At 38.2% G+C, this 72089-nt stretch overlaps 1 protein-coding gene and 3 pseudogenes across 1 annotated transcript; all 4 read right to left on the reverse strand.

Annotated features, from left to right (window-relative positions):
* Positions 1-29799: 29799 nt before the first annotated feature.
* Positions 29800-31017, reverse strand: LOC121777557. The gene has a single exon (XM_042174855.1). The coding sequence runs from the start codon at positions 31015-31017 to the stop codon at positions 29800-29802; it is 1218 nt and encodes a 405-aa protein (XP_042030789.1).
* Positions 31018-58057: 27040 nt separating this feature from the next.
* LOC121770457 lies at positions 58058-59796 on the reverse strand (annotated as a pseudogene).
* A 2816-nt stretch (positions 59797-62612) lies between these two features.
* LOC121777579 lies at positions 62613-66001 on the reverse strand (annotated as a pseudogene).
* Positions 66002-69316: 3315 nt separating this feature from the next.
* Positions 69317-71456, reverse strand: LOC121777588 (annotated as a pseudogene).
* Positions 71457-72089: the final 633 nt, after the last annotated feature.

Genomic DNA, 72089 nt, shown 5'->3' on the forward strand with positions numbered 1-72089 from the left:
AGTTGGTGGGTACTGTTGTACTTGGCTTCATAATCGTGAAATAGAGCCCGCAAGTTGAACTCAAAACTTCTTTGCAGGGTTGGGAGGTGGGGGAGGGTTATTTGGAATGTTTGGGCTAGGTTTATGTAGTTGTCGTCGTCCTCGTCATTCGATTGCAAAGCTCAGAGTGGTTCAAAATCAATAGAAGCCAAATTGTTGTAATAAAATTCTAAAATTTTTAAAGTACCAACTAGTTTCCATTTTGGATCCAAAACTTTTGCAAGCAAAAAAACCGCTGGGATCTCATTAAAATACTTGAGCCATTTTTCAACCATGTAATATAAAACACACATTAATTCAAGATTATTTGCGGAATTTTTCATTGCAGTTTTAAAACCAAGTGATATGTACATGCAATGTTCTAAAACACGAACAGATGTGCAATAGTACACACCCGATAACTCAACGGTGGCATTTCTAAAACCTTTAAATGATTTAAATAAACTCATGCTTTGATCCCAACAAGAAGAGGTTATATATAAATCATCAGTAGGGAAAGTTCTATAAAAATCAATCAAATATTCTATATGCTCAAATGTAGAATGCAACATATCATATGTAGAGTTCCATCTAGTAGACGCGTCTAAAGTAAAAGTCATGTACCTTATTTTCTTCGAGTGGCAATACTTCTTCCACGCCTTGCCGATTTGAGGCTTCCAGTGGATCAAGAATACAGCTGTTGTAATAGGTTGAATATGTCTTTGCCATAAAGACAAAGCATCTTGTACACATAAGTTTAAAATATGACAAATACATCGTTGGTGAAAATACTTACCACTTATCACCGGGGAGCAAGCCGCAATTAAATCGGGTATACTTGCTGTGTTGGCGGTTGCGTTATCAAATTTAACCGAAATTATTTTGTTGCATAACTCATAATCATTCAAAACTTGAATAATTAAAGATGCAATTGCTTGTGCGGTGTGTGGGGAAGGAAATTGTCTAAAACCAATTAAGCGTTTATTTAAAGACCAACTATTGTCTATAAAATGACATGAAATTTCCATGTAAGAATTTCTTTGGAAAGAATCCATCCACACATCGGAGCAAATATTAACTTTGTGCCCCAAGTTGGATAGAAATTTTCCAACTTCTCTTTTTTTTATCAAAAAAACTGCCGGTTGTTAGATCTTTGAGCAGTTGAGGGGGGATTTCTTTTTGTAGCAACATTAAAAGCAGTTTGCATAGTAACTTCATATTTTTTGTCATTAAAAAATTAAACGGCAAATGCTTCATTGCCGCCCATCTTACCACAACATCGATAACATTTTTGGGATCATATTTAAATAGAGGCGTACCTGTTTGAGACGATGAGCCGACAGGGAAGTTTATTTAGCTTTGGGACTTAATATGCCCATATTCCACGGGGTATTTTGTCTTCAAATGGCGATGTAGAGTACCATCTCCCCCACTTGTTCCAAATGGATAGACTTTATCGCAATAGTTGCAATATGCTTTGAACTCATTTGTCTCCACGGTAGTGGTCAGATCATTAGGATTTGAATTACCACCGGGACCTTCTTGTAATGTTTGGTGAAAATATCGGATTTCAACTTTGGTGGCATCTTCTTCTTTTGTCGTCCTGAAGCAGGAGGAACATCGGCCTCCTCATCATTTTCGCCAACTTGGCCGGTGCTAGAAGTGGGGAATTGATGCGATCCATCATCGCCTTCGTCCAACGATAGATTCACATCGTATTCGAAACGCGAAGCCGAATGTGAATGCCCGCCTTGTTGGTCGTCGTCGGCGAGGGCAAGTAACAAGGCCGCATTTCGATATTCTTCCTCCTATGAAAATTATACAACTAAGCAAAAATACTAACACATAGACACATAGATTTAAAAAATGAAATTATGAATTTAATAAAAATGAATTAACATAAACCAAAAACATAATAGAACTTACTTGCGCTCGAAGAGCGGCTCACCTTCCCACCTTCTCTGCAACTTGTTCTCTAGTAGGGGCACGTCGATGACGAGTATCACTTTGATCTTGGGCAATTCCCTTGCCCCGATCACCACCACGACGAGATGAAGACATGATATTTATGAAATTGAAAGTGGAGAATAAAGAGTAGTGTGATTGTGTGAATATGATAACGTGAACAACGTGAGTAAATTATGAGCGCAAATAAAGTAAACAACTTGAGAAATGAGGATGGAGAATAGAGAAATTGAGATTGAGAAGATAAATTCTTATTAACACAAGAATGGGGTGAGTAGAAATGAAGAGGATGGGGGGTATTTATAGGGGAATATTGTGATTAAATTTATAAAAAAATTCAAATTTTCAAATTTTTGAAAATCCGGCGGAACCGCCGGTTTTTCGGTGGAAACCGCCGGTTTCGTCAACGATTTTCTGACGAAAACCGGCAGTTTCTGAACCGATTTCTGAAAAGGCTAGGGGTAGGTCTGAAGTACCCTGAAAAGCTCTCGGGAACCGCCGGTTCTGAACCGGCGGTTTTGAACCGCCGGTTACGGTTCGTCCAAAAATGAAACCTGAACTGGCCCGGTGGTACCGGCGGTTCCGGTCACGGTTCGAACCGCCGCCGACGATTCCGGTTCGGAACCGCCGATGACGGTTCCGGGCCGGTTCGTCCGGTTCGGTTCGGTTTGGGGACCTCTAGATACAGACCTTACACACTGGCAGGTCACACATATTAAAGAAGGGGTCTGTAGGGTGACACCATTGTTAAAGTGACAATGTGACAATAAGTGACATGCTGTTAGAAAATGAGATACAACCTTGCCAGGCGAAAAATTACACAGAAAATAACTGAACAAATTACATGGAAAACTTGTGGAAAGTGGTAAGCCGAGTCGAGGAGTCCTCTTTCCGCAAGACGAGATACGCCCCGGTAGTGCTCTCGGTTTAGCGTGTCGTCCCCAAAGATAAAACGGCTTCGTCTCTGAAGTAGCAGCACCGCTAGCAGCAGAGCTCCGGCGAACGGGAGTAAGGCGGGGCAGAGCTTCGATGGGAAGATTAATGCAGAGAGGGAAAGAGCGTGTATGCAAGAATGCTTGTGTATGTTATGTCTAGAATGCATGCCTATTTATAGGCCAAGTCCCCCGCAGGGGCATTGATGAAGTCAACAGTCATTATGTGTGCCATGATGGCTTGACTGTAACCGCCGGGGGTTATTGACTGGTGCACTAGCCATTGGGAGCTGAAGAGACACGACGCACCTGGACATGCTACACGACGGGATACACCATAGACCGTCGGGGTCCATCGGGGACCTTTTGTCTCCCGTTATGCGTCGGGGTCCAGCGGGACCTTTTGTCTCCCGTTATGCGTCGGGGTCCAGTGGGAACCTTTTGTCTCCCGTTATCCGTCGGGGTCCAGCGGGAACATGACGTGGACCAGACCCGTCGGGGATAGCGTGGAGTTTGGAGTGGTCTAAAAAGAATAAGCGGGGCTTGAACCACGCTCAACGACCAGCTCCAAAGAACAGCCTAAAGACCACCCAAAGACCAATTGTCAAGATCCAAGGCACAAGGCACACGGCACCCGACACCCGGCGCACGGGGCACGGGGCAGGGGTCACGTTGCGCGGCTCGCGGGCGGGCGGCGGTGGCGGGCGCGTGTGCGCCTGTGTGCGCGCGTGTGGGCTCTGTCACCCATCTTGTTCGACGATAATTATTACACATAATAATTCATATTATTAAATACTTCATCAAAGAAGTTTATCATCCCCGATGTGAGATAATTAACACTTAGTTAATTAATCCCTTAGTTTTTCCCATAGCTCATTTTTAGCTTTATTGTGGCCAACTTTAACTCACTCACCGGGAATCGGATTTGAGAAAATGAATATACTACGGTCATCTACTCGGAACGTAGATCGTCGCTATTGCATTTAATTTCACAAAATTAAATGTCTTGTAACCTTTATTATTAGTCAAAGTTGTTTGACCAGACACGATTCCAACTATCCCTACATGAGTGGAAATTGCCAAATGCATATGTATGCAAACACAAGTTCAACCCTCAAGAGGTATGTAAGCATAAGGATATGTAGTTTTTGGCTTTGAACCATCCATAGTCAACACCATCGGATACACAGGCGGACTAGTAGCGCGATTCTTTGAACTATTCCTCCACGGCGTGCACCGAGACAATGATGTTAACACTCAAACACCTTAACCTCATCCGTTCTCACGTTTTGTGTCCATTTCAGGCATTGGACACCACTTTGGATTCATAAGTGTATTGTTTGAAGCGGCCCCACTTCACACTTACATAGGTGATTCCTCGTTAAGTATCTTGCCATACTCGGTCTCCTTGAGAACTTCATCTCAACGATATCCTTTAGGGATCATTAAAAGTCATAGACTTAACCTCACCACTAGACAAGTTTTTTCAACACTCTATTACTCTCTAGGGAATAGATGTAGATGAGTGTTCACACGAATTCTCATAGCTTAGTTTTCCCACTGAACCAAGTTCTTGGGATCTCCAGTCATCATGGTTGGGCTACCACTATGACAATTCTTTAGTTTGTGGATTTCAAACCCATTCCCTCTAGCAATTTATTCATTTGATCACGATTTAACCCTTTGGTTAGCGGATCCGCTAGATTATCCAATGACTTCACGTAGTCAATTGTAATCACCCATGTTGTGATCAAATGTCTCACGGTATTATGTCGTCGACAGATGTGTCGAGACTTACCATTGTACAGGCCACTATTTGCCCTCCCAATAGCGGCTTGACTATCACAGTTAATTAACACTGGAGGCACGGGCTTTGACCAACATGGAATATCTTCAAGGAAGTTTGTAAGCCATTCGGCTTCTTTCACAGCTTTATCTAAAGCTATGAATTCAGATTCCATGGTGGATCGGGCTATACATGTCTGTTTCTTGGATTTCCACGAGACAGCACCACCCCCGATGGTAAAGACATATCCACTTGTCAAAAGTGAGTCTTTGTTATCGGATATCCAGTTTGCATTGCAGTACCCTTCAAGTACCGGGGGTATCTCGAAAAGTGTAGCCCATGATTTTGAGTATACTTGAGATACCTCAAAACTCTTACAAGAGCTTTCCAATGCTCTTTACTTGGATTGCTCGTATAACGGCTCAACTTGTTCACGACGCAAACAATATCAGGTCGAGTGCAATTAGTAAGATAAATAATGCATCCAATGACCCGTGCATAATCTTCTTGTGCAACGGGCTCACCCCTGTTCTTGCTCAAGTGAACATTGTGCTCTATAGGCGTTTTAGCCGGGATGCCATCATATGCGTTGAACCTCTTTAATACTTTCTCAACATAATGAGATTGTGTTAAGGTGATTCCTTCGGATGTTCTTAGAATTTTCATTCCAAGAATTACATCGGCTAGACCCATATCCTTCATGTCGAAGTTTCTCTTTAACATGGCTTTCGTGTCGTTAATCACTTGGGTGTTACTACCCATGATTAACATATCATCAACATAGAGACACACTATAACGTATCCATTATCAGTGTTCTTAATGTAGACACATTTGTCACATTCGTTGATTTTAAATCCATTTGATAACATCACGTTATCAAATTTCAAGTGCCACTGCAACGACGCTTGTTTCAATCCATAGAGGGATTTAACTAGTTTGCATACCTTTTTCTCTTGTCCAGGTACTACAAACCCTTCAGGTTGTTCCATATAGATTTCATCTTCAAGGTCACCATTTAAAAACGCAGTCTTAACATCCATTTGATGAATCTCAAGATTGTGTACAACAGCAATCGCGAGAAGCACTCGTATTGATGTAATCCTCGTTACAGGTGAGTAGGTATCGAAGAAATCGTATCCTTCCTTTTGTTTAAAGCCTTTGACTACCAGTAAACTTTCTTTTAAGGACTCATTTGCATCCTAAAGGTTTAGCACCTTCAGGTAGATCAACCAACACCAACGTGTGGTTTAGCAAAATTGAATCAATTTCGCTTTGAACAGCTTCTCTCCAATGCAACCCGTCTGGGCCAGCAAAGGCTACTTTTATCGAGGTTGGTTCTTCATCCAACATAAAAGCAATATAGCCAAGACTAAATGTCTTTGGTGTTCTGACCCTGCTACCACGTCTTGGTACCGCATCGTTTGGATAAGGCCTTGTTCGCTTGCGCGATTCTGGCTCTTCATCCACTGATTTAGAACTAGTGGCTTCATCTCCAATTCTCGTCTCAAAATTGAGTGCAATATTTTCCTTGTCTTTGCAAAGAAATATATTTTCAAGAAATACAAGATTTCTTGACTTGATTGTTGTTCCCACGGTCACAGTCGGTATTTCAGACTTGTGGACAACAAAATGATATGCACTATTATTAAGTGCATACCCAATGAAGATGCAATCAACCGCTTTAGGACTGATTGTAACTTCTTTGGGCGGAGAAACCATCACCTTTGCCAAACACCCCCACACTTTGAGGTATTTGTAGGATGGCTTCCTTCCCTTCCACAACTCATAAGGAGTAACGTCCTTACCTTTGCGTGAGATTTTATTTAGGATGTAGTTGGTTATCAAAACAGCTTCCCCCCACATGTTCTGGGGCATCCCCGAACTGATCAGTAACGCATTCATTATCTCTTTGAGAGTTCGATTCTTGCGTTCTGCAACACCATTAGATTGTGGTGAACATGGTGCAGTCGTTTGATTAATTATACCACTTACGTTGCATAATTCCTCAAACGGGGCTACGTATTCACCTCCTCTATCACTTCGAATCATTTTGATTTTACATCCAAATTGATTCTCGATTTCATTCTTATAATTTTTGAACGCTTCTATTGCTTTGTCTTTACTTCTTAAAAGATAGACATAACAATATCTTGTGCAATCATCTATGAATGTGATAAAGTATTTTTTACCACCTCTCGTTTGCACCACTTTTAAGTCACATACGTCCGTGTGAATTAATTCAAGGGATTTCGTGTTCCGTTCAACCGAATGAAACGGTAACTTAGTCATTTTCGCCTCAAGACAAGTTTCACATTTGTTTTGAGTTTCTACTTCATTTACCTTTAGTAAATCTAAACTTACTAATCTTTTAATGACATTTGGATTTACATGTCCTAATCAATTGTGCCACAAGTTAGAACACTCAGTCAAGTAAAAAGAAGTAGATGCATTCTTATTATTAGCCAACGGCTTAGGGACATAGCGTGTAGCTACGCTAAGCTTGAAAATTTCGTCGGTTACAAAACCTTTTTCGATTGACTTTCCAAACTTGTACAAAGAAAACCTATCAGATTCGAATACAAGTTTAAACCCCTTATTCACTAGTATTGATCCTGATACTAGGTTCTTGCGGATGTCTGGAACGTGCACCACATCCTTCAAAGTGATGGTGACGCCGGATGTCATCATGAGAATCACGTCCCCAATGCCGAGGACTTGAGATGAGGCTTGATTCCCCATATTGATTTTTCTCCCTTCAACAGCGGTGTAGGATGCGAACTTGCTCTTATCGGCACAGACGTGGGCAGTATCTCTAGTGTCGATGTACCAGCCACCTTTGTTATCAACAAGGTTGACTTCTTCCGTGACCACATCAACAAGGTCACATTCATCCCAGTCCTTGAACTCTTTTTAAACAGCGTGGGCAGCCGGCTTCTTCTTCGGCTTACTGCAGTCTTTGGAAAAGTGGTCAGGTTTGCCACAGTTGTAGCAGTTGCCTTCAACCTTCCTCGCAGGCTGCTTCCTCTTATCCTTGTCCTTTGCAGTTAGACGGGAGCGTTTGTTGGAGGGACCGCCCCGCTCCAACAGATTGGCCTTTGCAACAGGTGGGCCATGACCCTTAGCCAAATCATCGCGTTTGAGCACGTCTGACTCGATGCGCAGATTCACGATCAAGTCTTCAAGATTCATCTCATTTAGCTTGTGTGGTAGCTCTTGAATTTCTTCCAGCCGGGTGGAAGTTTTTCAATGACCGTGCCCGCCGTGAAAGCTTCAGGCAGGGCCATTCCCTCGGCGCGAGGTCGTGGATGATCAGCTGGAATTCTTGCACTTGGTCCATGATTGGTCGGGAATCGACCATTTTGTAGTCCAAGTACTTGGCTATTACAAATTTCTTAGTGTCCGCATCATCACTACGATACTTCTTATCTAGCATTTCCCACACTTGTTTTGATGTGGGAATAGTACAGTACACGTTGTAGAGACTATTATCTAAAGCACTTCAAATAAATTTTTTACAAAGATAGTTTCCTTTGCGCCAAGCGTCATACTCGACGTACATCTCGACACGTGCCTCGTCCTCACTTGGCGGGGTTGGCTCGTTCTCCTTGAGGAAGTTCATGACGTCCAACGTTGTTAGGTAGAACAATATTTTCTGTTGTCATCTCTTGAAATCCGTTCCCGTGAACTTTGATGGCTTCTCGGTGGGTGGCATCATCCTTGGTGCCATTGGTGCCGAGTTTGTCCCATGAAAGGGACCAAGTCCGTTGCCCCCGTAGGAGCTAACAATTGGGTGGGACACAGTACCCCCCATAGTTGCGTGGAGCATGGAGGCCCCCGCATTTGTGCCGACCCCGAAGGATCCAGCACCCGTGCCGACCCCGATGGATCCAGCACCCGTGCTGCCCCCGAAGGAGCTAGCACCCGTGCTGACCCCGAAGGGTCCAGCACCCGTGCTGCCCCCGAAGGAACTAGCACTCATGTTGACCTCGAAGGATCCAACACCCGTGCCGTGCCCGAAGGCCCCGACACTCGACCCAATGAAGGATTCAATGGAACCACTGAAAGTGGAACCGACCGATCCACTCGAGGTGAATCCTGAAACCGTCCCAATGTGGTTGTCAAACACCCAAGGGGTTGTTGAGGAGGAAGTTGAGAAACCAGGAGTCGGAATTATCATTATGTCCGACAACGTGTTGACGGGTGCAACGAGGGACACAGTGGATGGAACGGTGGCAGCGGCGGTAGACGGGTCAGTCGACATCTCCAAGCAAAGGTGTTGATTAAGTTCAGTTGGTGTGTGTAAACTCCTTTAGTGGCAAGAATATCTCGTCTTGCGATTGTTAGAAAATGAGATACAGCCTTGCCGGGCGAAAAATTACATGGAAAATAAAGGAAAATTACACCGAAAATAACTGAACAAATTACACGGAAAACTTGTGGAAAGTGGTAAGCCGAGTCGAGGAGTCCTCTTTCCGCAAGACGAGATACGCCCCAGTAGTGCTCTCGGTTTGGCGTGTCGTCCCCAAAGATAAAATGGCTTCGTCTCTAAAGTAGCAGCACCGCTAGCAGCAAAGCTCTGACGAACGGGAGTAAGGCGGGGCAGAGCTTCGACGGGAAGATTATGCAGAGAGGGAAAGAGTGTGTATGCAAGAATGCTTGTGTATGTTATGTCTAGAATGCATGCCTATTTATAGGCCAAGTCCACCCGCAGGGGCATTGATGGAGTCAATAGCCATTATGTGTGCCATGATGGCTTGACTGTAACCGCCGGGGGTTTGGGCTCTGTCACCCGTCTTGTTCCACGATAATTATTACACATAATAATTCATCTTATTAAATACTTCATCAAAAGAAGTGTATCATCCCCGATGTGGGATAATTAACACTTAGTTAATTAATCCCTTAGTTTTTCCCATAGCTCATTTTTAACTTTATATTGTGACCAACTTTAATATATTATTTCTCACTCACCGGGAATCGGATTTGAGAAAATGAATATACTACAGTCATCTACTCGGAACGTAGATCGTCACTATTGCATTTAATTTCACAAAATTAAATTTTTTGTAGCCTTTATTATTAGTCAAATTCGTTTGACCAAGCACGATTACAACACATGCAATCTGTAATACTTATGCAAGCAATATGTGATACTATGATGTATAATTCATATTATTATATACTATGATGTATAATTCATATTATTATATACTATGATGTATAATTCATATTTAAACTAATAAATATAATAATTTAATTATTATTATTTGTAATTAATAATTTATTAAAAAAATTATATTATTATTATTTTTTATAAATAAAAATAATAATAAGTAGGAGTATAATTTTAGTTTGGTGTTTAAATCAAATATAAAATTAAAAATGTTGATATTTTTCAAACACAAGAAAGTAAAGTTATTAGGAATCATATTCCCGGGATTCATTTTCCCAGAAATCATTTTCGTTGCTAACTTTATTTTCCCGTCAACCAAACATGAATGAAATTGAAATAAGCGAAGATTGGAAAGTCAAATATGGGTATAATTAAGCAATGATTAAGGGCTTGTCGACCTACAGCAAGCTGCAGTGGAAGGGCTGGCTTATCTCTCCCCACTAATCAATTTTCTTCTCATTCCCTCCCATTGATTTATGCTTTTAAAGTTTTTATGCTCCCTCTATTTATTTCACCTTCTTTTCCCATTGTAATTCAAAATTTTTATGTAAGGATATGAAATTTAATGACGATAATTATAAACGTACAACTATCAAAATTTATACATTAATTATAAAATATCCACACGTCATAGATTAAATGAAACAATTTATTCTTAAAATTAGTGTACATGTTTTTTAAGTTTGAATTTCCTGGAAATTTTGGATTTTCTATGTGTGCCACGATGTCGATTTAAATGTTTTCAAGCGATATTATTAGGAAATTATAATTGAAGCTGCACCCCTCATGGCGTGCCAATTACAAGATTTATATAAGTTCATAGAACTAATTTATAAAGCTTATTTTTTATTTAATTGATGCTGACATGTTGAATTTAAAAAACTATTTAATTTTATGTGCCAATGTTTGAGATTAATTATTTAATCATTAATCAATTAACATTCTAATAATTTTATATTTCATATTTTATTTTTGACTACATTATTTTTAATGTATCAAATTGCCAATGTTTAGAGTTGAATAATTACGGAGTAATAAATTACATAACATAATGAAAAAGCCTATAACGGTTTTAGCCCAAACGAATCGAAGGCACCAATTCAAAAATTTCCCGTTTTTTGAAAACAACAAATAGCTGAATCCAATATTCTTTTTTCAACATTTCCAAATTTGAAATGGAAAAAGGCATAAACCTATGGGTGACCTAATAATGTTGACGTGACAATTATATCTTCTAGTAACCAGAATGATTGATAAGGATCCACGTGTATTGATCCATTAATCTAAGAATTATATCTTTAATGATGTTTGATCTAATAATTTTTGTGAAATTATTTTTCAATTTCTAAAGTAATTAAAAAATAACATAGATCTAACAATACCTATTAAATCTAAGTTAAAAGAAGGAAAATCAACAAAAGATAATGTGGCATAAGAGATGAAATGTAATTGATGGAATAAGCTAAAACACTTACACCATACTAACATGCACCCATGGCTAAGCCTTCAAGGAGACCACAATCCTCAAAGTATACCTCTACTTGATCCATGCTTGAACTAGCAATTGATGGAAATTCCATATTTGAACTAGCAATTGATGGGAAAAGCAACCTAGAAAACTAGGAATTAGATACAAACCCTCAAGCTCACAAGCTACAAATTCAATGTTCAACCAACAAGAAAAATGGGAAAAAGTGCTATTTATATAGTTTAGGCCCAAATTCCAAAAAAATGGTCCACAAAATCTAAGTCCGCGTGATTCGCCCGGTCGGGTGAATTGTAAAGCCCAAAACACCTACCCGCGTGTTCTCTCTGGATTCACCCGCTATTCAATGCGCGGCTTTCGTAAATGGGCCATAACTCCCTCTACCGAACTCCGATTGAGGCGTGTAAGATACTCACACGAAGTTCTTTTGAAGGCAAAGAAATTGGTGGCTTTTTCAGAGCATTTGGACGTTATCTCAATAGGCAGAATGCTGATTGAAGCCAGATGTAGGTGAAAACATTAATGCACGGCTTTCATGATCGTATCAACGATATTTGGTGTGAAATTGTCGATTTGAAATTCGAAATAGAATAATTCCGTATGTCAATGTAATTCGAAATTTGTAGGATGATTTGAATATCTCGTTAAATTAAGAGTGTTAGTGTTTGAAATTTTTAGTCCGGTGGAATTATAATAAAGTTAATAAGTAATACAAGTAGGACTGATTGAGTGTTGGTGTTTGAAATTTCTAGTCTGATAGAATTATAACAAAATTAATAAGCAATACAAGTAGGACTGACTCACAATCCGATGGGTTGGTCTGGTGAGTTGGATCTAAGTACAACGATTATCTATTGTTCGATCTCGTTTGACTATTATTTCAACATTTCATTGATTATTTTTATAATTAAATAATAAAATAACTAGGTAAAAAAATTAACATTCTATTTTATACTACACCTGTTCTTTAAAAATAGAAACTGTTTTCATTTTGGTCCATATCTTAAAAGTAGAAACTTTATATTTTTGGAAAAAAATTTCTTTCTAATGGGTGATTTATTCTTCAATAATAATACTTCAATAATTTTTCTTTCTAATTCTCTTACTTTAATAATTGTGTCTTAAAACTCATGTCGTTTCAAAAAAAATTATATTTCAAAGATAGAGGTAGTTTTAATGTACATAAATATCACAGTAGGTTTTATTGATATAAAAATATATTTATGTTTTACTAATTTATATAAATCTTAAATTAATAATTAATCATCATTTAAACATACATTTCAAAATTTTCATAGTTAAATGTTTTACATTCTAAAAATATGACTAAGATTATTCATTTTGCATTAGATTGATCACATACTAATTTATTAGTAGCAACTAGATTAGTCCGTTGGGAATGCCAAAAATTCGAACGATTAGGGTTATGGTTGAAAATTTTTAACCCGATTAGCTTAAACCAGATTAACCTACAATCCGATTAGGTTGACCCAAAACCAATTAGATTGACCTGATTAATATCCCTACGATTAATTGTCTAACACGCTACACTGGCACACTGGTAGGAGACACTTGGCTCAACAATTAGAAATAGTTCTGTTCTTTTTTGAAGAGTTAGACCAACCTGCAAAGTCGTTTTGCTTATTTACTTTTCAGTATTCGAACCTTTCAAATAGCTAGCTTATTACTTATTTAATATGTTTTTTGTTTATACGTCTACACTCACATTCACGTATTCTCATAATTTCTTCTTGCTTATTTAGTTTTGATGTTATCTTTTAAATGTTTTTAGAGGCATTGGCTCGAATTAAAGGTGGGAAAATACTAAAGATTGGTTGGGAAGCTCATATACCTCTTCTATACCAGACAAGACAGTGCCTATGAAGTTGGAGTAGTCAGTCAGTTCTTGCATAATCCACATAATGATTATTGGGAAGCTGTGTTGAGAATAGTTTGATATTTAAAGGGGTTAGTTGGTCACGATGTATTGTTCAAGAAAAACGGACATTAAGACATCCATGGATATACTAATGCTAATTGGGCAGGGAATCCAGTCGACAGAAGGTCCATTGATGGATACTTTACTTTTATGGGTGGAAATGTAGTGACTTGGAAGAACGAAGCAGAAAGTGGTCGATCTTTCTAGTGTATTGGAAAAATTTCAAGGAATCGAAAGCGGATTGATAAAGATTCTCTGGCTCAGAAGGTTGATGGCAGAATTAAATTTACAGACATAGAAAACTTTTAAACTACTATGTGACATTAAAGCTACTGTCAGCATTTCAGCAAATCCGGTCCAACAGACCTAGCCAAACGCATAGAAGTTGATTGCCGCTTCATAAAGGAAAAGATCGAAGGGAATATAATGGAGATTCCGTATGTGAGATCTGATGGACAATTGGTAGATATTCTCACCAAAGCAGTAACATCAAGAAGTTTTCAAGAAGTATTTGACAAGTTAAGTTTCGGAAATCCCATTACTTAACTTGAGGGAGAATGTTTGAAAGAAATAAGAAATTCATCATTTTAAGGAAGAAATCACACAATATCAGTAGATTGATATGTACCATAATTGGAAGATATGATTAGAGTTACCTTGTATAGAATTACTCTAGCCTATAAAGAGACTCTACATATTAAATAATAAGCAACAATTTTTACAATTTCTACATTATTGACTAGGCAGCTGAGCTATAGGTATCGGATTGGGAATTGTTTTTTTCAAAAGTTAGGTTGATTTTTCTAAGCCTCTCTTTTATTTAAATATTTCATGCAGGTAACTTGGACAGTAGAGAAAATGGATTTTCTGATATATAAGATTATATATAAATGACACATGATCGTTATCATGTCGGTGTGAGACAAATATGAGGATTTTCAACGCGCGCCTCCTTATGGGGGCCGGAATGTTTTAAGGGACAATTCCCTTAACAAGATTTCGACGTCACGATTGTGATCAGCAGAGAGATAAAAGGCAACCGCGAAAGCTTGCCCGTTGATCAAACCAATAACAGTACAAAATTGAAATAAAAGCATGAAAATAAAGTAAGGATAATTTTATTTGTGGATAGATTGAGAATAATACAATGTATCTTAGTTATAAGTGTGACGCCCCGAAATTTCATTTCGTCTTTTATATAAATCGGCTTTATTAGCTTAATTAATTCTCGTTGAGAGGACGTAGAATTTTCGTTGTAAATTCTGACGTTGGAATGAATTATGTACCATTGTTAAGGGAAAAACAAAGTGCAAATAAATTAATTCAAGGATAAAGGTAAAAGATATACTTCCTCTGTCCCATTAAAAATGAAACGTTTTCCTTTTTGGTCTGTCCCATTAAAAATGAAACGTTTCTAAAAATGGAAACAATATTCTCTCTACTTTTTCTTCTCTCTTACTTTAAACATACTTGTCCTCAAGTATAAAGAAAAATAAAAGAAAAAGATAAGGCAGATTTCATGCATGGTTTACTTATTTCACTAGTAAAGGAAAACGAAAAGAAAAATAAAACTTTAAGATAAAAACATGTATTCACATGTATGCATTAGACCGGATAATTTTCCAACAATTATACCCGAGGTCGAGGTCAATCCATTTGTCAGTAGCTTGTGTTCCTTCTCTTTCGCCTTTGCTTGATCAAGGTGTCAGCTTGTCAAGATTGCTCAATTTAAAAACCACTGTTGGATTCACTCAGTCACTCCTTTCTCACCAGAGATGTTAGGACTGTTCACTCTATGTTGCCACAAATTTAATACTTTGAATCGGACTGCACAAGATAAGTCCTTAAGGTCTTTGTTTTAGGTTGTAACGGGGCTCAAGGGTAGTAACGTGTTAGGTTAGGGTCATAGGGGTTCTAAGTTTAAATATAAAATTTTTAAAGAAAAATAACATGAGTCGAAAGGCCAAAGATTTGACGAAACTCGCTGGATTAGAATTGGGATATTTATTTCTTGATGCTCCCTCTGAAGGGGTTGGTAGCGGAAGCGTGCGTTCTAACGGATCACATAATACGGATCTATTTAGCAGATTATTCAGACAAAATCTATTCGCGTAATTATCACATATATCATGCTCATAACTTAAATTTCAAACATGCTTTAGCACAAAAAATCCCTAAAACATGCTTGCTACGGAGTTAGCCAATTTACCTCATTGATTCTCCAAAGAATCGTCGATTGCTTGCGCCTTCTCCAAGATGACCTTCAATACTAGACAACGGATCTTCTGAATGGTGTCCTGAACTGTATTCCGACATCAGGTGATCTTATCGAAACACTAGGACTCGAATACAGAAGATGAAAATTCCTCACGGAGGAGGAGCTGAAAATCTCACGGAGGAGAAATTCTCTTTGAAAAAATCGTCCCTTTCATTAATTTGGAAAGGACGAAATTTTCATGTCATTAAAATTGTCTTTTCTGTCTCATTTATTCTCCTATTTATAATAGTTACATATTGGGCCCAGTTAGGGATCTATGGAAGGTTTTGGATATGGGCTCCCCAATTAGCTTTTTACTAATTAAATTGAACCCACAATTTAATACACGCTTATATTGGAATATTACGAGCAGCCACTACAGACGTAATATTGACCTCCGCATCCAAATCCAAAATTACAAGTAATCCGGGTTTCCATTTTGTTTATTATTTATTTCCCGCGCTTAAGATAGAAATGTCCATTAATTAATTAAAGTCTGCGATGGACTTAATTAATTAACATCTTATTTATTCCAAGAGTGGACTTAGCAAGAAACACTTATTTATTATTCATGGAATTATTAAATTCCAACTGGCCAGTTTCCGAATAATAAAACCTTGTTCAAGCTCCTCTTGAGGACATTATCAAACGAGACTCTCCTCGCGCACGATTCAACATAATAGCAATCCTAGCACCGCTAGATAATGATCACCACTACTCAATATACCTGGATAGTTGGGTGATGAAAAACCCGCACCTTTGGTAAGTCAAGGTAGTAGATACTCAATATCGTATGCTAAATGCTAACGTACATTGATTTGGAAATAGATATTTATCAAGACCTCGTCTTTCAGTAGATAGCCTAATGACTCGTCTTGCTTTTAGATCCATTCAATGATATACCACACCAACGTCATCTTATTTCAATAAGGCTTAGAAATAATCGGACTGACATTGCAACCTTTCACGATAGGTAGCCAAAGCCTATCTAGGTTGTGAAATTCTTCTTTTTCTTTTGCAAAGCATTGCATAGAACCGACTGTAGTTACCTTAAAGTGGACGACGCCCACAACCAGTCTACTAAGCAAAAGACGTAGGCTTTGTTTACTTCTTATGCATTTAAATATTTATAAAACATCTTATAAACACACAAGGAAACACAATGTAATAATATATTGATTCTATTCGTGCAAACTGCTCGAATGATACTGAATCGGGTCAAAAGTGGATTGTAGAGTTTTCCATACACAAGCAAGATTCTATTCGTGCGAAGAAGTCGCTCGAAACATGCTTTTCAGTATACTAACCCTCACAATCTCCCACTTATACTCAAAACATGCTTTTGAGTATACCCACTGCCAAAAACTCTCCCACTTATACACAAAGCAGGTCTTGGAGCTAGATATATCAGACTACCATTCATTTCACATCATGTTTGAAACATGTTGCCACAAAGGCAATTTATGTGAAAAATCTGCTTGGTTGTTCTCTAATAATATCTTTTCCACCACTATGTCTTTGTTGCGTACTTGATCTTTAAATAATTTCATCTCTCTATGTGATTGCTTAGCTTATGATCTCGTGTTCCCTTGAGTTAGCCTTTGCTAGAGTAAAATTACTCATAGGCATACTCAAACTTACGATCAAAGCTTCTAGGAGTATACTCCTACTGCAAACACATATAATGAGGATGACTTACTCGATCACTGATTAGTCATAAGACTTAGTCAGGGTAACCCCAAGGACATTACATGAATGACTGGTAAACTAGAATATAGCGATTAGTCTTTCTCAAGTACTATGGTATATCCATTACCTCAATCAAAGTCATTTTCCATGGTTAATATGATATATACTTGCTATGCAAAAGCACAACTAATATCAAACTTAGTACACATCATAGCATACATGAGACATCTATCTGCAGAACGAGTCTCATAATTCTTGTTCTCACTAAGTGTCAAACGACACTTGACTAGAGACAAGACAATTCCATCTTGAATGGTAAAAACCTTTTCATGGAAATTCTAATGCTAAAATGTTCCAAGCAATGTGTAGATATAGGATTCCTAAGAGAATCTCAACATTCTTTCTAGTAATCTTAAAGACTTAGATGCTTAGAACGTAATTAGTTTATCTTAAATCCTTCATCTTAAACTGGGTAGACAACCAGTTTCCTACGCTAGATGTCAATCTTAGTTGTTTGCAACTTTTGTAGATTTCATCATCGTAGAGTACCAATAATACCATATTTAATGCATTTTCAACTTCCTTGTGCTTACAACACATTTAAGGGCACATGTCAAATTTCAAACATTTGACAATCTTGATAAAAACATATATACTCTGACTTAGACGCTTGCCTAAGACCACAAAGGTCTTCATAAGCTTCCAATCATGTGTTCCTTGCCCTTTATTACATACCTATTAGGATGTTCCACGTAGATGATATCTTCAAGACTTCTATTAATAGAAAACTGTCTTGACAATCATAATACATACATTCTAATTTATGCAAGTTCTGATAGACAGAAGGATCGAACAAATCTTGGCACAACGACAGCGATAAGATGATATTTCTCTTTGGGCATAGCCCATTGTCATTATCTAGCCATTTGAGATCCACATTTACACTTGCAAATGTACTAACTCCCACTGACTGACACAACCTGTAGGTAGTATTGCAAGTCTTGTAAAACATGTTGTCTATCTAAGATTGTAGTTTGGAATCTATCATCTTTCCAAGGATGAATATCCAAATGAACCAATTCTACATTGTAGTTAAAGGGAATATGTTCAAGCTAATCTAAGACCGAGTCTTGCGACACTCTTAGACCCATGAACTTGTTATGTTCCTAGGAACGCTCCCACTACGATATGGTTCTTACAATATTAGGTGTTGAAGTTGATTTTATTAGTGCAAAATTTCTAATGGTATGAGTCCTTGGTAATGAGGAAAATTCGATATCTCTCTCTGTCCTAAGAGTTATCACGATGTTAGGCTTTTAGTTCTTCTCTTGATCTTCATACAAGAATTCTATCTTTGAAGATTACAGAACTAATAATCTTACATCATTTGGGACAACCTTAACTCAGTACTCAACTCCAATTACTTGGATACCTTTCCAACATGCGTTGGAACAACATTACACCTTGAGATGTGCTAGACTAGAGTCGCTCTAGTCCACAACTCGTGTTTTGTAGAAGGTACTGATGATGGTAGTTTCTTTAAGGTGTATCTCGTTGTATCTAACGTTTATCCTGTTAATGATAAGATTTTCATGAGTACAACTCATCACTTGATCAAACCTATCTTAGAAAGACTTTGATTCCTTCTTACATAACTATCCCATTCTATGAAAGAATGCTTGGATTCGTTAATGGAGATTAGACTCCCACTACTGATCATAACTCTTTGCTCATCTCCTAATTGGTGTAAACCATTGAGACTTGCTAGTCTTTCTACGTTGCACTTCTATAAATATTATGAATCAAATGATTCTAACTCACAATGCATCGAAAAGACATTCTCGACTTTCAAGCTATTTAACAAATTGTTAAAATCTTGATAGTCTAGATCAGTTTGAACAATAACTAAGTATTTTCGTGGCCTTAAGACTAAGAGCCATAAATACTTTATCATTCATTGTTTAAGAAGTTGATGTGTTGTTTAATACTCAATCTTGTTGCATCTATATTGTTTCAATACTATGATACCTTAAACATCAACCATAAAATAATAATTGAGCATCCACAAAGCCTATCTGGACCAAGATCTCTTACTTGGAAGTTGCATTGTCATGTAAGTCATTGTCCTGCTATAAAAGAGGTCAATCCAACTTACAAAGCATCTTCACTCGCTCTAAACAAACTTTGATAACAATTCAGGCTCTCCCATTTCCATATCTAGTCTTTTGTTCAAATGAACTAGGACTTAGGAAAAATGCACCTTTATGAATTCGTCATCTATCATGTTACTTTCATCTAACAGTAATATAACGACTAATGTTCTGAAGGTTTTCTACTTTTCGGTTAAACCTTCTTTTAGTCATTTCTTATTACTCCAGGCGATGACTTGAGTCATAAACTATTTGAGTGATCAAAAGATTCCTCAAAATATTATGTCCTTTCAGGATATTCCAATCGAATCATCTTGACAGATTCTATTGATATCCATCTTTCATCATCACTAACCAAGACTTGTCGTGCTACTTAAAAAAATAGCTTGACCTTATTCCTTAAAGAACTTGTCAAGTACATGCAAAAAGCATTCTCGAACAATCTTCGTGGAATTATGTCGAGGAAATGGAGGACATGAATCATTGAGTATAAACTCCAAGTTTTAGCGATGAGAATCTTATCCATTTTAATTTCCAGTCTGCATAATTTTGGCATTCGAGTTCATTTCTTTAAGGATCGCAGACAAAATATGAATGACATAATGAAGATTTGGCATATAAACTTATTATCACATACTTATGCTCAATACATAATCGCAAATAACCACAAAACAATTATGTATCTTGCAACTGTAAAATTAAAATTTTGTACCCTCCAGAGGAAGTCAATACGCATTAAAATCTTACAATTTTACTGGTCACAACACCGACTGATAGTCCAGAGACCACAGAGTGGCATGGCCGCCTAATGTTGCCTAAGCAAGACCACCGAATTTAGCATTATAGAGTCTCATTCCTACAACACACTCCCATAATAATGCTCATGTGCTGCTAACAAGATCAAGCTATCCCATAAATTCTGTGTGAACTTCTGAATCTTGCAGTTTCTTAGGATTATTGTCCCCACAGAGCAGGTGGCGATAATATTGGAAACCACATTCTAGTTCATACTATTTATTTTTAAGAAATCCGCCGTCATGAACTCGCTATTTCTTAGGATTATTGTCCCCACAGAGCAGGTGGTGATAATATTAGAAAAAAGCTTCATAAATTGCAGACCAATTGATGGAGACCATATACAACGCATTGTTGTAATTATCGCTTCATAAAAAAGCTTTTATATGGTTTTTGCATAATTATCACATAAGCAGATAAACAGATAATCCACTTACAAATATAAACACCAAATAAACAGATAAATCCATTTAATGCATGGCATTTAAACACATTGGATAATTAATGATAATTATTTAATCTAGTCAAGGGAGAATCAATTAAATAATTATGTTTTATCTTGGATAATTATTATCCTTAATCATTTAGGATTTATCAAGATAGTGTTAACTATCTAAATCTATTTAGGATCATTCTAGATTTTATTTCGATAAAATCAAATCCTTCAATTCAAGATAATGTTGATCTAGGATTATAATTATTTAAATCGTTCTAGGGTATTACTAGATAGAAACGATTCCGTCATAATCCATTCAATAAATAAAATCCAACTAACCAAGATTTATACAAATCTTAATTCTATTTTGTATAGATCTCTAGAATATATCATACATTACTTAGGATTTCTTAGATAAATAAGTTTATCTAAATCCAATTAAATAAGGATTTTCTTTTATATTATCTTTATCCTAATCTATCTAGGATATAAATCCAATAGATAAGGATAATATGGATTAATATTTATTTTAATCCATCTAGGATTTGTCTTTACTAGAATTAAATCTATTAAAATCCATTAGATAAAATAATTTAATATAAATATTAATCCTAATCCATCTAGGATTTATTCTTGGAGTAAATCCATATAAATCCAAAGAATTAGATAAAATTATATTATAATTATTCATATCTATTTAAGATTTATCTAGGATTAAATCCACATAAATCTATAAGATAAGAATAAAATATTATATTATCACTATCCAAATCCATCTAGAATTTATCTATGAATAAATTCAAATAAACTCATAGGATAAGAATAAAATAATATTATCATTATCTAAATCCAACTAGGATTTGTCTCGGAATAAATCCATATAAATCCATAAGATATAGATAAAAATTAGATTATTATTTTCCAAATATAACTAGGATTCATCTAGGAATAAAAATCCATATAGATCCATTAAATAAGGAAAGAATCTAATTGATCCATGATTTGATTCATAATCAAATCTCATATAATGTATAAAATCCACAAAAGATATATTCAAATCTTATTTCCAAATTCATCTTGAATACTTTCCAAAATAAAATCCAAGAATCTAGGGAAATCTTCCCAAATGATTTTATTTCCATTAAATAATAATATTTTAATGATATCTTTTAATAAAATAATTAAATTATCATTAAAATAATCTTTCATCGTTATCTCATCGCACGAACGATGAACGGCGAATATCCGACGAGTTCGTCATTGGATTCCGATGTGCACGACGTCTCGGCCAGCAGCGCGCGTGACGCGCCCTAGCTCTAGGCCAGCACGACGAAAAACTCGCACCTTTGGTAAGTTAAAGTAGTAGATACTCAATATCGTATGCTTAATGCTAACGTACATTGATTAGGAAATAGATATTTATGAAGACCTCGTCTTTCAGTAGATAGCCTAAAGACCCGTCTTGGTGTTAGATCCATTCAGTGCTATACCACACCAACGTCATCTTATTTCAATAAGGCTTAAAAATAATCGGACTGACATTGCAACCTTTCACGATAGGTAGCCAAAGCCTATCTAGGTTGTGAAATTCTTCTTTTTCTTTTGCAAAGCATTGCATAGAACCGACTGTAGTTACCTTAAAGTGGACGACGCCCACAACCAGTCTACTAAGCAAAAGACGTAGGCTTTGTTTACTTCTTATGCTTTTAAATGTTTATAAAACATCTTATAAACGCACAAGCAAACACAATGTAATAATATATTGATTCTATTCGTGCAAACTGCTCGAATGATACTGAATCGGGTCAAAAATGGATAGTAGAGTTTTTCCGTACACAAGCAAGATTCTATTCGTGCGAAGAAGTCGCTCGAAACATGCTTTTCAGTATTCTAACCCTAACACCCTCTTGGTCAGATTTCGACCTTTAGCCTCATAACCTTCGGCTTATTATTATTTTTACTTTTGATTTCCTGGGTCAGGTTAAAACTATTTCCTGCCCTTTTTTTATATATATTCTTTTCATATGATCAACCTGATTGTCTAACATGATCAACCCGGCTACCTTTATTCTGACCATTCTTATTGCTATCCTCCTTTTGTTTCCCTTGACAAACTTCATTTCTTTGACCATCTTTCCTCATGTGATATGAAACTTTGAATTTGGTTTTAAGGCTTCAAAGAAAGGGAAAGAGTGTATGGGCTCGAATTGGCTACTAGGGGGTGCCTTGACTAATGAGGCGGGTTTGTGGAACGAAAGAAGAAAACGACTCAAATGGTTAAGTCATAATGCCTTTAGTCATTACTACTTGTGCAATTTTCATCTCAATATTAAAATTCAGCCTCTCGTAATTTTTTTTTTTTTGTAAAAATAGTAGAAAGTGTTCTACTTTTGGCTTATAACTCACATATAGAGAGACTTCACAGTTGGTTTAGAAATTGAGCGTTTCCATCATACTTGCGTCATTCAAATTGATCAAGTTTTTGCAATCAAGTTTTACATGTGAGCATACTGAATCATTTTTCTAACTCTCCCAAAAAGTAATCAAGTCTTCCATTTATCCAATTTCATGCATATTGCCTATCTATTACTACCTGGAATTTGTTGTTTTTGAGAAATTTTTTAGCATGTATAGTTTTATTGTAACTAACCCGTCCCCCCTCCCCACTGCATATGAACTCGTCCTCGAGGGACTAGATGCAGTGGAAAGAAGGGTTAGGCACAGGCGATGGCATAACAACAATCAAGGGTACTTCTTACACTTAGACCAGACACTGGGCTAAGTGTGAGGCAGTGCCGACAATCAAAAACTTGTTAATCAAAATAGAAAAACAGAACTTAAATACGTAAACGCAGGCAAACAGAGATAGCAAAAATATCATGCGTACTTCTCACACTTAGACCAGACATTGGGCTAAGTGTAAGAGAACAAAAGAGCATGAGTATATACAGACCAACAAAAAAATAATTGTTTGTAAACTTAAAACGAGCAGAGATATGGAGGGGGGTGTACTTCAAAGTTCCCTGGGGGGTTGACTCGGAGACGCTGAAGGTGGCCTGGAGGACATCGGGCGCCGAGGTGGAGGAGAGCTTGTAGAGGGAGGTGGTTGCATAGCGAGGGTCAATTGGCGAATAGCTTGCAAGACCCTGGATTGAGCGACCAGCTGGGCATTCGAATTCTCCACCAGCTGCATTAGCAACTGCTCCATGTGGAGCCTCCATTCGTTGATAGCGCGTGCAGCCGCCTCTGGTTTTGCTATGGTTGTTAGCTCCAACCTCTATCGTGGTTGTCTGTCGGGGCTTGTGTTTGGGTGGTGGATGTGGGGTTTTGGGATATGGAGGCAACGACCTTGTCCTTTGACAGGATCACTCCCATTTGGGCTTTAACAGCGGCGTAAACCGTCGCAACATCCACGTCGGAGGGGAAACTCCGGAGAATTCTTGTTAAGCGCCGTTGAGCTTTTTCATCCATCTCGGGTAGTGGAGTGGCGGCGCTTGTTTGGGGTGGAGTGGTGGTTGGTGTAGGTGGGCTAGGGTTTTCTATATGGGCTTGTTAGGAGATTTCTTGGTTATCACTATCAGCACGGGTACTGGAAGAGGAGGATGAAGTCGAGAGTTGTTTAAGCAACATTGTCACTGGTAATGTGGGTAGGTCTTGGTAGAGAAGATGATGTTCTTGAAAAAGGTATTTTAAAATTGGGGAGAATTCTTGATGAGAACAAAAGGACTGATATGTAGGCGGCTTGGGTAAAAGTGATATACGAATCTGAAATCTGCTTTTTATAATGAAATCGCGGCTGTTGGGATCTTCTACTGTTGAGATCCTTTCGGCTGTTCAGATCTTTGCGACTCTTCACATACGGGCACGCCTTTTCAGAGTGCCAGCTGGTAAAGCTTTTCTGATACGTTTCGTCCTTTTAATGCAGCAGTTGGCGCTTCCTGGCACCTCTTAAGTGACTGCGCACTCCCTTTCATCACCTGCCCTGATCAACTCAATCACTGTACCACCAATTAAATTCGAATTGTACTGATCAAGTAGACAATATTTTTTTATGAAAAACTCCAATAGTTTCGCTTGATCAGTTTCCTTCCTTACTTTCGACTTTTAATTTTAAATTAAGAAAATAAATTAACATGATAAAAACTATTTACACTAGCTACTTAAGAAGTTGACCAGGCTCTCTCAGGATGTCACTTGATTAAGTCTTTGTCGCCTGATCAAGCAGACTTCCCATAAGTGCCCAGTCAACCCTTTTTACCTATCTACTGGAGAGAGTTAGGCATTAGTAGTGGAATGTCGTCCACTACAAATGCCTCCATTCCTTCTCTGTATGGTTTAACCCTATGTCCATTCACTATGAAAGAAGGTGAATCAGGATCGCCTCCTTAGAGTTCGATTGCTCCATTCGCTCGGATGGCGATAATGGTATAAGGACCTATCCACCTAGATCTGAGCTTTCCTGGCATCAATTTCAGTCTGAATTGAAACAACAAAACTTTCTGGCCTATCTTTAGTTCCTTCTTGCGAAGGTTCTTATCATGCCACATTTTTGTCTTTTCTTTGTACTACATGGCAGAGTCATAGGCGTCCAGGCGAAGCTCTTCCAGCTCTTGTAACTGCATTCTCCTTTCTGCAGCTCCAACCTCAGTATTCATATTCATTTCCTTGATCGCCCAGTAAGCTTGATGTTCAACCCCCACCGGCAGATGGCACATCTTCCCAAATACCATTCGGTATGGGGACATTCCAATAAGCGTTTTGAACGTTGTCCTGTAGGCCTAGAGTGCGTCCTCCAGTCGAAGGCTCCAGTCTTTCCTCGTGGGATTGACCGTCTTCTCTAGAATCGCCTTGATTTCTCTATTAGAGATTTCAGCCTGGCCATTGGATTGTGGGTGATAAGGTGTGGATAGGCGGTGGTGGACTCCATATTTTCGCATTAGATCTTCGATAGTTCTGTTGACGAAATGAGTCCCTTGGTCAGAGATAATAGTTCGTGGCACTCCATATCGGGTAAATATGTTAGATTTCAAAAACTTCGCCACTTCTCTGGACTCACACGTCCTAGTTGCCTTCGCCTCGATCCATTTGTACACATAGTCCACTGCCACCAGTATGTAGAGATTACGTTCAGATGCAGGAAAGGGTCCCATGAAGTCTATTCCCCATGCATCGAATATTTCACAGACAATAATGGGGATCTGATGCATCTCGTCTCTAGTAGATATTCCTCCAGTAAGTTGACATCGAGGGCACTTCTTGCAGAGTTCATAAGCATCTCTATGGATAGATGGCCAATAAAACCCACTATCAAGTATTTTCCTTGCTATTTTCTTTGACCCAAAATGACCCCCACAAGCTAGTGTGTGACAGTGGATCATTACGTCTTCCTGCTCCCATTCTGGTATACAGCGTCGGATTACTTGATCTGCCCCCATTTTCCATAGGTAAGGATCATCCCAATAAAAGTATCGGGAATCACTTTTAAGCTTTAACTTCTGTGCTCTTGAAATTTTGTCACTTCTGGGTAACTCCCCCGTTACCAAGTAATTAGCCATGTCCGCGAACCATGGCTCCTTCCTCGTGTTCTGTCCTTTGCTTCCTTGGTTGGCTTGAGCAATTTCTTCCGCTTGGTTGATCCACTGGCGCTCAGGTATTGACTTGATCAGGCAGAGATGCTCTTCAGGGAAAGCCTCTGGAATGGCTTCACCATTATCTTCTTGCAGAATTCGACTTAGGTGATCTGCCACCTTGTTCTCACATCCTTTCTTATCAACTGCTTCCCAATCAAACTCCTGTAGAAGGAGTACCCATCTAATCAACCGCGGCTTTGACTCTTTCTTTGCCAAGAGGTATTTGATGGCCGCATGATCTGTGTAGACAATCACCTTAGACCCAAGCAGGTGAAATAGCAGGTTTGTGCAGGTGTCGCGTCAAGCAAGGGATGTATCCTACTTATCAGGATAGAAAATCCCAGCTAATCCCGAATCTGGCTATCAATAATTCCTCAACCCACTTCTACTGACTAGTATAGTGGATGTAAGGGTCGAATCCCACAGAGATGAATGCGCTTTGGTAATTGTGGTGATATTCTGGAAAGGTTGGTTAGCTACCACGCTTTGGGTTGAGATTCTAACTAGGCAAGAATTTAAGATGGTACTCTACTGACTAGGAGGGGTGAATGATGATTGATAAGCGGCTGTGTACGTGAGAGTGGGGGACATTATGTTTCAGAAATTATGTGGGAGGTACGGGGTTACTATAAAAGGCGAAACAGGCAGATCTGTAGGGTACCAGCAGAAAAAGTAGAGAAAAGTAAAGGACAAAAGCAAAAAGTAACTAAAAAGTAAAAGTGGTCCCAAATTTGGATGTGGACATTGTCTTCTCCAACAAGTATGAACACAAATCAAACAACTCAGATTCCATGAATGAGAATTTCAGGTTAACAAACTCCACAAGAATAGATCTACAATCTAAACTCCAAATCAAAAGATTAAACTAACGAAACTGAAATTACGCTTACTGGGTGACATGCAAGGTGGCAGAAATCACGTAAACTAGGTTTTCACACTTAACCATTTCAGATCTAAAATCTAACAGCTATCTAAACTCATGAACTCAGATCTATCAATTCGGAAATGAAAACATGCTCGCAATACTTGGAAATTACCGTAACAACTAGATCTAAGCTATCTAGGCAGAAAGAAACAAAATCAAACAGGAACCGATGCATAAAAACAACTTCATATCATAAACGTTTGGATCACAACCAAGACTTCAAAATAAGCAAATACTGGAAATGCTACATATCCAACGTAAGAAAATAAAGTGCGATTAACTAAGAAAGCAATTAAAGATTGTTTTGCCACTCCGGGCGATGAAACTGTTAACACTACGAAACACGCTGACTGGAACAAGAGGATGTGGAACTCCGACGAACTGATGAGCTTCAGGTGACCATGGCTGTGGCGAGGAACGAGAATATGAAGGACGAGGCTGTAGAAACTGATCTACCGAGAGAGAATTCTAACTAAGTGTGAAGCTTTTGAACTAATTCATTCTTCTTCTCTCTCCAAGTGGCTTCCTTTTATAGGGAGGCCTCCCTTGATTTTTAGGGTAGACTCTCTTCATGAAATGACTCTTTTGCCCCTTGCTTGCGGCTAATCTTTCCAGCTATCCTTCTTCTCCATCTCGAGCCTTTTTGGCATGCATCCTGGTCAGTATTGCACCCTAGGCGCCCTTTTCACCTGAATTATCCGAACATTCCCATACTGGCTAGAACACTTCTCTGCACACTTTAGCAACTGTTTTGCAGATATATTCCAATTATGCACATTATACTGACCAGTAACCAAGGCATAGAATACGACTTATCAGCAGGTAAGGCCTGAACTTCTGAAATGCGAAGACTACTGATAGCATCTCCTTTTCGGTCACATCATAGTTCTTTTGTACCTGATTTAGAGTTTTGGAGGCGTAAAAAATGACGTAACTTTTCCCTTCGATTTTTTGACCTAATACCGCCCCACAGCATAGTCACTAGCATCGCACATCACCTCAAAGGGGTGATTCCAGTCGGGAGCGCGTATTATTGGAGAGCTTATTAATCGGTCCTTCAGAAACTGGAATGCGGCCTTGCAGGCATCTGAGAATTCAAATTCTACATCGTTCTGGAGAAGTCTTGTTAGAGGCTGGGCTATCTTTGCGAAATCTTTGATGAATCTCCTGTACAACCCAGCGTGCCCTAAAAAGGCTCGGATCTCCTTCTGGTTGGTAGGATATGGGAGTTTTGCAATGACTGCTATCTTTGCTGGGTCGACCTCTATTCCCCTGCTTGATACTACGTGGCCCAGAACTATTCCTTCAGTAACCATAAAATGGCATTTCTCGAAGTTCAGAACTAAATCCTTCTGGCGGCATCTTTCCAATACCCTGTTCAGACTATGCAACCCTTGATCAAAATCATCCCCATAAACAGTGAAATCATCCATGAAGATCTCAATACAATCTTCCAATAGATCCGAGAAAATGCTCATCATACATATTTGGAAAGTGCCCGGAGCATTGCAGAGGCCAAAGGGCATCCTCCTGTAAGCGTAAGTGCCAAAGGGGCATGTGAACGTCGTCTTTTCTTGGTCATCTGGGTTTACAGCGATTTGGAAATAGCCACTATAACCATCCAGGAAACTGAAGTACTGTTTCCCTGCCAACTTCTCCAGCATTTGATCAATAAACGGCAGAGGGAAGTGGTCTTTCTTTGTGGCTTGGTTCAGCTTCCTATAGTCTATGCACATTCACCACCCAGTAACTGGCCTTGTCGGGATTAATTCGTTTTTCTCGTTTTTCACCACTTGAATCCCTCATTTCTTAGGCACCATGTGTACTGGGCTGACCCAATTATTGTCGGGAATGGAATAGATAATTCCGATTGAAACTAGCTTGACAATTTCTTTCAGCATCTCTTCCCTCATGTTGGGGTTGAGTTTCCGTTGTTGGCAGCGGTGTGGCTTGGCTCCTTCCTCCAGCCGGATGTGATGCATACACAAGTCCGGGCTAATTCCCACCAAGTCTGTCAGCTTCCAGCCGATAGCCTTCTGATTCCTTCGTAATACTTCCAGTAACTTGTCTTCCTGCCCTTGGGTCAATCGACTGTTTATAATGACGGGCATAGTTTTGTCTTCTCCCAGGAAGGCGTACTTCAGATGCGCTGGAAGGGGTTTCAACTCCTTCGCGAGTTTTGGCTCTTCGGTGGGCAGAGGGTTTTCTGTAGCTTCATCACCCAGTGGCTTTCCGTGATCAAGCTGCTTTGCTAGGCTAGATACTTGAGCTGTCTTACCCAACCCAGTTGGCCTTGGACGTTCGCAAAATTCTGTCATTGCTTCTGCGACGGCTTGGTCGTTCATTTCTCCAACCTTATTTGTCTCAAACCACTCTTCTACTTCCTTTTCGACCTCTTCATCTACAACGGAGTCTGTGTGAACTGCCTATTTAAAAATTCTTCTTCCAAAAACTCTTGTACCAAGGGCTCAGGTACATCCACTGAATACACGTTCTCTCCGTCGGCTGGCCTTTTTATGGCCTCATCGATATTGAATGTATACTGCTCTCCCTTGAAGTCCAGACTGATCGTCCCATTGCGGACGTCTATGATAGTGCTGGCCGTGGACAAGAATGGTCATCCCAGTAGGACTCCACTCGGCTCTTTTGCATTGGGTTCTGTCATCTTGATTACGAAAAAATCAGCTAGGTATAGAAAGTTATTCACTTTTACAATAACATCTTCCATAATTCCTTCGGGGTGAATACATGATATGTCGGCCAACTGTATCATTATATCCGTGTCGACTAGGTTGGCCTCTCCCACCTTCCGATAGATGGAGTATGGCAGAACGTTGATAGATGCCCCCAAGTCGCACATGGCGTGCTCTACCTGAATGTCTCCGATTGAAATTGGGAGTGTGAACATTCCTGGATCAGTTTTCTTGGAGGGGAGGTCACTTCTCTGGATTACGGCAGAGACGTTCTCATGTGAAATCAGTCTCCCTTCCTCATTGACCTTTCCTGCCAGGTAGTCTTTAATGAACTTACTGATCGGGGGCATTTTTAACGCCGTTAAGAGCGGTACCTTTACATCCACGTCCTTGAACATGCTTGCCACATCGATTGTGGCATCTTTTTTTCTTGTCACCATTCCATGGTACGGATAAGGCTTAACCCCTTCAGTTTCTTCCTTCTGACCTCCTTCCGAGGCCTCTCCTCCCACCTTTTCCTTGCCTCTTTCTTCCACTTGACCACCTCTACTGGATTCTCCCTCTTCCTCACGGCTTGGTCCAGAATCAGTTGGTGGTGATATCGCAGGATGGCTGGGGCCTTTGTAGACCTTCCCTGGCCGCAGGGATACTTCACTAATATTCTCATGACCAGGTGGTTGCATAGTGGCTTCATTTCCCTTTAACTTGCCTAACGATACTGCAACTTGAGAGAGTTGTTTCGTCAGCATTTCCAACGCCGCCTGTTGCTCTTTTTGAGCCTCCTGGATTTCCCGCATTGCATCATTTGGATGGTGTGGTTCCAATATTTCTACGTGGCTTTCGTTGGGGTGTCTATTGTATCTTTGATTCGGCGGTCCTCCACTATAGTTGGGCTGCGGGTAGTCAGATTGCCCGTAGTGTTCTTGCTGATATCGCGGCTGGTTGTACTGTCGATTTCCCGGGTGCTGATTTCCCCGTAGGTGTGGTGGGATGTACATGACCATCTGGTTGTTCGGCTTCCTTCCCTGGTTGATAAACTGAGTGCCTTGCTGTTTGTACCCCCAATTTCCTTCATGTTGTCGGCTTGACCAGTTAGGTTGTCCTCCACTTGACCAGTTTCCTTGAGGTACGTTATGTATCATGTTTCCTCCAGAGTTTGGTCCTGGATCCTTGCTGGCCAGTTAAGTTGCCCTTCAGAGGGTTGTACTTGCTGGGTTAATAACTGGAGTGGTTGGCTTTGATCAGTCCATCAGAAATTGGGGTGGTCCCTCCATGGAGCATCTCTCTACTTCCCCAGGATCTAGTTTCCATTTGCGTTCCAGTGGCCAACGATATTTACTTGAGCCTGCGGTTCTTCCTCTGGGGAAAACTCGCAATAGTAGTAGTGATGTTCTCCTGGCTGGGACTGTTGCGGCACATACTGTGGCTCTTTTGGTGAAGGCGGTGGAGGTGGTCTGGTTTTTTCTACTGCCTCTAGCAGTTTCTTTTCCATTTGCTCAAATCGAGCTTCCAACTTTTCATTGTTCCGTGCCTCTGCCACGTGCACTGCACCTCTCCTATACTACCCTCGAGAAGTCTCATACGACCGCTTAGCTTCGATTAACCTTTCCAGTATATTCTTGGCTTGGCTAAATGAGGTTTTCGAGAAGTCCCCTTGAGCAGCGAGGTTGAGATCGTTCTTGTTGTCCACAGTGAGTCCACCGTAGAAAACAGAGTATATTTCCTTCTCCTCCATTTTGTGATGTGGGCATGCCTGAAGCAAACATTGGAATCTGTCCCAATACTGGCCAAGGGTTTCATCGTACTCTTGCCTCGCCTCTGTAATTTCCCTTTTCAGGGCACTTGTTTTAGACGCTGGAAAGAAGTGATCCAGGAATCTCATGCGGAATTCAGCCCACGTCCTGATGGATCCTTCCGGCAGCCTTGACAGCCAAACACCCGCATCGCCCTGTAAAACGAAGGGAATAGCCTTAAGCCTGTAATCTTCGGACTAGGATCCAGCTGGCACGGGCTGAATATCACAGTATCTGCAGAATTCTTCCAGGAAAGCATACGGACATTCCTTCGAAAGGCCATAGAAATGGGACAAAACGGCCAGTACTCCTGATTTGATTGCGATAGTCCGCATTCTAGGAGTAGCGGCGATGGCATGTGTGGGCTCTCTCTCATCATGAGCGTGTAGAGAGCCGATTCCCGAGTTGTCAGCGACAACGACCATCTCTGCTTCCGTTCGTTCTGGTGGTGGTGGTTGTGTTTTCTATTCAGTGGCTGCTGTTGCTTCTAATGCGGCTCTGCGACTAGTGATGACAACGCCGGCTTCCTGGACTCTCTACTGAGTGTTAGTTTTTTTTGTATATCAAGGGATGATTCCAGTAATCGCCTTGGTGGTACCTTCTCATCAACAACAGGAAAAACAAAAAAAATGAGAAACAAAATTATATACACCTACGCACAAACATAAAGTAACAACATGCTTCCCTGGCAACGGCGCCATTTTGGAAGGACTTAGAAAGAGGTCGAAAACATGAATAGAATGCGGATCAAGTTATATGGAATGATAACCGAACCGATTGGATCAGTTAGCAAATGTCGTTGCCACATAATCAATGCAATCTAGCTCTCGCCCTTTCCGCCTTGCCAAAGTAATTTATAACTCCCAATTTTGCACAACTTTAACAGTAAAGCGGCAAGTTCGGGGTCGATCCCACAGAGAAGATGGTGTGTCGAGTGTGTGAGTAGTGAACAGGGGGGTTGGCTGCTGCCACGCTTTAACTTGGGAGTTTTTAACTACTGGTTTTAATCTAGACAGAATTAAACTATCTAGCTTGATCAATGGAAATTTAACTACTGGATCAAGTGAATTGCAGGTAATAACAGAAAAGTAAATGCGCGGATTAAAAGCGAAAATAACTTTGATTAAACTAAAAGCTGAGTACAACGTGAAATTTAAACTAAGCTAACACTTTGGAATCTAAGAAAGCGGTAAAAACTGAGAAAAATCTCAGCGGGAAACTTAGGATAACGCTAACAGAAATGAGTATTCTGCAGCGCTCCCTTTCGGTCGCCCTTTAAACTAAGCTAGAGAAATGAACTAAACTAAGCTAGAGAGCTGAACTAAACTAAGCTAGAGAGCTGAACTACGCTAAATAACTAAGCTAAGCTAAACTAAACGGAAAGTAAAGTCTCGGATGCCTTCTTGTGGTGGCACACCCTCTATTTATAAGCTCGATTCGGCCGCCAGTTGGATAACGATCTTGACAGGGAATATTCGCTCATTCTGAGAGTGAGCGACTCATTGATTGCTACGTCATGTTCTTCTAGAATGATGATGCTTTTTGGTAACAGATTCGTGGCTCAGCTCCGTCCTTGCGTCTCATATTCCAGCCTGTGTCCCCTTCTAGAACGTCGTCCTTGATAACAGAATGGTGCGTTATAGCCAGCTCATTTCCTCACGTGTTCTTCTTCTAGAAGCCAGCGGTCCCCACCTAACTGCTTGATCACTCCTCCTTGATCAACTCCCCCGATTCTTAGCCTTTTATCGCCTTTTGTACTTGCTTGATCAGTTCGGCCATGCTACATGGTTAAGTGGTATTTCTGCACATTTAACACTTCTAGAAGCCAGCGGTCCTTTAAACCGATGCATGAAATGAGCCTTATCATAGAACCAATTCCCTTGGATACTGAAGGAGCAACTGAAACTGAGCAACCGCTACTCGCTATAGAGGGGGTCGCAACTATTAGTATGTCTTGAATTTGTCTTCTAATTGGGATAGGATTATGTTTCCTAATTGGGATAGGCTTATTTTCCTAATTAGGATAGGATCTCATGTGTGCCTATTTATATGTGAGTAGAGCACATAATTCTGTGATTGTGATCTTAGATCTGAAATTTGTAACTGTAGTCATAATACAATTTGTTCTCCGTTCTTTCCCGTGGAGGTAGCCAATTGGTGAACCACGTAAATTCGGTGTCTCTTTACGTTCTTTCGTTTGTCGATTAAACAATTACTCTATTTTGTCACAACAAACTGGTATCTAGAGCCTGGTTTTCGGACTAGGGTTTTGAATTCCGCATCTGTTAGGGTTTCCGTGTTAATCGATCAAGATGTCTGCTTTGAACGTGAAGGTCGAAAAATTCACCGGGAGAAATAGTTTTAGCTTATGGCAAATCAAGATGCGATCTCTGTTGCAGCAGCAGGGTTTGTGGGCACCGCTCAAAATAAAGAAGGCAATGGAGGATGATGAGGAGTGGACAACCTTAGATGAAAAGGCCCACTCGACCATCATGTTGTGCCTATCTGACGATGTTATCATCGAAGTTGTTGAGCAGGAGACTGCTGCCGCCCTTTGGACGAAGTTGGAGAGTCTATACATGACGAAGTCTCTAACCAACAAGTTGCTCCTGAAGCAACTTTTGTTTCGATTACGCATGCATGAAGGTATGCCCCTTCGGGATCATCTGGAAAATTTGAACAAAATTTTGCTGGATTTGCGTAATATTGATGTTAAAGTAGAAGATGAGGATACTGCTTTAATTCTGCTAGTTTCTTTGCCTGAGTCGTACGAGAATTTCGTTGAGTCTTTTATGAATGGGAAAGAAACTCTTTCTTTGGAGGATGTTCGATCTGCTCTTTACATCAGAGAAGATCGTCAACAGGCAACGAGTACAGCCATAGAATATCTTGCATCGGGATTATCTGTTACGGGTAAGGGACAGAAGAAATTCGGACAGAAGAAGCAGAACTCCAAAAGTTCAAAAGGTCCTAAAGCCCCTAAGTCAGATGACATTTGCAGATATTGTAAAGAACCAGGGCATTGGAAGATTGATTGTCCACAGATAAAGAAGCAATTGGGCAAAAAAAAAGGATGCTAACTGTTCTGCGACTATGGCAGAAGCTGATGACGCAAACTCGGAATAAGAACTGGCCTTGGTTGCCAATGAACAACCACACTATAATGATGTGTGGATTTTGGATTTTGGAGCATCGTATCATATCTGTCCTCACAGAGAGTATTTCACCACTTATGAGCAGATAGATGGAGGCAATGTTACCATGGCCAACAGTGTTGTCTGCAAGGGGGTTGGCATCGGCTCAATCAAGATTAGGATGCATGATGGGGTCTTCTGCACCTTGAACGATGTTAGGCATGTTCCACAAATGACGAAGAATCATATCGCTGAGTACTCTTGACAGTAAGGGTTTCAGTTTCAAAAGTGAGAGTGGAGTAATGTGTATTCTGAAAGGTTCGAAGGTGGTTCTGACAGCTCAGAAATGAGGTACCTTGTATGTTCTGAGAGGTTCCATCGTGGCAAATTCTGCTGATATTGCATCATCCAAGGTTGCAACCAAGGATATGACCAAGCTGTGACATCGGAGGCTCGGTCATATGGGAGAACGTGGCATGAGAATCATGTCAAATCGTGATTTTCTTTCTGGGCATAAAGTGCAGAAACTTGATTTCTGCGAACACTGTGTATTTGGGAAGCTTCATCGCAACAAGTTTCCAAAGAAGGGTGTTCATCGAACGAAGGGGACACTTGACTACATTCATATGGATTGTTGGGGTCCCTCACATGTTAAATCTGTTGGAGGACACAAGTGTCGATGATTGATGACTACTCGAGGATGACTTGGGTGATTATGATGAAACATAAAGGTGAAGCATTCAAGAAGTTCAAAGAGTGGAAGACTCTGATTGAAAACCAGATAGGGAAGAAGATCAAGCGATTGAGAACAAATCGTACGGTCTAGAATTTTGTTCGTTTGAGTTCAATGAGTTCTGCAGGAGTGAAGGGATTGTTCGACATCACACCGTTAGACATACACCACAGTAGAATGGTGTGGCAGAACGCATGAATCAGACATCGTTGGAGAGAGAAAGATGCATGCTCTTTCATGCTGGTTTGACTAGGAAGTTTTGGGCAGAGGCAGTAAACACGGTATGTTATCTGATCAACCGTGGTCTTCACACTGGCATTGATTGTAAGATACCTTACGAGGTATGGTCTAATGATATGCCTGCAGATTATTCTTCGCTTAGAGTTTTTGGTTGTACTGTTTATTATCATGTCAGTGAGGGTAAACTAGAACCGAGAGCTAAGAAGGGTATATTTGTTGGTTATGGGAATGGAGTTAAGGGATACAGAATCTGGTCGCCTTCAGAGGATAGAATTATTCTCAGTTGGAATGTGGTGTGAATAGAGCAGATGCAGGTGTCGTGTAAAGCAAGGATGTATCCTACTGATCAGGATAGAAACCCCAGCTAAGCCTGAACCTGACTATTAAAGAAATTCCTCAACCCACTTCTACTGATTAGTATAGTGGAGGTAAGGGTCGAATCCCACAGAGATGATGCGTTTGGGTAATTGTGGTGATATTCTGGAAGGGTTTGGTTAGCTACCACACTTGGGTTGAGATTCTACCTAGACAGGAATTAAAAGGGATTACTATAAAAGGCTAAACGGAATATCAGAGAAAAGGTGGTAGTTGGGTGGCTACACTGTCAGATCTGTAGGTACCAGCTGACAAAGTAAAGGACAAAAGCAAAAGTAACTAAAAAGTAAAGGTGGTCCCAAATTTGGATGTGGACATTGTCTTCTCCAATAAGTATGAACACAAATCAAACAACTCAGAGTCCATGAACGAGAATTTCAGGTTAACAAACTCCACAAATCAGATTCACAATTAAAACTCTAAATCAAACTATTAATCTAGCGAAACTGAAATTACGCTCACTGGGTGACATGCAAGGTGGCGGAAATCACGTAAACTAAGCTTTCACACTTAACCACTTCAATTCTAAATCAAACAGCAAACTGAACCTATAATCTCTGATCGATCAACTCCGCCATGAAAACAAGCTTTCAACACTTGGAAATTACCGAAACTACTAGATCTAAGCTACCTATGCAGAATGAAACATATTCAGCAGAGAGAGATGCATAAAAAACAACTTCATTGCATAAAACGTTTGGATCTAAACGAAACACTTCAAAAGATCACAAGTACTGAAAATGCAACAGATCCAACAGAAGAAAAACAAGTAAAGGTTAACTAAGAAAGCGAATAATGATTGTTTTGCCACTCCGGGCGATGAAACTACTACGACTACGGAATAAACTGGCTGAAACGGTGGAAGGCGAATCTCCGGCGGACTTCTGGAAACTTTAGGTGATCATGGTTGTGGCGAGGAATGAGAAGATGTAGGACAATGCTGAAGGAAACTGATCTACCGAGAGAAAATATTCTAACTAAGAGTGGAAGTTGATTCTTTTTCCTCTCTCCAAGTGGCTTCCTTTTATATAGAGGCATGCCCTTGATTTTTAGGGTAGACTCTCTTCGTGAAATGACTCTTTTGCTCCCAGCAATCCTTCTTCTCCATCTCGAGCCTTTGTTTGGCATGCATCCCAATCAGTATTGCACCCTTCTGGCGCTCTTTTTCACCTGAGTTGTCAGAACCTTTTCATACCGACTACTTTAGCAACTGTTTTGCAGATATAATCCAATTAAGCACGTTATGCTGACCAGTAACCAAGGCCTAGAATGTGACTTATCATGGTGTTTGATGAAAATTCTATGCTTAACTTTACTGTGAAGTCTAGTGCTGTAGAGGATTTGGAAGGTGTTGATAAACAGGTGGAGCTGCAAGTCACTCACGATGAGAGTGAATCACAACTCCAAGGTGGAGAAGATCAACACACTACTGCTGAAGCTACTACTGATACTACTAGCTCTGATGTTCATCCATAAGCTCGTCAGAGAAGCATTGCTATTGACTGAGCTAGGAGGACATGTGTGAAGCTTCTGTTGAAGTACGGCTTTGAGGACATGATGACATATGCACTACAAGTTGCCAGTGAGGTGGAAGATGAACCATCTACTGAAGGACTATCCACCTATAAGGAAGCTGTTTTGAGCAGTGAGCGTGCTAAATGGCTCGCTGCAATGGGAGAAGAGATGCAATCACTATAGAAGAATCTGACATGGGAGCTAGTCAAACGGCCTAAGGGGAGAAAGATTGTTACTTGCAAATGCATCTTCAAGAAGAAGGAAGGGACCACAGTAGATGATGGTATTAGATACAAAGCTCGGCTAGTTGCAAGAGGGTTCACACAGAAGGAGGAGGTTGACTATAATAAGATTTTCTCGCCAGTGGTCAGACACACTTCCATCCGAGTGTTACTAGTGATGGTTGCACATTATGATCTAGAGCTTGAGCAACTAGACGTGAAGACAGCTTTCCTACATGGATTGCTTGAAGAAGATATCTACATGACTCAGCCAGAGGGATTCGTGGTTCCTGGCAAGGAGGATTATGTTTGCAAGCTGAAGAAGTCCTTGTATGGACCAATGCAGTCTCTGAGGCAATGGTATAAGAGATTTGACAGCTACATGGTCCAGCTGGGATACAGCAGGAGTCCGTATGATTGTTGTGTGTATCATAACAAAGCTGATGATGGTTCTGTGATCTATCTCGTTCTGTATGTAGATGATATGCTTATAGCTGCAAAGTCAAAGTCCGAAATTCAGAAGTTAAAAGCTCATCTCAGTGCTGAATTTGATATGAAGGATTTGGGTGCTGCAAAGAAAATCCTGGGTATGGAAATTTCTAGGGATAGAGAAAAGAAGAAGCTTTCTTTGTCACAGAAGATCTATATTGAGAAGATTTTGTCAAGATTTGGCATGTCTACGTCAAAGGCTATTGATACTCCAAGTGCCATAAACATTCATCTGTCATCTGATCATGCACCGAAATCTAAAGCTGAGGAGGAGTACATGTCTCGAGTTCCATACTCTAATGCAGTAGAGAGTTTGATGTACGTTATGGTCTGTACTAGACCAGACATAGCACAGGCTGTTAGTGTTGTCAGCAGGTTCATGGGACATCCGGGAAAGGAACACTGGCAAGCCGTGAAGAGGATTTTTCGTTACTTGAGAGGTGCGTCTGATGTTGGTCTCATTTATGGAGGTGATACTCATTGTTCAGTGATTGGTTATTCTGATTCTGACTATACTGGAGATGTCGATAGTAGAAGATCTATGACCGATTATGTTTTCACTCTTGGTGGTTATGTTGTTAGTTGGAAAGCAACTTTGCAGGCTGCTATTACTTTGTCTACGACTGAAGCATAGTATATGGCGTTGACAGAAGCTACTAGAGAGGGAATATGGTTGAAAGGGCTAGTTGGTGATCTTGGTTTAAATCAAGATCAAGCTGTTGTGTTCTGCGATAGTCAGAGTGCTATTTGTTTAGCCAAAGATCAAGTCCACCATGAGAGGAATAAACATATTGATGTGAGGCATCATTTTCTGAAGAATGAGAAAATAATTGAGGTGAAGAAAGTTGACACTGCTGATAATCCTGTCGATATGTTCACCAAGCCGATCCCGCAGAGCAAGTTTCAACATTGTTTGGATTTGCTTAATGTCATGAGCTGTTAGGTGCCCGTGGAGGGAAAATTTGAGGCAAGGATGAAGAAGTTTGTTTGTTTGGTATTATGATGATGCATTTGGAAGGAGGATTCAAGTCAAGGTGGAGATTTGTTAGTATGCCTTGAATTTGTTTCCTAATTGGGATAGGATTATGTTTCCTAATTGGGATAGGCTTATTTTCCTAATTAGGATAGGATCTCATGTGTGCCTATTTATATGTGAGTAGAGCACATAATTCTCTGATCGTGATCTTAGATCTGAAATTTGTAATTGTAGTCATAATACAATTTATTCTCTGTTCTTGCCCGTGGACGTAGCCAATTGGCAAATCACGTAAATTTTGTGTCTCTTTACGTTGTTTCGTTTGTCAATTACATAATTACTCTATTTTGTCACAACAGCAACAAACTTGGCGATAGGGGAATTGGAGACGACTGAGATGGGTATGGGAACAGATGGAGATAGTACTGCTGGGTTGCAATCCACTGAGAGAGTTGAAGTGATTACTGAAGGGGCACCAGGATGAAGAGAAGTGGTAGGTGAAAAGGAGTTTACTAGGCGAGCTTCTCCTAGGGATGAGGCTACGAAAGTGGGAGCTGCTGCCGTCCGAACATATCAACGAATGGCAGCTAGAGAAGAGACCTCGTGGATGAAGTGTGCAGATGAACAACCAAGGAGAACCTCTGGAGAAAGGGCAGAGGAAGATGTAAGCAGAGAAGTAAGTCCCCCACGTCGCAGGAGGAGGCTACTAATTGATGAAGAACCTGAGGAAGAAGACGATATCATCTTCACTCTGATAGACGCGTTGCCTAGCTCTGGGCAAGTCAAACCTCCTGCTACAGAGGATGACATTGAGAGGGACAGAAAGGAAAGAAAAAGAAAGGGGAAGGCCATAGCTTCCTCGTTAAAGAAAAATACAAGACAGGCTCCAGCAATCTTGGTGATCCAAGAAGGAAGGCGGGGATCTGAGGAACAAGATGAGGACGAGGATGAGGCGCTGAGAAGGGAGCTTCGCACCAAGCGACAGAATGATGGGGCGAGGAGTACATCCAAACAGAGGCTAGAAATGGCTAGAATACAATTCAAGAAGATGCAGGTCCATCTGGACAATGACCTGCTCGGACGAATGATTACGTTCAAAGATCCCCAATTGACGAAGGAATGTGGAGCCAGAATCGGGCGAGGCAAGAAACCAAGATCTGGGAGACGACTGAACCAAGAGGCCTTGGAGGAGCTGGAAGCAGTAGAGGAATTCATGGAGTTTATCACAGGGATTGGTTTTGATTGGCTTTTGGTTCCAAGCTCGCCAAATATGCTGATAGAGTTGCCTCAAGTGTTCTTCACTTCATTCCATTTCACATACTCGACTGATGTCGGAGCTGAGTCTATCCGCTTCAGGCTATTTACAAGAGATATGAGAATGAGCATCCGGGAGTGGTCGGTAAGGCTTGGCCTGTACACTGCGGACTAGGAGATTGAATGGTTTGAGAGGGACATAGGCCCACCAAGGGAAATCCCAGGATTCAGCGCGCAAACTGCTTGGCAAGAAATGGTTCCGAGGGGCACTAAGGCCTACCAACCGACCGTATCCACAGCTGATTACTTCAGGAACCCCATCCTCCGCCTGGCTCAAGTCTTTGTGGGCGCCAATCTGCTTTGCCAAGCCAACACTGCTGCCTCCATCACAGAAGCCGAGTTGTACTTTATGTGGTGTATGATGAAGAAAAGGAAGGTTCACTTAGGCTATTGGCTTGCCCGCACCTGTTAGTCGATCTCTAGCCCGGCTGCCCAAAATCTGAATGGATGTCATATTCTCGGAGCCATCTTCAAGAATTGTGCAGAGATGACCGTCGTAGAAAGGATACCCAGACTATCTTTGCCCTCAACCCGAGTTGTTTGGTGATCAATTCCTCTTGAATGTCGGCGTCCTGGTAAAAAGGGGTGGCGTTCTTAACTTCTACGATGTCACTAAGTCAGGTTCACAGCCGGTGGAATCTTTTAAGAAGAGAAATATGAAGAAGCGGGTGGAGGTAGTTGTGGCTAAGAAAGAGACAGAGGTTATAGCGCCAACTAAGATACCCACCTACACTCTGCACACACAAAATGAAGCTGTTGCACCTTCTACATCCGCCGCACCTGAAGTGTCACCTGGAAAAGCTAGTCTTGTGGAGCTCGTAGGACAGCTGGGTGAGTGGAGAGCCAGAATGGAAGGGCTGGTTGAGAGGATAACCCTAAATACTGAAAGAATAGCCATGAGCACCGAGGCTCAAATGCAACTTCTAACATCCCAGACGGAAATACAGATGAAACATAATGTGGATGTTAGAACGTCAGTCTTCGCGGTGCGGGATATGATTTCTTTGATGGCCAGAGAAGTAGTCCCACCGAGGCAGAGGGCTCCCCACCATGCTACCCATGGCGCAAGCAGCCGGCGACCGACTGACAGAGTTGATTCCCACCCCAGATCAGCTGACTCAAGACAGGATCAGCCATGGAGTTGAACCCTCCCCCGATGACCAAGTAATTTCCGTGTTGTGTTTTCTGTTTATATGTTCTTGATGTTTGTTGTGTTACCTTCTCCCACTTAGCCTGTTGCTCGGTCTAAGTGTGAGAAGTTTTGTCTCTGTCATTAGGTTTTTAGAATGTTTTTGGTTGCAGCACTACTACTCTTTTCCACTCTATCTGGCTAGCTTGAGGGCAACCTACGATAAAGTGAGAGGGGGGTAGTGTGAAGTATTTGGACATATGCATGACTTGACTTATCAATGTTACCTTTCCTACCTGTTTAATCATCTGAGTCAATTAAATGAAGCATGCCGAACTATAACTTTATCAGTTGATAGGTCAGTTGTTAGGAGAATGAGTTATGTGAGCAAAGCATGTCAAATCTGTCTATGTGTGTGTCCAAAATGTGTTAAGAAAACATGAATGCGCTGGCGATAATAGAAGGCATAAAACCCTTAGTAAGAGTGAATGAAGAAGAAAATGCATGTTGATTTGTGAGACCCCTCCTTCTCAAAATAAGTCGAAGTCAGTCTAGATGAAGTGAGAATGATGGAAGAGCCCAGATTTTAGCCAAATGCGAAGCCCTCTAAAAGTGAGTTATAAGCCAAAGTAGAACACTTTCAACTGAAATGAAAAAATAGAGTGGCTGCCACTTGATGCTGAGAGGGAAAGGACATAGGCTAGTGAGGACAAAAGGCAATAGGAAATAACCAGTTGGGCCTTTTTCTTTTCGAACCAGAAGAACTCGCCTCATCATAAGGGCACCCCTTAGTTACCCCATGTTGAGCCTACATTTCGAAATCATCATCCTTTGAAACCAAGAGCCTACATGCCATGTGAGTTAGGGGATGGAACGGAGCAGTTAACCAGTTGGGGATGAAAATGAGAAGTTACAGCCAAGTGGGTAGGAAAAAGAAAGAGAAGAAAATTAGAAAATGGGCAGGAAGAACGTATAACCTGACACACAAAAAAAAGATAAAAAAAATAGGAAATAAAGGTCAGGATCAAGTGTAACCTGACCCAAAAAAAAAGAAAAAATGCATAGTTGATAGGAAGGGCAGGAAAAGAATGTAACCTGACCCTAGAAAAAAAGAGAGAGCTAGATGAATAAGGCCACAATGGCCAAAGGATAGTGTTTATGAGGGGAAGATTGAAGATGTAATAGGGAGGCTGTTCCAGTTTTATTCCCAAGTTCACATGTCATTTGTTCCTGTGAAGAAATTTATGAACTTAGAACCCCTAGGATCCTTACCTCTTTACATCATGACCCCTGGCCCCGTTACAACCTTAAAAAAGACCTTAAGGAATTGGTATGTGCCCATGAAACTCAAAGCATCAGTGGTATGGAAAAATGAATGAGTGAATGCTCCTAACATCTCTGGTGAGGAATAAGTGACCGAGTGAATCCAATAGTTGGCTAAGGTAGGGGCTATCTTGACAAACTGATGGGCCGATCAAACTAAGAAAAAGGGGAGGGAGGAATTTGAGACTGCAAAATATCGAGAATGACCTTTAGCTTGTGTGGAATATTGCCAGAATTTGAGCCAGTTTCAAACATGGAAATATAACTATTGTTTAAAGTGTTGTTTTCGGTCAGTATTGCAAATATCTATGAGTCTGTTTGTTTTAGGAGTCGGGCAGGGACCCATACATGTAACTTGCCCTTTTTCTTGTTGTTCTTTCATACTTGAGGACAAGCATGGTTTAAGTGTGAGCAGTTTGATAGGGCTCGTTACAAGCATGGTTTTGTAGGGTTTATTACACTAACATGACTGATATTGTGCGAAAAGAATGTTGAATTTGAGTGTGCAGGGGCTATAAAGTGTAAAAGCGGTAAATGCAGGATCGACTTGATCAAGTGGAGCTAAGTTGATCAGTTGCATACGAGCAGCGGAATATCCCAGCCGACAAGTTGATCAAGTGGAGTTCACCCCATGAAGTGATGAGTCACAGGAGAGAGAAAGAAAGATGTCATCTCAAGGGGCATAAATGTCAAGATAGGATGGGCTTAACCTAGGAATTCGAGCCAACACCTTCCTATAAATAGTAAAGAAGAATACATGCAGAAGGAGACCTCGGCCTTTCAAGTCCAGTATCACCTCAGTTATCACACATTCCTCTTTACATATTCAAGCATGGAGAACGGGAGCTAGGAGTCATCGGAGTCGCAGTTCTACTTCAACCGTCCTCTTTTCTTCCTCATCGGGAAGAAAAGACGCAGATCCGCCTAGGAAGCCTTCATAGTTTGTTTTTCTTTAAAACCCCGAGGGGTCGAAACAAATGTTGCTCAGTTTTCATTCATGTTTTCTTTTGTATTTTAGCTGATATTTTGGTTTAGTTGATACTCTGTTCCTTGTTGCTGATCGTTCTTCTGATTTTGAGAATTGTGATTATGTTTTGTTTGTTGAAGATTGTTTATGAAATGGAGTTTTCAATACAAGCTGCCTTGGATCTGATTTCCTCTGTCGTGCTTTCCTTCCTTTAGCTTAGTTTTATTTTAAATCGGAAATATCTCTGCGCACTCTTTGATTGATGTTCAAATCTGAATTTTGGATGAAATATGCGATACATGTTGAGCTGAGTTTGGTGTTTTGGGAGTTAGATCTTGTTTGGATTGCCTTCGTTGCTCTGTTTTTCATTCTCTCATGGTCCGATCTAAGTTTCACTTCGTTAACTTGCATGAGTTTAGGTTAGGCTAGTGATGCCCACGGTTCGAAAACCGGCGGTTCCGGTTCGGAACCGTCGGTTCTGATTTGTAGAAAGGCAGAACCGGACCGTGAGGCTATTTCACAGTTCTGGTTCGAAAACCGACGGTTCTGGTTCCGGTTCCGAACCACCGGTTTTCAGACGGTTTTCACGGTTCAGTTTTTTTTTGCTATGTAATTTGAAATTTGGACTTATACAATAAATTGGAACAAGACAATGGAAAATTTAAATTGAAATAAGATGAATAAGGTGAAAATCATATCAATTTTATTGAATTTGAGTTGTAAGTTTGTAACGGACAACTATACATTACAATTTACAATACATATACAACATACAACAATGTAATATAATTAGCAAGTGTGATCTTAACGTAAATAAAAAACATGAAATGGGGCGAAAAAGGAAAAAATTGAAAAGGGCTTGAGCTCAACTTAAACTTTCAAAGTTAAACTTTTCAAATTTAAGTTGAGTTGCCTACGTATCCACAATTTTATTGAGGAATCAAAGCCCACATAGTTCTCTTACCTTGCTTACCTTTTAGGTCGGCCGTGCTCGCCATTCACCGCCCCCCACCTCGTCATTGATATTGTTAAGCACCCTCGCTTCCGACCTCGTCATCGCCATCGGTGGAAAAGTCTTCACCATCACTCTCTACACGGAAGTCGAAATCCGGCTCTTGTGCTCTCATGTCCGCCTTTTCCCAATCATCAAGTAACATAGTGGCTTCCATGTTTTTGGCAGAGAGATTGCTCCTTTTGTCGTCTAGAACACAACCGCCGACACTAAAAGCTTGCTCAACGACGACGGTGGAAGCGGGAACCGCGAAAATCTCCTTAGCCATTATCGAGAGTATCGGAAACTCTTTATTATGTGTTCCCCACCAATTAAGGACTTCAATTTGTTGAGTATGAGGACCTGCATCTTGAAAAATAGAGCGCGATTCCAAATACATATCTAACTCACTAGTAGCTCTAGTCCTATTGGTTGTAGCACCGTATAGATCTTGCAATTGTGATACTACGTCTGGATCAATCATGAAATCGTTATAGTTCCTGCCACCAAAATCAAATGTAGAAGGACTAAGAGGAGCACGTACCTGGTGAGCGGTTATACCGCATTTCATATTCCGTGTAGAGAGCACGAAGTGCACTATCTAACCTTAGTTTGATTTCATCAACATTCGGAAGACTTAGTTCGAAGCATTCTCCTCTTGTCAAGCCCATTTCGTGAAGTTGAGAAAAATCCAAATTGTGCAAACAACCATAGTACATGTCTAAAATTTTATGAACACCATGCAACTTCCACTTTGGATCCAAGCATTTTGCAATCAAAAACACATTTGGAATACGAGCAAAATATTTTAACCATTTTTCCACCATATAAAACAAAATAGCCTTCAACTCTATGAATTGAGTATTTTCACACATGTCATAAAACCAATTGCCACATACATGCAATGCTCCAAAACGCGCACAGAAGCTTGGAATAATCGAAACAAATCCATGTTGTGGTCCCAACAAGAGGGTATCAAAAGCAAATCGGAAGGAACATGCGGGCAAGTTCTAAAAACATCACATAAATATTCAATGTGGTTCAAGGTCGACTCCAACATATCGTACGTTGAGTTCCAATGAGTTGAAACATCCAAACGAAAATTGGTGTACCTGCACTGCTTGCTATGACAATATTTCTTCCAAGCTCTACCAATAGGAGCTTTGTTATGAATCAACTTAACGGCTGTTCTAATAGGATCAACATACTTTTGCCACAAATCGATCGCATCTTGTACACACAAATTCAAAATATGGGCAATACATCGCACATGAAAATATTTGCCATCAATAACAGGAGAACATGCACTGATGAGTTCATCTATACTGGCAGTGTTAGCGCTTGCATTATCAAAACCAACGGAAAAAATTTTATTGGTCAATTGAAATTCATTCAAAACTTGAATGATCAATTAAGCAATTGCTTGTGTAGTGTGTGGTGCAGGAAATTCCCGAAATGCAATCAAACGTTTGTTTAAAGTCCAACTGTGATCAACGAAATGCACAGTGATGCCCATATACGAATTGAGGAGGGTGTCCACGACCATGACCACGACCACCATGACAACTCCTTGGTGGTGGTGGGGTGGCATTTCTTGAACCTCTTCCTCTTCCTCGTCCTCGTCATCATTATCATCGTCGTCATCAAGATTCACAGGGGTTGGAATTTGTTGAGAATAGGCACCGCGACCGGGAGCACCACTACCGGTACCAACATAAGCATCGCCTTGGGATTGAGAGCGAGAGAGAGCAATAGCATTGGCCATATCTTGCTCTTATCGAATCTACAAAATAATATTTGTATTGTAAATATCAAATAGTAGAATTATGAACAATAATGTAATGTAATTCATAATTAATAATATTAGTAGATAATAATTATTAATCTGCCACGCATCCATATTCCTTTGAGAAATCTCATCAATAACGAATCTTCGACTTGGCCTCTTGGACTTTCCCTTGTTAACACAAGAATGGGGTGAATGTAAGTGAGGATAGAAGAGGGTATTTATAGATAAAAGTGGGGGGGAAATGGATGAATTTGAATTCAAAATCAGAATTAAAAAAAATTGAATTTTGGCCGAAACCGGCGGTTTCGGTGTAAAACCGCCGGTTTGGTCAACAAACCGCCTGCAAAACCACTGCCAACCTGCAACGTGTCAGCCTCGTGTTCCGCACCGGCACCGGAAACTACCGGTTTCACGGTTAACCGCCGGTTTCGGCCGACAGAACCGCCTAAAAAAGCTGCGCACCGCTGACGCCTCGGTGACCACGCCCGAACCGTGAAACCGGCGGTTCCGAACCATCCGGAACAGGCGGTTCGGTGACGGTTCCGGTTCGAAAAATCTTGAACCGGACCGCGGTTCCAAATGAGACGGTTCCGGTTCGGCGGTTAACCGCCGGAACCGGAAACCGTGGGCATGTCTAGGTTAGGCCCCCTTAATCTGTTTTTTTTCTTCAGTTAAATTGCATGGATCTGTGCCTGATTTGCTTGTTTCTTGCTTTAATGTCGCATGCTCTATTTCCTTTGTTGTGATGTTTATCGTAGATGCCTAGCGAAGAAGGTAGTCATAGTTAGTTAGGATCGCAGTCCATGTCACATTTTTCGTTGCTTGCAGCTTTTTGTAGTGCACTTTTCTTTTAGTGGTCCCCGCTGTTATGTTGAAGTGTGATTTCTGTCCAAGTTGATCAGTTCAAGTTATGTTGTTTCATGTTAATAGTTTAGTGGATCAAGTTAGTTTATCGCTTTAGTAGTTTTAGTTAACCCACTCGTAGTAAAGCGTGGCAGCAGACAACCTCCAACATGTCTCATACACAACTCTGCATGCCTCTGTCCCTGTGGGATTCGACCATTACTTCACTTTACTAATCTATAGTATTGTGGGTTAAGGTATTGAAGGCCCTAAGCCTCTCCGTTTGCATAACCAACGACTGGATAATTTCCTACTTGATCCCTTCATCATTGACTGGATCAGTTAAGCAGTATCGACATATTAAAAACCTATTGTGTAAACTAGAGTCCTTAGGTTAAGAGGAATCACCTCTCTGCATAATTATATTGCACAGTCCTTCAGTAGGCTTAAAATATACTTTGTACGTTGTATTTAATCCTGCTATGTAATTATATTTAGTGAGTAACAATTTAGTATTTATGATTAAATAATATTAGTAACAATTTAGTATTTATGCAGCTGAATTCTCAAAACAATAGTAGTAAAAAAAACTATTCCTTTAGTTTCCTCATAATTGGGTCATTTTTTCATTTTGAGAATTCCTTCATATTCAATCATTTCCATATATATTAGTATTCCCCTATCCAATTTAGGAGTCCCGGTTTACTATTTTTGGATGTTCCACTTCAGGAGTCCCGGTTGAATCCACATTCCTCTATCTTTTTTCACCAACTTTTCTTTACATTTCTTAAAACTCGTGTCGAACTCAATGGGAGTCATAAAGTGGATGGGGGAGTAATAATTAACACATTTTCTCACTCTTACTTTACTACTCCCTCCCTCCCACGTTACTTGAGGCGTTTCTTTTTAGCATGGGATTTTAGAAAGTTGTATTTAGTGAGTTAAATAAAGTAGAAAAGAGAGTAAAGTAAGAGAGATGAGAGAGGAGAAAGGATAAAGTAAAAGAAAGAATAAAGTAAGGCTCCGTTCGGTACCACGGAATTGGGGCCATGGAATTGGAATTGAAGCCTACAATTCAAAATCTGATGTTCAGTACCGTAATATATCCGGATTTGGAATTGAATTACAATTTCAATTCCTTTCAATTCCACAATTTGAATTCCATATCAAAATTAGAAAATTGGAATTCTAAATAGTTTAAAAATGACCCTTTCATACACAACACACATAGTCACACACACATACACATAGTTACACACACTATCACACACAGTTACACACACTCACACACACTGTCACACACTCACATACACACAGTTGCACACACTCACATACACACAGTCACACGCGCACACAGTTACACACACTGTCACACACTCACATACTCACAGCACACTCACACACGCATAAAAGTGATTTATTAACAAGCATATACACACACTGTCACACTCACACACACTAATACACACTCACATATACACACACAAACACACACCTGCACACCAAAACACACACACACGTAAACACATATACACACACAAACACAACCTGCACACCTAAACACACACACACGTAAACACATATACACTCACAAACACACACCTGCACACCTAAGCACATATACACACACAAAGACACACCTTCACACTTAAACAGACCCACGTAAACTCATATACACACATTGCACACCTAAACACATACACACACACGCCTGCACCTGCACACCTGAACACATATACACACACCTACGCACACACACACCTGCTTACCTGCACATATACACACACTTGCACAAACACACACATATATATACACACCTGGACAAACACAGACACACATACATACACATATCTGCACACAGTGGCGGACGCAAGATTTTGACGTTGGGGGATCCAATTCTAGGATATTTTTTAAATGCCGGTGTTGTCAAAAGTTGTAATATTATAAAGATTCGGATGAGATGAGTAATGAGATAAAAATAATTAAATGATATGAAAACTAAAGTCTAGAGATATTTATGCATTTAATATTATTTATTATGTGCATAATAGCTTAAGAAAAATAGTAAAAAACATCACAAAAAATAGCAAAAAGCGAAATGAGTTTGAAGAGAATCGACCTCAGACAGATTGCAAACTTAAGTTACTAGCCACTTGAGCTGACGAGTGAATACGAATTTACTACAAATATATATACTATAAATCCTAAAATAGATGGGGTTCCATGGGACCCCAAGGCTCTTCATAGGTCCCCCACTGCTTCACACACACGTACACGCATTGCATAATATCTTTGAATTCAACTTCATATCAATTTACCGAACAAAGGATTTGGAATTGAATTATAATTCAATTCTTTCAAATTCAATTCCGTAGAATTCTAATTCCAATTCCGTGTACCGAACGGACCCTTAGTGTGATTAGATGTTTTGGTTTTAGCCAAAAAGAGAAATGACTCAAGTAACTTGGGATAACCCAAAATAGAATACGGCTCAAGTAACATGGGATGGAGTGAGTATCTTTTACTCTATTCTCTCTACTTTATTCACTTTTTACTATATTCTTTCTACCTTTTTCTCTTTCCTACTTTTTTATCTATCTACTTTAACACACTAGCTAAACATTCATTTCTTAAACTCCGTACCAAAAAGTTCTGCCACAACTATGAGGGAACGGATGAGTAATTATTTAAGATTATGGTTAAACAGTTTTGTTGAAATGGTTTATGTTTTAATTCAACTTAAGATTAAACTGTGACATTACATCCATCTATATAGGAGGGAGGCTATACAAAATAAGGTAAGATCTACCCTAATTCTAATTACCTTATTCTCGGTAATTTACAATCAATTCCATATCTCCACAATTATTTGCACTTTGATTTGATTCCCATAATCTTCTCACATTGATTTACTTGATTTCTTTCCCATAATCTTCTCACATTGATTTACTTGATTTCTTTCCAACAATCCCCCTCAAGTTAAGTAAGGGGATCATCCATACCTTACTTCTCACATTGATTTACTTGATTTGATTCCCATAATCTTCTCACATTGATTTACTTGATTTCTTTCCAACACTCCCCCTCAAGTTAAGTAAGGGGATCATCCATACTTAACTTGCCCAATACTTCATGGAAACTTTTGGAGTCCACAGCTTTGGTAAGAATATCAGCTAGCTGGTCTTCTGATCGGACAAACGGTAGTTCCACAACCTTGGCTTCAATGTTGTCTTTGATGAAGTGTCGATCAACTTCAACATGTTTTGTCCGGTCATGTTGTACTGGGTTCTCGGATATGCTGATAGCTGCCTTGTTATCACAGAATAGCTTGCAGGGTCCGGAAGGCACCAATTTCAACTCGGTCATTAGTCTCTTTAGCCACAGGATCTCAGTCAATCAACTCTTAATTCCTCAAAATTCTGCTTCAGCACTCGACAAAGCTACCACCTTTTGTTTCTTACTTCGCCAGGTGACCAAATTGCCACCAACGAATGTGAAATACCCTGCGGTTGACTTTCGATCATTTAGATTTGCGGCACTATTTTTTTGTATACTCGAAAGCTGTTTTGAGTATAAGTGGGAGATTGTTAGGGTTTTGTATACTAGAAATCACCTTTCGAGTGATTGGATACTGTAAAACTCTACTTGTTATTTTCCAATGAATAAAACAGATTATTTTTGTCATAATGTTGTTGTGTTTTACATTTAATGGTTTTTTATTGCATATTTAAATGTATAAGAACGTAACAAAGTCTAAGTCTTTGTTCTAGTAGACCGGTTGTGGGCGTCGTCCACTTTAAGGTAACACGGTCAGTTCTGAACAAAGAAAAAGAAGAATTTCACAACCCAGATAGGCCTAGACTACCTATCGTGAAAGGTTGCAATGTCAGTCTGATTATTTCTAAGCCTTATTGAAATAAGATGACGTTGGTGTGGTACAGCACTGAATGGATCTAACAGCAAGACGAGTCTTTATGCTATCTACTGAAAGACGAGGTCTTGATAATAATTTCTTAATCAATGTACGTTAGCATTGAGCATACGATATTGAGTATCTACTACTTTGACTTACCAAAGGTGCGGGTTTTTCGTAACCCAACAATCCAGGTATATTGGATAGTGGTGATCATTATCTAGCGGTGCTAGGATTGCTATTACGTTGAATCGTGCGCGAGGAGAGTCTCGTTTGATAACATCCACAAGAGGAGCTCGAAACAAGGTTTTATCATTCGGAACCTAGCTAGTTGGAGTTTGATTACTCTATGAATAATAAATAAGAGTTTCTTGCTAAGTCCACTCTTGGAGATTAAATATGTTGATTAATTAAGTCCATAGCAGACATTAATTAATTAATGGATGTTTCTATCTTAAGCGCGGGAAATGAATTGAACGCAAATAAAGGAAACCCGGAATACTTGTAATTTCAGATTTGGAAATGCAGTGCAATATTACTTCTGTAGTGGCTGCTTGTAATATTCCAATATAAGCTTATATTAAATTGTGGGTTCAATTTAATTAGTAAAAAGCTAATTGGGTGAGGCCTGATCCAATTCTTCCTTAGATCCCTGACTGGGCCCAATTTGTGACTTAATATAAATAGGAGAATAAATGAGACAGAAAATACTTTTTTTACATAAAAAATTCGTCCCCCTCTAGAGAGAGAGAGTTCGAAATTTGTGCCTCCTCCGTGAGTAGTTTCTGTCTTCCATTATTTGAGTCCTAGTACGTTGGTGAGATTTGCCCACACAAATATCAGCGTATAGTCTGGGACACCAGTCAGAAGATTCGAGGTCTTGTATTGAAGATCTTCACGTGGAGACGGAGCAAGCCATCATCGATTCTTGATTGAATCAACGAGGCAAATTGGCTAATTCCGTAGTAAGCATGTTTTAGGGATTTTATATGCTAAAGCATGTTTTAATTCAAGTTATGAGCATGATACATGTGATAATTGCGCGAATAGAATTTGTCTGAATAATCTGCTAAATAGATCAAATTCATGTGATCGGATATTTATGCACGCTTCCGCTGCCAACCCCTTCAGTTACAATTCATAGTAGTGATTATGTTCCTAGATGACGGATCATAGCACCTACATCCCTTCTGATTAATCTCATACCCAAGAAAGACACATTTCACAGTGCACGCAGAAAATTTCGTCCGTTCGTGTTTCGGAACGTGTACATAGACAGAGCATCCAGAAATTTTAAGCGGAAGAGTGAGAGGTTCAGGGATTTGTGACATTTTTGAAAGGACTTAGAAGTGGTGTTTTCATATTAAGTACTTTCGTAGGAAGACGGTTAACAAGGTAGACTGAGGTAGCAACTGCTTCTGGCCAAAGAAATTTTGGGACATTTGAATCAAAAAACAGAGCTCGAGTTATTTCAAGAAGAATTCGATTTTTTCTTTCAGCTACACCGTTTTGCTCCGGTGTATAGGGACAGGAGGTTTGGTGCACTAACCCGTGTGTTTATAAAAGTTTTCCATGTCTTTATTGACAAATTCCCTCCCATTGTCTGACCTAAGGACCGAGACAGTTTTGTGAAATTGTGTCTGAATCATCTTTAAAAAAACGGCAAATTTTTCAAACACTTCAGATTTATTTCGCAAAAAATACACCCATGTCATTCTTGTGCAATCATCAACAAACAGGAGAAAATACTTAAAACCATGATCACAAGTAATAGGCGCATGAACTAGGGAAAAAATATCTTTAACACGCGTATTACTGGATTTAAAAGATTGTCTATGATTCTTAGCCAAAACACACGACTCACAAGAAATGTCTTAAGATGCGAAAATTTCGGAAAAAGCAATTTAAAATAACCCGCAGACGGATGACCCAATCTTCGGTGCCACAACCAAGCTTCCCTATTAGCAGATCCGTGAGCAAGCATCGCGGCGCCACCTTGGTGAGCTATCTCGTCCACATAATAGAGGCCTTGACGCTCAGTGTCACGCCCAATTATCCTCCTCGTCCAGATATCCTGCAACACACAGAAATTCTGGTGCATTAATAAATTCGGGTGCATTAATAAATTCGGGCGCCACCTTGATTTGTTTTCTTAGTTTACTCACGTCCCTACCGACTTTACAAACTTATTCTTAACTTAGTTTTGAATAAGTTTGGGGGGATGAAGTGGTGGACCGTGAGTTTAGTTGTTTTTTTTATTAGTTTTATTTTATTTAATAAACCCGAGGTGAATCTTGTCATGAACATAACATAGAAAACTTAGAAATACTTATGTTTAGGGACATCAGACCGAGTTGCCTATGATAAAAATTTTGTTTATGTGTTGGTTGAGTTGACTTGATACCTTGATTTGAGAGTTTTGTAAAAAGGTGTATAATTAATGAATTGCTTGTTTACCTTGAATCATGCTTATACCTTGTGAGACTTGAGCTATATGTTCTTTCTTGTATGATTTATCTGCATTCATGTATTTGTTTCTAGAACTTGCTCCTAGTCTGCCTAAGTCTATATAGTGTTTAAATGATAAAAGAGGACGTTAGGCCATCCTTCTTAGCTACTTTATATATCTAAATTTATGACCTTACTCAAAATATTTTTCCCTAGCTAGCCATTTTGAGCCTTTAAAGCCTTTTTCTTTGGAAGCTAAATAAATGGGGAATATTCATACACTCTTGGAGAAAGTTAGTTCATATTTTGTGAAAAGAGTTGGAGAGATAAGGTAGAAAGAAAAGTAGTGTGCTTACTTGTGAAAAGTGCATAGACATTTGTGGTTTGAATGAGATAATTGGTTGTGCATAGAAAGAAAAAAAAATGTAGATTAGTCACTTTTTAGCCATATTTCCTCACCTTACCAAAGAGCCTACATTATAACCGAAAATAAAGACCTTTCGGATTTTTGATTTTAATCACATAAAGTAGAGGAGGGATTAGACATCGAGCAAGCCTATGGTAAACTTTGCATGTTGCATGATCTGAGAGCATATATTCTTTACCTTATACACTTTGAGAGTGAGTGATAAACACATTCTAAACACTTGTGAGCGCATGTACTTCAAGGTGATCAACGAGCTAGTAATGAAAATGCACTAATAAGCTTTGCTTGATTTGATTTGTATTCTTGTCAAACTCTTCATTTCTTGTTACAATTTTTGAGGCAACTATGAAGTCTAGTTCTTAGCATCCGTGTTTCTTTAGTAGTTTTTCTCTTGTTTTGTTTGAGGACAAACAAATAATTAAGTTTGGGGGAGTTGACAAACACGGATTTTGCATGTTTTTAAGGACTAGATTTGACTTGTTTTAAATGTCAATCATGCAAATTATGTTCTTAAATTGCATATGTTATACATTTGGTATTTTTGACGTGTTTGTTGATAAATGATAGAAAAAGATAGAAAAAGGTGAAAAAATGCCAAAGTGCAGCAGCCTCTGTTCGAGCCCATTCTGCCAACGATTTTGAAGTCCAATCAGTGCTTACTACATGTCATTCTCTTCGTCTTCGAAAGAGCTTCGCGTGGATATCTTGCATGTCTCAATCGGAGTTCTGTGGAGAAAGTTATGACAATTCTACGAACATTGCGCATTGCAGTCAAAGCTGGCGGAAATTAGGCGGAAATTTACGGAAGAAAAGAAATTATTATATTATGAAGCCAAATCTCTCCTATTTCTTGTAGGGCACGAAAATTATCAAAAATAAACCTTTTCCAGCCTATAAATACCTCTGAACCTAATTCATAATCTTCATCTCAGAGCCTCCAATCCTACCCCCTCTCTACACTCTTTTCCATTCCATATTCCATACATAATTCATCCATCTTTCATTGGAGCGGAGCTCTGCAGATCCAGGCAAGAGAAGACTGAAGATTGAAGATTCAACCTTGGGTTTTATCAATTCCTTTCATGTCTTATACTTTTATTTTTGTTTTTACTACTTGTCTATGAGTAGTTAAACATCATTTGTAGATTTTTTGGTGAAAACTATTATGAATATGTTTTGATTTATTGAATTGAACCTTTTTCTAGCTCTTGTGATTGTTTTGCTTGTTCTTGTGCTTTTATTGTTCTTTTGTCTGGTCAACTTGAGAACTATGTCCGTCTAACTAGATTAATCGAGAGATAGCTAGTTTTACGTGGTAAAAGGAACGAGTACAACACATAGGTTTATCTGCACTCGAGAGAGGGGACCCTTTGTGAGGGCTTGAGTCTTAGGAACTTAAGGAGTTAGAATCTAATCTATTGGAAGGAGACTTTGATAGTTAGAGTCTGATCTACTGGATAAGTGCACTCGAGAGAGGGCTTATCTGAAAATCGCGACTTTCCTAATAATCCTGGAGATACATAAAGGTAAAGGTTCTGTGAGATTAATCATCACTAGGTCGTAGTAGTTGGATCCTAAAACTCTACTTTCTTTAGCCTGCTTTGTATTATTTTGTTTCTATACGTTTTTTATATATTTTTTCTCTAGTTTAATCTTACTAAAACCCAAAAATACTCTGTGTCTCTAGATAGTATATGACGCTTAGTATATGATAGCTAGTTGCAATCTTATTCCCTGTGTTCGATATTCTGGTACTGACCTTTAGCTATACTAGTTCTACCATGTAAACTTGCAGGTGTTTTTAGTGCTAATAAATAGTGCATCACTCCTTTCGTTCCATAGAAATAAGTCATATTTTCTTTTTTTGTCTATTCCATAGAAATAGTTCATATCCGTTTATGGTAACCTGTTTCTCCTTCTCTTTTACTTTATCATTTATTGGTCCTATCATCTACTATACAATTTCAATTATTTTTTCTATTTCTCTCTTACTATATCAATTACACATTAAAGCTTGTGTCAATCTCAAATGACTTATTTTTGTGGGCTAGATGAAATATATTCATATGGGATGCATAGAGTGACATGAAACGACTCTCAACGATCTCATAATTTCAACATTTGAAAACACTCTTGAATTGTGATGGTGCACGGCTTGAAAATAAAAGATGCAATGAAATTTTGAGAGATTTGTTAGGTGTGTTGTTGAGATATGACTTGTGAAAACCGAGATGGCGGCCTAGTCTAATGCCCAATGCAAGGAGATGGTGGCATAGCCCAAAGCCCAACGCATTGAGATGGAGGCACCCAACTGAAAGAGCATGTTGCATTTTTGCAAGGTCAATCGCAAGTCATGCCGAGAAGATAGAACGCCTCATGGGGATAAGGAATGAAACAACGATGTATTTGGATTGAAAACCAATTTTTTTTACTACATTTCTAATCTGTTTAGACCATTCCTAACTGTGCTCTTAGTAGTACGGTTGTGGGCCCAGTCCTACTTTTAATTATTTTTTATTCCGTGTTTTTAGCAAAGGTACAACACCAATCGTGCTATTAGCTAAGACATGTTTTTTACTATTTATGGGTCTCATTATTATGTTATTCAATTTAAATACTCCAAGGAGGCATAGTATTGTTGAAAATACTTCAATATATTTGTCATCTATTTTTATCATTATTATACAAATTATGTTAATTGTTGTTTTTTCACATTTTAATCAATATATTGAGAAAAATTTGCAACCTACTTACATTTAAATCCAGTTATTTGAACACGTCCACATTCTGTATATATACAAATTATGAGCAACATGCAACATTCAAATTCAATTAAACTATTCTATTTAATGCTATTGTTATCTATAAATTTGTCTTAGAAAAAGAATCATGACAAAAATAAAGATAAAATTAGTGAATAATAAAATATAGTAAAAATAAAGAAAAGTAGAAATAAAAGAAAGTTTTGTATCCCACATTGAAAAAGATGAATGAATGATCTAAACATGTAGTTATAAGATAAAATACTCCAACATAGTTGTCCCACATTGAAAGTGAAACACAAAATATTCAATGACGTCTCTATAAAATAGAAACAACCAAGAATGGTCCTTAGAATTCATAGGCCTAACAAATAAATATGGGCTATTATGAAATTCTTGTATTTATTTATTTGTGAAAACTAATTTTTAAATATAAAAATTTATTTTTATAAATAATAAATATATTTTGTTTAAAATTTTATTTGAATCGCCGGTTTGAACCGGTGGTTTTGAATTGCCGGTTCCAGTTTCTGAAATTCTTGAACCAAAACCGACCCGCATGAACCGCCGAACCGTCTGCCGGTTCAAAACCGTCGCGCCAGTTCCGGTTTGTGAACTGGTGGTTCGGTTCGGTTTGTGCATGTCTATGTAAAATCATTGCGTCTAATATTAAATTACTCCAATGCTTACCTAAAAAAGAAAAAGAAATGATACTAGATCCATGATATATTAGTATAACTCGTGACCTAAATTTCAAGGAAGTAGGTGAGTCGTGGCACATTAACACAAATAAATGAATTGATTAAGAAATAAATATATGTATAGATAATTCATTATCACAAGATCTCTACATAACATATAATAAGAAATCATTTACTATTTAAGATGTAATAATATAAGAATAAAGAATCTCATTCCAAATATCAGGCACTCCGGGCAGACACCAATGAACACAATCTGAATAGGTCGTCGGATTTGGTCGTTTGTCTTCAGTGATGGGGTTATGGAAGTTTCTATAAATGGTTGGATGAGCATCCTTTCTGTAATCTGATAAATGGGGTTGTTATATTCAAATACTCGATATTGACGCCCCTTGTCTCCATCTTTTGTAGGATTGATTCAGCCACCTCCATCATTTCTCGATCTGTTGAGATTCCCCAATACTCCTCCTTCGATATCGGTTGTGTTTCGTTGTAGCAGTTGTATCCTTCATCCCATGTTTCCGCACTACAACAAATGTTGTCCGCTTTAATTCATTGTTTCACATGATAATATATCAACCCAATTTATGTTCATTTACTTACAAGAAGTGGTATGGTGAGAGACTCATAAAGAACATCTTAGTTTTGGTTCGATTGACGTTGATTTCCAACCAATCCGACCACGTGGTTAGAGCCATTTCATAACGACGATACCTCATTCCAACTTTTTTAGCAATTGCATCAGAGCTCCCAAATGAGCCCCATCTGAGAATTAAAATGAGAATCAAATTAAAACAGGGTAAATAGGTAGATAGAGACTAGTAAATACTTACAAGAATGTCATGGTTGGCTCAAGCCACCACATAAATGAATCAAAGATAAGTATATCTGCATCATTCCAATGTCTACCGTGCTTCTCAATAGATGTGATTCTAACTATTCGATCTCTGATAGCATGAGTATCAGGATCATCGCAGTTTGACTCTACTAGTAACGGGGACCAATAGAACTCAATAGTCGCATTGTATTCCTTCATCAATTTCAGACTTAAATCATCAAATAAATAAATAAATCTCACATACTACTCTATATATAGATCACAAAAAAAAAAAAAAAACTCACCACCGCCCTGAACACATACAAATTATCATATCTCGTCACACTCTTATCCAACGACTCATTAAGAGAAGATTCGATCAGACAAAGCATCGACACCCATTGATTCTTGTTCAAAGAATCTCCCACAAACGCAACCCTCTTTCCTCTTATCTTCTCCAGCAGTTCTGTCCCATTAAACCTATATACATATATTTGCAAAATCTTCTAAATTAAAAATTTTTTAAAAAAAATGGAAAACAAACATAAAGATAACAAAACCTTGGAAGATCACAGTGATGAGGTTGCCATCTCCACTTCTGATATTCAAACTCTTTTCTTCCATATTTCTTACAAGCATAATCACCTACCATGAAACTACACCTCTCTTCATCATACAACGGTCGTGAAACGTCGTCGTAAATCCATTTGCCTGAAAACAAATTGCACCTAGCCTCGACGTCGTCGTTTCCTTCCTTTGGAGCTGCAACGACGTCGTTTCCTTCCTTTGTCGTTTCTCGATTTTCTTCTTTTGATTCTTCCTCCCTCACTATGTTGTTGTCGATGGTGAGATAAAGAAGACCGCTCGCTAAAGCTACGAGGAAGAAAGTAGCAATGTAATGAGACTTGATGAATCTAATTTTGAACTTTCCAAGATTCATATTTTTGTTCATTTTTTAGCTAGTGATAGGATCTGATCTTTCTATTATAATGCAGGCAAAGTTTGGAGATTCACATTTTTCGATGACTTTGATAATATAGCTACCATTTGGTAGTACTATTGGAGTATTAGTTGGTTATTCAATTATTGAGAGAAATTCAACTAATAAAGGGGAGTTAGTCGAAGACTAGTGGTTTCAAAATTCAACTGATAAGTAATTTCAAATATAGGGTTTAATTAAACTAAAGAGTGTTTATTTTTAATTGAATAAATATTTTCAAAGTTTAGGTAGGTTAGCAAACTTCTACTTAAAAAGTTGATTGAGTAGTTCAAAGGATAAAACGAGGATATGTATAATTTATAAAATAATACTGGAATATAATTGGATGTCGAGGAAAATTCGCAGCTGTCTCCAATTTTATTTAGCTTATAATACACAGCTGAAATTTATTAAATTTAGAAACTACTACACAAAGATGATTGAGTACATGATTTTAAGAATGTTTATTTAATTGTTAAATAATAAGAATATTGCAGAATATTAATAGATAGAGAAAAATTATTTTAAGAAATAATGAAGATTGAGGATTGGTAATGTGATATTTTTTTATAGAAAAAGGCCTAAAGTGTGGTATCTATTCTGGAATAAGGTTAAACAACTGACACGCACGTATTTTGTTAAAAGCGTCACGACTTGAGCACTAACACCACAACTAAAAATAAAAGATGTGTTTCTTCCCTAATATTTAAAGGTACATATTGGCAAGTATTAAAGTTATTAAAAATACTCAGTAAGTTAGCCTTATAAAAATAATAAATAAATAAATGCCGACAATTCAAAGAGCAGCATGAGCTATTCTGGTCCAAATTTAAATATAGCTCGCAGATCCAGAAATTCAATTGAATAAAAATATTTATATAAAGAAATTTTAAGAATTTAAGGCGGGGTATTTATAAAAGAAATTTAAAAAATGAAAAAAAAATAAAAATAAAATGATAAAAAAAATGTGTTGAGGAGGGGCATTTGTCCCTTAACCCCCATATATAGATCCGCACCTGGGTAGTCGATACCAACATTTTTCGTAATGGATCAGATAATACTCAGAAATCATAATGGATGTCCTAATCTGAATTCAAGAACATTATCAGATGTGCGTGTGAGTTGGCCGAACAATAAAAGATTAATGTCTAATGCTAAAGATCTAATGTTCGAAATCTTCATGGTACAGTTTCAAAAATTAAATTTATTTACCTATAAAAAAAGGACATGGACGTCGAGTATAACACGGCCTACATTTCCAATATAAACTAAAGCAATAGCTAATCAATAATCATACACTTAAATTACTCATATAATTAATGTAAGAAATTGACAAATTCATGTAGTAAAGTGGGAGGTCTTACCTTGACAAAATATATTGGAGAGAGACTATGATGAATACGACATATATAAAATATTTTTGCCCCTTCTTTTAAGGTTGCAGAATCGTCGTCCCATATTTTATAGTATATATTAAATCATAGAAGTTTTTTATTTTCCTTGGTAAGTGGAGAAGGTCACATGCACAAATCATCAATTCCAAAATTCAATATCCAAAATCCAAAATGGAAGATCCAAATCCAGCAACCGAATGCGGATTGTGTAGGCTGCGGAAGGAACCAGATTGAAATAAACCAAGGTTTATAAATGTATATTGTACTAGTTTATAAGATTGTTCAATCACATGGGATTTTATGAAAATTGTTTAGATGATTTTTTTTGTTTAAATTTGAACAACTTATAATTAAGAGTTCAATCAGTAAATCTGAAAGAATATTCATAATCCTTAATTTTTTATTTCCCATTGACATTCGAGGAAAGAAATATTACTAGAATTCATTACTACCAAATAATGTCTAGTTACTAGTACCGTCGTCGCACGTTATTAACTTTTTTACAAGACATAAATAAAATAAGATAAATAAACCGTTCAAATATTTACGTTAATCTATTAGCATCTTTTCTTGTTTTTTTTATGCATTTAGAAAGGCTCAAAACCATAAAAGTCGAGCAGAGGTCCAACGTACGCAGGAGATTCAAAAAGCTAGCAAAAACAGCAGAGTAACAACTAAAAAAGAAAGCCTACAAACTACAAACAAGAACCACATCAATCAAACAACACCACCCCAAAGACGCTCACGCAGCCAAAGAAATAAGATACTCCATAAAGATTAAATTACAAAGAAATAAGATACTCCATAAAGATTAAATTATTATTGAAAAACATATGCCTAGAAAAATTATGAAAGTCTAGAGATTAGTCCTTGGCATCACTGGCAGATCTAGGAGGGCGAGAAGGGGTGGTCGCCCCCTCCCAACCGTTTGGAGAGCCTAAACTTTCCCTTGAATCGAGCTGAAAATAGCATATCCGCTCCCTCCTTGGAATATAAAAATGTTGTTGTTTTCAATAAATTTAACATAACATGTAGTAGTCCAATGCTTTTATTGTTGGGTTTTTAATTAAGAGTTCTAGGGTTCAACTCTCAACAAGAACATATTTTTTCCATTTTTATTTTATCAATTCATATTTCTTCTTATTATCAAAATAATATCGTTAAATACTTTATGAAATCTAAAGCTCTACTAATTTGCATATATTATGTTGTTATATTTATTCTTTAGTTAAAATCATTTTTAATCTTGTGTTCATGTTTTTTTGTCCTAAAGTATTTATAATTTGTGATCCATGCATCTTAATTATTCTCTATGTAACAAAATAAACATTATAAATATTTTTGAAATCTAAATATTTATTGCTCTAATTATATCACTTTGTATATAATATTTACGATGATTTTGAATGTATATAATATTTACAATAATTTTATATTTTTAAATGAATAATAATAGTTGCAAGCTAATGTATGTTTATATTTTATTAATGAAGCTAGTGCTACTTAAATTCCGCCATCGCCCATTTTTGGAGTCTGGATCCGCCGCTGCTCGGCATGTTCCTGCGATACATGGGGATGGGCATCCTTTCTGTAATCCGATAATTTCGTTATATTAAAACACTGGATATTGAGGCCTCTCCTATCCATCTTTTGTAGGATTGATTCTGCTTTTCGATCGGTGTAGATTCCCCAATACTCTCCTCCTTCCATATTGGTTGTGTTTCATTGTATCCTTCAGACCACGGTGAGGAGATTAAATTAAGTAATACTACATGCACTTACAAGTAGTGACAAGGTGAGAGACTCATAAATAACATCTTGGTTTTGGTTCGATTGATGTTGACTTCCAACCAATCAGACCACGCACTTAAAACCTTTTCATAGCCACGATACCCCATTCCAACTTTTTTATAGATCGATTGCATCAGAGCTCCCAAATGAGCCCCATCTGAGAATTAAAATAAAATAAGATAGATAGAATGATAAATACTTACAAAAAGGTCATGGTTGGCTCAAGCCACCACGCAAATGAATCAAAGATAAGTATATCTGCATCGTTCCAATGTTTGGCGTGCTTCTCAATAGATGTAATTTTGAGTATTCCATCTCTTATAGAGTGAGTGTTTGGATCATCAAAGTTTGACTCTACCAGTAATGGTGACCAATAGAACTCAATCGTTGCATTGTATTCCTTCATCAATTTCAGACTTATTATCATCGAATAAATCAAATTATCACATATATATAAATATAGATGACACAAAAAAACTCACCATTGCCCTGAACACATACAAATTATCATATCTCGTCACACTCTTTGATACGAGCATATTTCTAGGATTATCCCCATATCTATATTATTTAGTTAGTTATTGATTTACCATATCTTTTCATATTTATTAGGATTATTTTCTTGTTCCTTAAGTGAGGGTATCCACTATTATAAATAGTGGACATTGTTATTCATTTGGATCATTCAAGAAATATCAAATTATCTTATCTTCCTTTTATCTTATTTTACTTTATTTTGCAATCGGTTTGATCGACGGGCAAAGCTCCCGCGACTACCATTTATCCCTCCGCTGATTGCCTTTGCGACACCGGAAACTTGTTAAGAGAAATCATCTCTTAACAATTGGTGCTTTCATTTCGTGCTCATCCTCCATCTTCAATCATCTTCATCCATGAATCCCAATGAGGAAATCATTTTATCTTCACTATGTGACCGGATAATGGCTTTCTGCAACAGATTAAACAAGAGATTGGATAAGCTTGATGAACAGCAACACGCCCATCATCAATGCGACCTCTCTCAGCCTGTGCAGCCATTCCATCCCTACCTGCAACCACCGCTGCCCTACACGTTGCCGCAGGCAAACCCAAATTCTTGTTGGGACCCACCATGGGCGCACCTACCCACTGCGCCGCTGCAATATCCGGCACGATGGCAAACAACGGTTGAACCCTACATCGACAACCAGCCACAACCCTACTTCCACAACACTGACCCATACAGGCAGCCGACGTCCCAGACCTACACCAATCCATGGCAGCAGGAGCAGCTCGTCTACAGACCGCCGCCGCCACCGCAGCACTACTTCCACACTTAGCCGCCGCCGTCACACGACTACCACCAGCCGCCACAACTTTCCTCCCAGCAGCCCTACCCCACCAAAATTACCCGAAGGTGCCTCCTCCGAAAACCTACCAGCCTCCGCCACCGTCGCCGTTGATTCCTGAGGAAGGCTTTGCTGATTCTACCAAGAAGATTCTCGATTCTTCTGTTGGTTTTGGTGGAGTTGAAAAGGTTGAGAAAATGGAGAAGTCCAGTCCGGATTCCGCACGCAAAGAGAAACCGGTTCAAGGTTGCATCGAGATTCAGTGCTCACGACAATTGAATGCTTCACGAATCAAGATTCTCCAAGTCCAGATTGGTTTGGGTAGTTCCATTGTGGACAACGCATCGCTGAAATTATTGAGTAATTCTTCTCATGTCAGGGTTGTTGCAAGTATGAATCATCGATCAACATCGCTCGACGCCGATGCACGATTGATCCCTCCGCAAAACAACACGTCGTGTTTGGGCATTCATAAACGCCTTGACAAGCTCCAAATTGATCAATTACTTAATCGAGTTCAAATTGAGGAGGAAGAGGCATTGTTGGATGGCGAAAGAGATGATGGATCGAAGCTCCTATGCGTCATGGACTTTGATAATTCTCCACTTGGTTATACTTCAACTATATGGACTTTGATAATTCTCCACTTGGTTATACTTCAACTATATGGAAAAACAGTGAATGGAGAGGATGCATAGGGGACTTGCCTGAGTAAAATGGATATTTTTATGTTGAGTCCAATGGTGGAATGAATCAACATAGCACATCGATTGGATTGTTGTGGCTATGGCTACCTGCACCAATGCAATTCTAGCCCATTTTGTGAAGTCGGTGGAGCACGATGTTCTTGCTAAGCTGCTTGACGAGAGGATCATAGATGTCCGCCATGCTTCTTGGTTTCCACCTTGAGGACAAGGTGAATTTTAACCGGAGGGAGTTGATACGAGCATATTCCTAGGATTATCCCCATATCTATATTATTTAGTTAGTTATTGATGTACCATATCTTTTCATATTTATTAGGATTATTTTCTTGTTCCTTAAGTTAGGGTATCCACTATTATAAATAGTGGACATTGTTATTCATTTGGATCATTCAAGAAATATCAAATTATCTTATCTTCCTTTTATCGTATTTTACTTTATTTTGCAATCGGTTTGATCGACGGGCAAAGCTCCCGCGACTACCATTTATCCCTCCGCCGATCGCCTTTGCGACACCGGAAACTTGTTAAGAGAAATCATCTCTTAACACTCTTATCCAACGATTGATTAAGAGAAGATTCGATTAGACAAAGCATCGACACCCATTGATTCCTGTTCAAAGAATCTCCCACAAACACAACTCTTCCCTCTTATCTTCTCAAGCAGTGCTGTCCCATTAAACCTATATACATATTTGCAAAATCTTCTGATTTAAACAAAACAAAACAAAACAAAAGCAGTAAAATTGGAAAACAAATGTATAGAGAAAACAAAACCTTGGAAGATCACAATGATGAGGTTGCCATCTCCATTTTTGATATTCAAACCCTTTTCTTCCATATTTCTTACAAGCATAGTCACCTATCATGAAACTACACCTCTCTTCATCGTACAACGGTCGTGAAACGTTGTCGTAAATCCATTTGCCTGAAAACGTTGTTCATTTTTTAGCTATTGATAGGAGCAGATCTTTCTATTATAATGCAGACAAAGTTTGGTAGTACTATTGTATAATTAGTTACTGGTCATTCATTATTGAGATTAAATCAAATTTTTTGATAATGCAGCTAATTCGCGGCCATCAACCAATGAAGGTGGAGTTAGTCCAAGAGTAGTGGTTTCCACTTTCAACTGATAAGAAATTGCATAAATGAGATAAGTAAACTAAACTACTAAAATGTGTTTTTTTAAAAGAAAAAATATATTGAAAGTGTAGGTAGGTTAGCAAACGTCTATTTAAAAAGTTCATTGAATAGTCCCAAGCATCAACTGAGGATATGTACAGGGGTGTTCAGTTTGTAAGATTGTATCTTGGCATTAAATATGTAGCATGTTTGGTTCATGAGATTTAATCCTATAACTCAATTCTAAATTATATTTTGATACTATTTTATCTAAAAAATCGGACACCATTGTAATGTATAAAATAATACTGGACAATAATTGGATGTAGAAAAGAAAAGCAACTGTCACAGTTTTTATTTTACGTATCATGATCCACATCTAATACCATCTCCAATTCATACCATCAAATTTTATTTTCATGTCGGCAAGTAATGAAATTATTAAAAAATACTCGGCAAGTTATAATATAACCTGATAAAAATAAGATTAAAGATTAATATACATAAATTATATACATATTTAATATTTTAAATTTAACTGAATTAAATATAAATTAATTTTTTATAACAATAAAAAGCATATAATGTGAATAGTTTATGACAAATTTTCACATTATTTTGAGTTTGATTCAGGATAATTATATGATATTCAATATTTTTTTAAAATATATTGAATTTTTAATATTTGTCTAAGTTATTGTAACTAGATAGAATGATTAGTATGTGATTTATTTTAAATTAATTAAAATTTTTAAGTTGATTTTCAATGAAAAATCTCGGAACACTTAATTATATATGTACAATTTATGTAAGTTTATCGCTACGCTAAACATAATAAATGAATGCGGAGTTTTCAAAGATGGACAGCCTAAATTATATCAAAACCGAACTAACATGAGCTATTACGGTGCAAATTAAAATATAACTTAACTAGTATAATCGACGTCGGATTATATATGAGACTATTTCAATTTTTGACTTAACTAGTAAAATCGACGTCGGATTATAACACCGCACCTTCCTTGTTTAGCAATACATATCCAATAATATTAACTAAGGCGATAGCTAATCAATAATCATACACTTAAATTACCCATATAAATTAAAGTAAGAAATCAACAAATTCATGTAGCAATGTAGAAGGCCTTATCGTTATATTAGAGAGAGGATATAAATAAATGCTACACATAAAAAAAATATTTTTGCCCCTTCTTTTCACGTTGTAGAATCTTCATCCCATATTTTATTTATTAAATTAAATCATTGGAGTTTGTTATTTTCCTTGGTAAGTGTAGACGGTCACATGCACAAATCATCAATTCCAAAATTCAAAATTCAAAATCCAAAATCCAAAACGTATGATTCAAATTCAGCAAACAAATGCGGATGGAACAATATTGAATTAAACCAAGTTTTTAAATGTATATTGTACTAGTTTATAAGATTGTTCAATCACATGAAATTTCGTAAAAATTGTTTCGATAATTTTTTGGGTCTACTTAGGTTTTCAAATAGGACAAAGTGGTTCACAGCAAAACTCCAATTCCTTCCCTAATAAAAGTCATGGGTTTGGTTAATTTGGAGTCCAATCAAAATTTCATACGCATTAAAATGAATGAGGGTAGTGTGGATCCTTGTGGCCCATCACTAAGGCCCATGTCTGAAGCCCAAAGAATGCTAATACGTATTTAGTTAATTAGACCTATTTTTCTATGGTTTACATAACTTTTCCATTGAGATCAAAATTTGGTTATCCAAATTTCAAAAGTCTAGATGAGATGAAACTCAAATTTTAGTTATGATATTACTTGTTGCAAATGAGGTTATGCTTATACGATATTAATCAGTAATGGCAGGCTTCAAATGGTGACATTCAAATGTTCAACTCTTAAAAATTTGATGTAGTATTTCAAGCTTTAATCAAGATAATACTCAAACTTTCAATATTTAAAAGTCTAATATATGGTCCCTTAGGTATCATTTGATTGGCGAAAGTGGTGTTGATTAGTACTTCTTCCATTGGCATATTTTCCTTTTTAATTATTCCCAAAGTCACATTTTCTTTTTTTTTTTGGAAAAAAATCTCCTCTCACGTTAATATATAAAAAATGATGTTTTTTTCATTTAACACACAAAACAATAATATCTCCTAAAATCACGTGTCATTAGCCAAGTATGATATCTACCTAGAATGGAGGAAGTATCATTTGAAATGCACCACCTATTAAATTAGCCAAATTAATAAAATTATGATTTATAAAAAAAAATCTATTTTATACTCCCTCCGTACAATAAAATACGTCATATTTCTTTTTTTATTTGTCCCATATAAATAGTCCATATCCAATTAGCCAAACTTTTACTTTATCATTCATGTACCCACCATCTACTACACAATTTCAACTACTTTTTTCCTTCTCTCTTACCCTACCAATTACGTATTAAAACTCTTGTCAATCCCAAATGATATATTTCTATGAGACTGATGGAGTATATTATAACTATAAAAGTTATATGAAATTATTATAAATTTGTGATATCCCATAAATTTCGAGCCTTATACGTATATAAAATTAAAAAATAGTTTGACTCTCCTTAATAAAATCCTACTCAACCTTCGCATGCTATAATCGTGCTAAGTAAAATTGTAACAGTTACAAATTTGCAATGCCTTAAATTATGTATCTATATATTAACGCCAAGCACGATTTGAAATCGAAGCAAAGTAGAGATTATTTTAAGTATCTTTCGTAATAGTATATCTTTCTACTCCGGGTGGAGTGAGAATTGGAATAAAGAGACTAACCGATTATTAAAATCTACATGTGCATGCGTACAAAATGTAAATAAATGCAGCTTTGATTTTCATTTAATTAACAATTCGATGATGATAGTTATAATAAATAAAATTTAAGGGAACAAAATACACTAAAACGGTAAGAAATAGCTTATTAGCAACTTAGTATAACATAGAGATGTAGTGATATTGGTGAAATGAAATACAATTATGAAAATATATTTATCTTTATGAAGGTGTAACAATATAGGAATAAAGAATTTGATTCCAAATGCCGGGTAATCCGGGAAGACACCAGTGGAGACAATCTGCAAAGTTCTTTGGATTCTTGAGTCGTTCTTTACTCAAAGTATGAGCAAACTTTCTCTAGATTGATGGATGGCCATCTAATCTATAATCCGACATATGCGATATATTCAAATATTATATATTTAGACCCCGCGCCTTCATTTGTTGTATGACAGAGTCGACTATATGCATCATATCCCGATCAAGACCAGCTTTTGGCTCCTCTATTTCCAAAATTGGCTCGACTTTACTGTGGCAGATCGGCACAACATCCCCGTTGTCGCTCCTGATATCCAAATTTTTACTTAGCTCAACCGCGACTCATGTTACTTTTCAGTTAACATATAAAATAAATTATTGCAATAACGACGATAACAATAATAATAATAATAATAATAATAATAATAATAATAATAATAATAATAATAATAATAATAATAATAATAATAATAATAATAATAATAATAATAATAATAATAATAATAATAATAATAATAATAATAATAATAATAATAATAAAAGAACTCACCTAGAGATGTGAAAAGGCGAAGGGCTCATGAAGAGCAACTTAGTTCTTGTTCGATTAATGTTGACTTCCAACCAATCCGACCATACATTTAAGGCCATCTTGTAGCGGTGAAGCTTCGAATTCGCATAAACTCTTTTGTCGAAACTCCCAAAAGATCCCCATCTGATCATGCAAAAGAATTAGGATGTGTGTGAGAGAGTGAGAGAGAAAAACATAGAGAAGTTACGAGAGTGTGATGTTTGGGTCATCAATCCACCATGCATAGGAATCGAAGACGAGGAAATCTGCATCATGCCATTGGGTAGCATGCTTCTCGATTTTCGTTATCCTGACCGTACGAGAGTGATTAAACGGATCGTTGCATTGTATTCCTTCAATGAAATTTTTATGTTACATTTTCATATTTTTCTTGACTACATATATGTAGTGGTAGGGTAATAAATTAAAATTAAAAAAACTTACGATAGCCTTGAAAATGAATAAATTGCCTTTCTTGATCACTGATTTTGGCGAAGATGGATAAAGAGAAGACTCGATTAGGCATAGCATCGATACCCATTGATTCCTATTTAATGAATCCCCCACAAACACTAACCTTTCCCCCCTTATTTTCTCTAGCAATGTTGTTCCATTGAACCTATTCCAACATAAAACATACCATCATCTATTTCATGTCAATTATAGCAATTAATTTTCATGTAAAAATAAAATTTTATCGAAATTACTCTTGTCTTCGTAATTACATACGATTGCTTTTATTTTTCAGATGTCTTAAACATATAGGCTCTTATTCATTGTTTCCATAGAAAAGTAATGTTTTTTTTAACTTATTTACTAATATACAACTCTTTGATTATTTGACTAACTCTTTAACATTACTTTTGTTATTAATATAACTATAGCATATTTTTAAGTTTATTGATTATTTTTTTCAAAATTGTTTCTTAATTTTTGTGACTTGAGGAAATATGGAAATAGTAGTAGTGATATTTTTTTGACTTCTCATGTAACAAGAATTTGTGTAGTGAATATCACACGATTTATTTTCGTATAATCATCAGATTTTTTAGGACCGAAATATTAAATAAAAGGACAAATTGCTAAATAAATCACGAGAATAGTTAAATTATGGTTTGTCTCATACTTTTCAAAATTGGAATAATGAATCACCATGTTTTAGAAGTTTGCAATCATCTCATACGCCATTTTTCCGACGAAACCCGAGATGGTGTAGAAAACAAATTACGCAATTATCCAACCATTGATTTAGGTAAACCACACAACGTCATTATGTGTCACCGCCGTGTATTTCACATGGATAAATCTAGGGAAAATGTGAAATTCTGAAATTCGATGATTTATCATTCTCGTTTTGAAAAATATAAGAAAAACCACAATTTGACTATTTTTCGTGATTTAATTTGCAAATTGTCCTAAATAAAAATAGAGGACGAACCTTGGAAGATTGCAGTGATGAGGTTGCCATCTCCAGTTTTGATATCGAACATCTTCTCTACCGAACTTGAGACAAGCGTAGTAGTCCATCATGAACGAGCATTTTCTCTCCTCGTACAATGAGTACGAAACGTTGTCAAAAATCCATCTGCCTGAAAATAAGCTGCAATTTCTGCTCCAACGAGATATCTTTGCAGTCTCATCGTACTTGGTTTTTTCTTGGCTTCGTCGCAGCTTGAAAAGCAACCGCGATTATCATGAACGCTACGAGGAAGGAGAAGAAACCTGCATAGTTGGCCACGGTTTTCCTCAATACAAAATGCATTTTGTGTTTGTATGTTTAGATACACGAGGATTTTAAGAAATATAAGGTAAAGCGGAAGGAATCTAAAGGTTCTACTACAATGCAGGATTTTAAGAAATATATGAGGTAAAGCGGAAGGGATAGCCTAATACATTTTATAATACATCATCTCCCAGTACACTAGTTACAAATGGACTAACTATATCTCTTTTTTGAAAAAGTCTATCTTTTAAAAAAAGAAAATCTGTGCCCATTATAATATCTCTTCTCCTTGAATTTCTCTCACCTTTTTCTCTCTCTACTATTTTTAACTCGAAATTATTACTTCTTTTTTTTAAAACAAATTACTGATAGACTCAATTTATTTATTTATTCCAAAAGGATTTATTATTAAGATTTCTATTTATTCGAAAAGGTTATTTTCTACGATTAAATAGCTATACTAGAATACAAATTTATGATTTATTAGGATGTACTTATAATGCATTTGATTGTTTTACAATATAAAATGTGTAAATTTGTTTTAAAATATTTTTTTATTCTCTTTGGATATTATTATAACAATTTTTATAATTTAAATTACTATTATCTCAATATAACATAGAAATATAAACTTTAAC

This window comes from Salvia splendens, chromosome 2 (assembly GCF_004379255.2).
Source record: "Salvia splendens isolate huo1 chromosome 2, SspV2, whole genome shotgun sequence".
In the NCBI taxonomy this organism is placed as follows: Eukaryota; Viridiplantae; Streptophyta; class Magnoliopsida; order Lamiales; family Lamiaceae; genus Salvia; species Salvia splendens.

Excerpts from the sequence above, each read along its gene's own strand:
- LOC121777557 (XM_042174855.1), bottom strand. The coding sequence starts at position 31,017 with ATGATACATAACGTACCTCAAGGAAACTGGTCAAGTGGAGGACAACCT.